Genomic DNA, 72,089 nt, shown 5'->3' on the forward strand with positions numbered 1-72,089 from the left:
TAAGTAATTTTTCCCCTCCAAACCAACTTCCCGCTTAAGCTATAATCTGTTGAGCACCCCCCTAGCCACTTCAAAAAAAAGCTATTTTCCCACTTAATTTAAGCTATAATCTGATGCGTTAAGCTGTACCAAACACAATGTTTTAGTTTAAATTAAGTTAAAAGCTGAAATAAGCAATTTATAAGCTCTACAAAACACCCCTATAAACAAACAAACAACCCAAAATTCTATTCAAAGCTTATAAATTTTTTTAAAAAATTCTAAATAATTTTTTTATTTAAAATGTAAAAAATAACAGGTGTCAATTGTCCCCCCCCCAAAAAATAACATTGTTCCGGTCAACCTAGAGGATGACCGACCGGACGTTCGGGAGAACGACCGGCCAAATATCAAAATTCAAAACCTCGACTGGAACAAGTTTTCAAAAGTGAGTGTGGAATTATTTTGGAATTTTTGGTGAAAAGCCCCTCCCATTGGGCCTATTTTATGTGAAACCCACGGAATAAAACAATGAGCCCAAAAGCCCCTCAATTAAAAATGAATTGATTGAAATGTCCTTCCATATAAGTAGGGAAATATGAAACAATCGCACCATTTTTCTCCCCTCGCTATGTTTCATCGTTTGACAACCCTCCTCTGAGTATCCTCATTCGAAAACCCTAACATCAATTGAAAACCCTTCTCTGAGTTTCATTACTCTCGCTCTGCAGAGCTACTTTGTCTTTCTACCCCTGGAACGTTACGGGTTCGTCGCTTGGGCTCGAATCGAACTCCGGATCGAACTCCGCATTATGCTTTACTCTCTCTCTTGGACACACATTTTTCAGGTGATTTTTTCTCCTTTCTGCTAGTTTTTTGATGTTATGAAGTCTGTCTAGGTAGTGGTGTATAAGATTACGTTTTCATTTTGTTTTCATTTTGCGAGTATTTTAAGGATTTTTTTTTCTTTTTTTTTTCATTGTCGCATTAGGGTGAGTAGAGTTTGGGATTTTGGGTTACACTAAGTATCATCTGTTCTAAAATTTTTATCACTATCTTAAAATACTTTAAATTACTAAATCATGTGAGAATGTTAAGGTTTAAAAATTTTGAAAACTAATTTAGGTATTTCAGAATAGTGTATGCAGTTTTGCTTCAATTTCGTTGCTTTGATTTCTGTAGTGTTTTGGTCCTACAATTTCACTTGCTTCATGAATTTTTCAGAGTAAAATTTTACTTCCAACCAGAGTAAAATTTTACTTTAACTCTAGCACTTGCTCATTACATAAACGTGAATGTGATTGTAGTTTCGTCATTTCTCTGATTTCGGTTTGAATGTGAATTATACATGTTAATTTCAGAACTGTGTTGCGTATAGTCAAAATTGAGACAAGGTTTTGTTGATTCTTGGTTCTATAAATTTTGTATGTGTTTTTGGTTTATTTCCTAGGGTATATTGTTCAGAGTAAAATTTTACTTCCAATCAGAGTAAAATTTTACTTTCAATAAAGTAAAGTTTTACTGGCAAACAAAGTAAAACTTTACTGCCAAACAAAGTAAAACTTTACTATCGCATTGAATGTGTTTTGGTCCTACAATTTCAATGCTTTCAATTGCTTCATGAATTTTTTAGAGTAAAATTTTACTTCTAACCAGAGTAAAATTTTACTTAAACTCTAACCTTTGCTCATTACATAAATGTGCATATCAATTTGTATGTGTTTTGGTCCATATAAATGTGCATATCTATTTATGTATGTGAATGTGATTGTAGTTTTGTCATTTCTCTGATTTCGGTTTGAAGTAAAACTTTACTGTCTCATTGAATGTGTTTTGGTCTTACAATTTCAATGCTTTCAATTGCTTCATGATTTTTTCAGAGTAAAATTTTACTTCTAACCAGAGTAAAATTTTACTTTAACTCTAGGCTTTGCTCATTACATAAATGTGCATATCAATTTGTATATATGTATATGTATCTATTTATGTATGTGAATGTGATTGTAGTTTCGTTATTTCCTTGATTTCGGTTTGAATGTGAATTGTACATGTTAATTTCAGAACTATGTTGCGTATAGTCAAAATTGAGACAAGGTTTTGTTGATTCTTGGTTCTATAAATTTTGTGTGTGTTTTTGGTTTATTTTCTAGGGTATATTGTTCAAAGTAAAATTTTACTTCCAATCATAGTAAAATTTTACTTTCAATAAAAGTAAATTTTTACTGCCAAACAAAGTAAAACTTTACTGTCTCATTACAATGCTTGTGCATTTTCTTTAGTGCTTATTTGTTTTGTCACTTTGTTGTTTAAACTAAAATGTTACACTATTGATATAGGGAAACTTTTTACTGTTTTAAAATGGTTGTTACAAGAAGCAAATGTGGTGATGATGATGATTTTGAAGTTCCACCAACTGTTATACAAAAGAAGAAAGTCCCTAAAAAAAAAGGCAAAAGTAGTAAAGAAGTTCAGTCCAATGCTAGCGATGATGAAGGCTGTATGCCTTCAACAACAAAACCTTCGAAGTTGAATGTTGTACATGGAATACGGGAGGGGGAGAACTATGTGAAACAATATAGGTCAAATATTGTTTCACTGATAAACATAATGCGAGACGAGGTTCACTGAAAGACATATTAGTATCCTCGAGAGAACACCTTTTGGGATGTTGTTTAAATCTTTTTGGAAGAAAGAAGATACGCTGTTAAAGAAGTTCAAGAAAGTTGATGATAATGTCATGGATGTGATCAAATGTTATGACTTTCATGCAAAGGGATTTAAGCTTGGGGGAAAACGTGTGACATACGGGACAGTGACATTACTTTTATTTTTTGGGATAAAATCGGGAACGAAAAAAGTAGACGTCTCATATGGAAAGAAACAAGAATCAAATTTTGTGTAGAGAAGGTTTTGTAATATGTCAAGAATATCCGTAAAGAGTTTGCAAGAGGCATTAGGAGATGCATTGGAAGGCACAATGACAGTTGATGTTGAGGATGTTGCCCGAATAATGTGTTTGTTTGTTGTGGCAACTTTGCTATTACCAACAACTAGTCTAACAGTTGGATGGGCTTTTGTCGCCCTTGTAGAAGATTTGGAAATGATGAATTCATATGCATGGTCAAATGCAGTTGCATCCACGTTGACTACTTCAATCCATTCTTCGTTAGGAAGTCCTGAAAATGTAACTGGATGTGTACTTCTTCTTTTGGTAAGTAAATTGAACTACTTGAAATATTATGCAATCTATCTTTAGAGAATTAACTAATTTCGATTTTTTATTTTACAGTAATGGTTATGCGAGCATACTACCTTCATTCAACCTCAAGGAAAAAATTTGTGTCCAAGGCTCCTGCGATGGGACTTATCAACGTTGAGGAAAAAGCTAATGAAGAGGTCATTGCAAACACTAAAGCCTGAAGAGGTATCATTTTCCAAACTCAGCCTTACTGGTTCATTTTGCTTAAAATTATACTTACATAATAAAACTTACACATGAATAGAGTAAAAGTTTACTTAAAATTAGAGTAAAAGTTTACTTACAATCAGAATAAACTTTTACTTTCAATCAGAGTAAAATTTTACTTTGAAACAAAGTAAAATTTTACTTACTCTTGAACAGAGTAAAAGTTTACTTACAATCAGAGTAAACTTTTACTTACAATCACAGTAAAATTTTACTTACTCTTGAACAGAGTAAAAGTTTACTTTAAATAAGAGTAAAAGTTTACTTACAATCAGAGTAAACTTTTACTTACAATCACAGTAAAATTTTACTTACTCTTGAACAGAGTAAAAGTTTACTTAAAATTAGAGTAAAAGTTTACTTACAATCAGAGTAAACTTTTACTTACAATCACAATAAAATTTTACTTACTCTTGAACAAAGTAAAAGTTTACTTAAAATTAGAGTAAAAGTTTACTTACAATCAAAGTAAACTTTTACTCTGGTGGTTAAAGTTTTCTTCATTGCTGACTTCTTTTCTTTTTCTATTTTTCAAATGCAGGTAAATCACGGTGAACTGAAACCCATTTCCAGAAAAGAAATGGATCTTATTCGCAATGATGAGGAAGAAGATGCATTGGATATGGAGGAAAATTTAGAGACTAAAGAAGATGAAGATCATGTAGTTGAAGCTTTAGGAGATGATCAACCTTTGAAGGACTTCATTGATCTTGGGAAATTAGAACGAGTTCAAAAGGAAAACAAGAGGCTGAAAAGTGAGAATATGGCATTGGTTGAAGAACTGAAGAAAATGAGGGAAACAATGCAAAAAATACAAGAGGATCAAGAGGCAGAAACAAAAGAAATGATGGAAAAGATTAGCAACACAGAGAAAGAAATGGAGAAACTGAGAAAGGAGTTTGAAGTACTCGAATCTGAAAATAAACGGTTGGTTGATCAGATTGAAGAAAATGCAGTTCATGCGGCTACCCAAGCTTTTGCTTTTAAAGAAATACCACATGCTAAAGGAGTAGAACATGAGCAAAACTTTGGGTTTCAAAGTACATTGAAAGAAATACCTATAGTCATAGAGCCATTGCAAACATCCATGGTCAAGAAAATCAAAATCAAGGCGAGGAAGAAGAAAGAGATGTTTGATTTTGAATGTGAGCCAAGAGAGGTAAAAAAAAAAAAAAAAAGACCACAAAACAAGTGATTGAAGTGATATAAAATGAAGTGATTTGTGTTGACAACTAGCCTCTAAGCCAACCAAAGCCAGTTGAAAGGGTTTTGTTTCCAGATAAGGCTGCAATATGCAAATTGCTTGATGAGAATGATAAGTGTCTACTGAACAAGATTTATAATTTGGAAACCACAGAGTAAGACCATTTTAATTTTATCAAACAACAGATTTTTACTGTTATCAAACTGCAACGTGTTAATCAACATTTTTTTAACCTTATGACTAGTGCAATCATATGGTCCGACACAGGAAATGGGGTATATGTTACATTGCATGATGTGGATGCAATTCTGAGAGATGATGATACTGCAAATAATGTAAATGGCCACACAATTTTCAATGACTAGTGTTCACTTCAATAACTAAAAATAGTTCATTTTATTAACATATATTTAATTGATTTTTGTTTTTGTAGGTCATTGACAGCTTTGTTGAAATGCTTCAGATTGAACAAGAAGCAAAAAAGCCAGAAAAAAATAAGTCATTCTTTTTCTCAAGCCTTTGTTGGGTAAGCCATCAATTTGTGTTTAGTTTGAATTGATAAAATTTTACTGTGGTTTAGTGTAACATTGTACTATAGTTTAGAGTTAATTTTTACTATTTGGTTTGCCAAAAATTGACAACTCATACAGTGTGTCACCAACACAACTTGAGACATGGCACTCTTATATGATTAAATGCAGTCATTAGTGAAATAGGGTTATGGAGATTTGAGAAATCATTTAATTGACCAAGTGCTTGTGCAAGATTTGAGTGGATATAGATACCTTCACTTTTGCATGAACTCCAATGGGAACAAGAAGGAAGAAAAACCCTACCACTGGACACTTCTTGTATTTGACACTGAACTTGATGAGTGGAGATATTACAATTCTTTAAGGCCAAGAGACAACAGAGAAGATCCTTACCTTAAGGATGCAAAAAAGATTGTAAGTGCTTTGCATCATATTAATAGTAATTTTTTGCTGTGTTTTATTCTTGAATTTAACCGTGACCAAACAATTATGCAATGATGTTAGATAACATATGTGGATAGCAAGTTGGCCAACAAAATGAAGAGAGGTAGAAGAAAGTTTGCAAACTTGGTTTCGATGAAAGATAGTCCACAACAACGCCCAACATCATAAGTATTTCACGCTACTATTACATGCTTGAATTGGTAGTTTTCAAATTTGATTAAATCTAACAAGATATTGATTTTTATTAACAGTGTCGATTGTGGAATTATTCTATGTTATATCATGCACCAAATCATAAGAGATGAGCCTATTGCAAATTCTATGGAAGATGATGAAATTAACAATTTTCGAGCGTTAATAGTGCATCAATTTTTGAATGATTATCCAAAAGCATGGACTGAGGAACACTTCAACCTCAAAAAAAAAAAAAAAAAAAACGGGCAAGAGCTAAGACCTCAAGGATGACAATGTGGACAAGTTTTGGGGAACTAATGTGAATGATGTATGTAATTTCGGTTTTTGTAAATGAAAGAACAGTGAAAAAGTAATTGTAAGTGAAAGAATACTAAAAGAGTATTAGATAGTACATGCTATGTCTATTGTTCTAGTAAATTTTACTGTGGTTTGGTGATTAATACATTATTATAGAAGGATATTGTTTTGACTAGGAATGAACGTTGTTATAGATAGAATACAATGATACAGGTTATACTTGTGTATCTTTGATGATATATGTAGTTGTGTTGTTAGATTATTTTTGCACAAAGATTGCATGATGATCATCAGGGGAGTTTGTGTGTTGTGATAAATTTTGGTGCAGGTTGGAAATGTTTTTTTAAGGGGGGCTAACATATTTTTTGAAATAAAATAAAATTTTACTCTAAAATGAAGTAAAATTTTACTCTGAATAAAAGTAAAATTTTACTTTATTCTGAAATATGAGTAAATTATTGCACTCTGAATTTAAAAGTAAAATTTTACTCAACATGAAAGTAAAATTTTACTTTGAAATAAGAGTAAAATGTTACCAGAAGAATCTAAAAGTAAAATTTTACTCTGAAATAAGAATAAAATGTTATACTCTGAATCTAAGAGCAAAATATTACAGCCTGAATAAGTAAAATTTTACTCTGTATAAAAGTAAAATTTTACTCTGAAAAACGAGTAAAATGTTAGACTCTGTACAAAAGTAAAATTTTACACTCTGAATCTAAAAGTAAAATTTTACTCTGTATAAAAGTAAAATTTTACTCTGTATGAAAGTAAAATTTTACTCTGAAGAGCGAGTAAAATTTGGACTCTAAATCTAAAAGTAAAATGTTACTCTGCACTAAATTAAAATTTTACCCTCTATAAAAGTAAAATTTTTCTAAAATTAAAATTTTACTCTGAAATAAGATAAAATTTTAATATAAAAGTAACATTTTACTCTGAACATAATAAAATTTTACTGTGAAACCACAGGCTCATCACACCCATAGACACCATTCAACTATAAAGCAAATCAAAAACTAGAATAGACAACCATTCAAGAACATAGTAAAAATGTTTTTTATTGCAATGTCTCCTTACAAATCTAGTCTAAAAGACCATACTATTATTGCTATGGACTATTTATTGCAAAAGAATTGCATTATTTTCATACTTCTATTACCAAATCAATAATGTCTTTCACGGCAATGTCTCCTTGCAAGTCTTCCTATTATGACCGTACTTCTCCCATCTACCACACTGTACTCGTCTTATCTTCTCACCCCTAGATGGGATCCTATTCTTCCTTGACCTACCAGGTGGCTTCTTACAAATTGGAGGAAGGACAAGAAGATCATCCATAGCTACAAGAGGTTTCTCAACAGTGGGTATTGGATAAAAGGACTCAGCATAGCAATCTTTGAACTTGCTAGTGTAATAAAATGGTTCCAAATGTGCATACGAATCACCTCCGCACTTTTAGATAGCGGTCGCCGCGTGAGCACAAAGAAATCCATTCAATTGCCATTGGTAACATGAGCAAGTTCTATTCAAGAGGTCAACGCTAATCGATGGCCGGGATTGAACCTCAAAAACATGATCACTTGAATGACTAACCAACCAAGTTCTTCCATTTTTAAGAGCATTTAGTAATGTTGAATCCATCTCCGGATAAAGAAAAGTATTCCATTTCTTAGCTTGCTCTCTCATTCTCGACATCAAATCCATGATCTTTAACCTAATTGAATCAATCATCTTTGTAGTCGGCAAATGACAAGCTTGACGGATCCATGAATTGAAAGACTGCCACATTCGAGTGCATTTCACTGTATTTTTGTCCTTTAAAATATGCATTAGTCCACTTGTCATAGGGAAAATTGGATAGAAACCTACAAACGATCCATTTTCCCTCATCTTGTAATTCTTTCAAACACTGATTAAAACATCCTACTGTCGGAGTACAAGCACATGAAGAAAACAAAAAAACTATCCTACTCCTGAAAGTATTGCTGAAACTTGGACCGGAAAACCTATCCCTCAAATTGGCCTTCAAGTGTTAGAGACAAAAATAGTGGTAAGCAGTAGGTAAAACCTTGGGTAAAGCCTCCAAAAGTCCTGCGTTCTGATCAGATATGAAGGTAATTGGTCTTTCATCCAACAATATATTCGACAAATGTATAAAAAACCATTTCCAACTGTCTGTAGTCTCCGTATCGACAATTGCCATTGCAAGAGGGAAAAAACCTGAAAAATAACATTTTACAATTAGTAAGTATATTAAACGAAAAGGAAAAATATAGTAAATTTTACTCTGAATACGTAACATGTTACTCTGAGAATAAGTAACTTGTTACTTTTGAATAAACTATAGTAATGTCTACCTTGATCCCCATTATTCGCTGTAGCTGTTAACAAAGTGCCCTTATATTTCCCCTTCAGAAAAGTTCCATCGATAAACAATAGAGGATGACAATGCCTAAACCCTTGAATGAAAGCATTAAATGCAACAAAAAACCTCTTGAACCGTCCACTTTGATGGTTATTGTCAAGACGCAAATAGCTACCAGGATTTGTGCTCATCACAATATCCATATACCATCGAATCTCATCATAAGACATAAAGAAATCTCCAAAAGTAGTAGTCCTAGCTTTCTCAACTCCCAACCAAGCGTGATTGTACGTAATGGTGAGCCCATATTGATCTGTAAATTGACGCACAACATCAATTGGACGAGTTTGGGGATTCCTATGAACTTCATTAACAATCAAACTTGCAACCAAATTTGAACTCATCCTTGAGTTTTTAGAAGTATGAACTGTAGCTCCACAAGTATGCTCATCATGTAGAGTCCTAATGTAGAAAAAATTATTAGCACTTTCTAGAGATGCATGTACTCGCCATAAACAAGCTTTGGACTCCCGCATTGAACACATAGCAGTGACCCGACACTTCTCATTTTTCACATACACAAACTCAAATCCTATCTCAACGGCATATTTACATAATGCAGTCCAAAAATCCTTTGCACATCCAATAAATCTTTGACCTACATGAGTAATTCCATTAACCTATCCACAAGACAACAAAGTCCTTTTTTCATGTTGACAAAACATAGGAAGTAAATCCATTTCATCATCAGTAATGTTGGATCCAGTAGCATCCCCTGATTCTCCAATTCCATGTTTTTTATTTGAAATGCCCATTTCAGTAATAGTCACATCAACCCGGTCAACACCATGGGGATAACAAGTGACAACATATTCTGAAAATCAGAATCATCATCAATCATGCATTGCGAATGTCCAGGCAAACAGTACGATAACAGTATGTAACCACTATTGTCAAACTTCTTCAATTTACAACTTAAGAAATCAGTTAAATCCTTCAACGTGCAGTTTGACACAACCTTGAACACAATGGCACGATCACCATACTTGCATAACAACATAAGAGGTGGAACCATTTTACAAATGTGCAATCAATTAACAGTAAAAATTTACTGTCAATCAAAGTAAAATTTTATTGTTACTATCAAAGTAAAATTTTACTATCACTATCAAAGTAAAATTTTATTATCACTACAAGTCCAAAAGTCAATTTGTGTTTAGTTTGAATTGATAAAATTTTACTGCGATTTAGTGTAACATTGTACTATATTTTAGAGTTAATTTTTATTATTTGGTTTGCCAAAAATTGACAACTCATACAGTGTGTCACCAACACAACTTGAGACATGAATCTAAAAGTAAAATTTTACTCTGAAATAAAAATACAATGTTACAAAAAGAATCTAAAAGTAAAATTTTACTATGAAATAAGAATAAAATGTTACACTCTAAATCAAAGAGTAAAATGTTACACCTTGAGTAAAATTTTACTCTGTATAAAAGTAAAATTTTACTCTCTATAAAAATAAAATTTTACTCTGTAGAAAAGTAAAATTTTACTTTGAAAAATGAGTAAAATGTTAGACTCTGAATCTAAAAGTAAAATATTACTCTGCACAAAAGTAAAAAATTTTACTCCGAAATAAGGTAAAATTTTAATTTAAAAGTAACATTTTACTCTGAAATAAAGTAAAATTTTACTGTAAAATCACAGGTTCAACACACCCATAGATGACCATTCAACAACATAGTAAATTTGTACTTTATAGAAATGATATTATTTGCAAACAATGAACTTGTTTGGTGCAATTTTTTGCTAGTTAAAAATTGATAACTAAAACGCATAAGCTGAAAGAACATATCTCCCTTATCTTCTCAATAATCATGGTCAACGTCAGCGGAGGCAGTGCTTGTGGCGGTTGAAGTGTTTGGCAATGACCACCTCTTGACAGTAAAATTTTACTGTCATTCTAGCACCAGAGTAAAATTTTACTCTAATTCTCTCAAACAAAAAACAGAGCAATAGAATCAGAGTAAAATTTTACTCTCATTCTCTTAAACAAAAAATAGAGCAATAGAACTAAAGTAAAATTTTACTCTGGTTCTGTCAAATGAAATCAAATCAAACACAACAAAAATAAATCAAAAAAAAAAAAAAAACAAAAACAAAAAAAAATTAATCAACTAATTAACATACCTAATTGAGAAGAAAAACCTTTAAAACTTGATCAACAGTCACAAATCTCAATAAAACTCTCGTTTAATTGAGAGTGTTGATCGTTGGCGGCAAGATCGTCTATTGTTGAGCAAGTGAGAGATCTTCGGCTGCGAGATCTTCAGATTTGGAGATCGTCTTCATTGATTTCGTTCAGCTCAGATTTCAAATATTTCAAATGTATTATACGTATATATAGAGGGGCAATATTGTGATAAAAAAATAGAAAATATAAAATGTCGTTATTAAGGTAGACATTTCCTAATCCGGGGCTTTTTGAAAGAAAATTGATTGGGTTATCCTTTACCCTAATAAAAAGGCCCAAAAGAGGGGTTTCACCAAAAATCCATTAATTTTTAAAAGTTGTATCCAGACATCACGCTCAAATATGGGTGTGGAGTCATGATTAGAACTCCACACCAAACACAGCCTAAAATAGCCTACTAAAATAGCTAATTTTCCAAACACCCACTTAATTAAGTGATTTATGGTAAAATTAGTGAGCCACTAGATTTAAGATTTTTCATTTCTTAACTTTTACTTGTTTATATTTTCAATAATAAGAATAATATTAATGCTACATTTATCATATTTTTATATTATATTATACTTACCATTTTATATGTTGATACAATATTAGTGTAATGGATTCAACCACTCGTGCATATCTCTTATTGCAATACTGATAAATAGATTGACACATTAGATGGTTATATAAAATGATAAATGAGAGGGTAATTTTTGGTAAAAATTGGGTCGAGCTATGTGGTGGGCTTCGTGGCCCAAAGCACCAAGGACTTGGTGAAAAGGCCGCAAGGTTATTCCGGCCCAGGAGAGATAAAAGATACTCCGGCCCAAGCTGTTAAAGTTACTCCGGTTCAAGAACGATAGATTTATTCCGAGATGAAGTTACTTCGGCTAAGGAATCGTAAAGCTGCTTCGGTTTGGACAACTTGAGTTAGTACGGTCCCAAGAAAGGTAGTCCGGTCATGATGAATTCAGGGTAGGTCGGTCGGAATGTAGCTACTCAGTAGATCGGTCCAAGCATACCACGGTTCGTGTATGAGAGAACCGAGATATGGTGTAGCATGAAGAAAAACCAAACTACTGTTAGTACGGCCCACTTTGTGGCTTGGCATAGCTAATGTTACTTCGGTCAAATAGTAATTCGGCCATGGAGAAAACCATCCCACTTGGTTTAAGCAGTGGGGGAGGGTGTAAAAGGATAAGTATTATCCTTAGGAGAATGAATCCTAGGAGGACTCTGCATGGAGAAGTACAAGTCCTACTAGGATTGTGCCACGGAAAACTTATAAAAGCCCACAAGCATCACCTTGGAGGAGGTAATTGAACGTAATTCTTTCTGAAAACATAGAGCTTTGTCTATTTGTCAAGTTTTCTGACTTAGGCATCAGAGAGGTTTCAGGCACACACCCGCCGGCTAGCTCACGTTTGTGTTTTCAGGTGACAAAGCGACGTCGTACGGAGGAGCGTGGACTTGGTCAACAGGATTATACGAGGAGAATTATTTCCTCCCTGTACAATTGGCGCCGTCTGTGGGAAGAACAGACAAGAACAAAAACCTCTTGACTAAGCTTCTCATTTTCTCATTCAATGGCACACATTGAAGACTTGCCGCAGTCCGCCGTCGACGGACTAACTCCAGAAGGGGGCGCAAGGCGTGAAGGATTACCTGCTGTCCCTCCCATGGCGGACTTGGAGCCCCAACAACATAATTCCAGGAGGAGTGGCAGGGGAAGGCGGAACAGCAGCCCTCGTCACTCTCAAAGTCCTGACAGGCAAAGGAGGAGGATTGATCCACAAGCCCTGGAAGATCGCGTGAAGGAACAAGATGAACTAATTCGAAAGATGGCGGCGGACATGGAGGCTTTGAAACGCCAGATGAAGACTAAAGATGTGGCGATAGGAGAGGGGCGCAAGCACAAGACGCCCCCTCGCCACTCAAAGAATCGTAGTAGGAATACTATACCCTCCCAAGGAGAGAGCAGAAGCCTCAGGACAGGCGACACTCACTCCTTATCTTCAAGGACTCGTCACTCCAGGTCTGAGAGGACGAGATCCGAAAGATCATACACTGAAGGAAGCACGTATTGGCCTTCACATTCACACCAAACCAGATCTAGACAAACGGAGCTGCCCAGGTCATCCGACTTACGAACCGTGCTCGAAGAAAAAGCACGATGCAAGGAGGATGCCAGGGCAAGGGATCCACACCGAGTTTCGGCCTTACAACGGTTGGCTCCTCGGACGCATAGAAGCGTCGAGGTTGGAATGCCAATACCGCGACCGGCCTACGAACCAACGGACAAGGCATTGGCAAGACTACAGACTTCGCCGTTTGTCCCAGCGATCGAAAACGCGCCCCTGCCATCAGGCTTCCTTCAGCCGAAATTCAATACATATGAAGGGAAGACGGACCCATATTCACACCTAAGCCACTTTCGCCAAGTCATGGCTGTGTACAGGCGAAACGAGGCCTTAATGTGCATACTCTTCCCGTCAAGTCTGGGCGACCTAGGCTTGACTTGGTTCGAAAAGCTCCCAGAGGGCAGCATAGCCTCCTGGGCCCAATTGGCAGAAGCGTTCGTAACGAGGTTTCGGACAAATACTAAAACACCGGTGGAGATAGACCAGTTACTCTCCATCGACATGGGTGAAAAAGAGACCCTCAGATCTTACAACAGTCGCTACTGGGAGACATTCAACCAGATTGGAGACTGCCCCACCAATCTAGCTATTGCGCAATATAAAAGAGGCCTACCCGTAGGGAACAGACTAAGGGATTCGATTACCATGACGCCACCCCTCACCATGGAGGCCCTGATGGAGAGAGTGCATCAGCACATCAGGGTAGAAGAGGATGGCGCACGTACAAAAGCAAAATCTAGTGCAACCGTAGTACCAGAAAAGAAGACCTCAGCAAAGGTCAATACAGTAGATCGGCAGAATAAAAACGGACGTGGCCGACGAGATAACGGAGAAGACCCAGACAAAAGATGGTTGAGAATTCGCACTGCCATAACAACGGTGTTCAAAAAACCAATATATCGGATTCTGAGCGAAATAAAAGACGAGCCATTTGTCAAGTGGCCAGCCAAGCTAGGGGAAGCTCAGAAGAATTACGACGACAGATCACGGTGCACCTTCCACAAAGAAAAGGGGCACCGAACTGAGAATTGCACGCCACTGCGACAGCACTTGGAAGAGTTGGTGGCAGCAGGCCACTTGGACAAATACATTGAAGGAGGAGTGCAACCTGCCCCCCAAGATCATAATGACCATCCCAACAGAATGCCAATTGATGCACCACCTCAAGGCATTATCAATGTAATTCATGGAGTTTTTGAACCTGAGCGCGTATGCGAGCTCAGAGGTTCAATCAAGAAGGCTGAGCACTTTAGGGAAGTATTAAGTGCCCAACCTGCCATCAAGAAGGGGAGGACAGAGGCAACAAACGTCATGTCCTTTTCGGATAAGGACTTGGAACGAATTTACTGCCCCCATAATGATGCCCTGGTTGTCACTCTCCGAGTCAAGGATTTTGACGTCAAGCGGATTCTGATTGACCAGGGTAGTTCATGTGAGATCATGTATTACGACACGTTCAAGCAACTAAAGCTGCAAGACAAAGACTTGGCGCCTGCAGTTTCTCCCCTGATCGGATTCAACTCCATGCCAGAGTGGCCTGTCGGCAAAATAATCCTTCCGGTCAGAGCAGGAAGTGTAACAAAACAAGTGGAGTTCTGGGTATTGAAGGTCCCCTCCACATACAATATCATCTTGGGCCGAACGTGGCTGCACGCCATGCGTTCGGTAGCGTCATCATACCATCAGGTAATGCGGTTCCCCAATGACACCGGCATAATTGAAGAGGTCTATGGCGATCAGATCATGTCAAAACAATGCTTCGCCACAGCGAATGGAAGCCGAGCTGCCAAAGGATACGTTCATTCGGTGGAAGAGCCAGAGAGTAATGAACTATTCACGGACGTCGGCAAAGAGGCTGATCAGAAAGCGGTGGAGGACTTGGTGGAGGTAAAAATAGATGGGAAGAACCCAGATAAGTTCTTCTTGCTTGGCTCATCGTTGTCCAGCACTGAGAGATTAGAGGTCTTGGAATTCTTGACCTCTAATATCGAAGTGTTTGCCTGGACGCCCTACGACATGCCAGGTATTGATCCAAACTTCATCAGTCACCAACTCAATGTCCACCCATCCGCCAGTCCAGTCATCCAATGCACGCGCAGATCGGCACTCCACCACGCCGAAATAGTGGCAGAAGAGGTAGGCAACCTGCTGGAGGCAGGAGCGATAAGGGAAGTGCACTACCTAAGATGGATCTCCAACACCGTCGTAGTGGCAAAAAAGAATGGTAAATGGCGTGTCTGCGTCGACTACAAAACAGTCAACAAGGCATGCCCAAAAGATAGCTTTCCTCTACCAAGGATAGATCAACTGGTGGACCTAACGGCAGGACATAACCGACTTAGCTTTCTGGATGCATACAGAGGCTACCACCAGATCGCCATGCATGAACCAGACCAGGAGGTCACATCCTTCACAACTCCAAGGGGGTTATATTGCTACAAGGTCATGCCGTTTGGCCTAAAGAACGCAGGGGCGACATTCCAAAGGATGGTCACTAAGATGTTTGAACCATTGTTAGGCAGAACAATGGAGGCTTACATCGACGATATGGTGGTCAAAAGCAAGGATAAGAATGACCATCTTAAAGATCTAGGCGAGATGTTCCAGATCCTGAAGAAACACAAGTTGCGCCTCAATGCGTCCAAATGCGCATTCGGAGTTGGATCTGGCAAATTCTTGGGCTTCCTGGTGACCAACCGAGGTATAGAAGCAGACCCCTCTCAGATTAAAGCAATCCAGGAGTTGGAGAGACCAAACTCAGTCAAAGAAGTGCAACATCTCACTGGCATGGCGGCTGCACTCAACCGGTTCATAAGCAGGTCATCAGACAGACTACGACCATTCTTTCAAGCTTTAAAGGCCAAGTTTGAATGGGATGAGGAATGCGACCGAGCTCTGGAAAGCTTGAAGGAGTACATGTCTTCCCCACCACTACTCGTTACTCCAGTACCTGGTGAAGAACTCTTTTTGTACCTGGCAGTCTCTCAGCACGCAGTCAGCGCAGTGTTGGTTCGTGCAGAAGGAATACAACACTTGCCCATCTTTTATGTCAGCAAAACATTGTTGGGAGCCGAAACGAGGTACTTACCCTTGGAGAAACTAGCATTAGCATTAATGATGGCATCCAGAAAATTGGCGCATTACTTTCACGCCCACACCATAGTCGTCCTCACAGCCTTTCCATTAAAAGCTCTGTTTGAAAGGGCGAACTTTAGTGGGCGAATTTTGAAGTGGGCAGTAGAGTTGGGACAATTCGACATCAAATTCCAACCTAAAACCGCAATAAAAGCCCAATCCTTGGCAGACTTCGTCGCAGAATTTACTCTTGGAAGTCATCATATTTGCCCAGTCGACCTAACTGACACAACCGAACTAGGGACGGAAGTTGACGCCGGAATAGCGCAACCCCTAGTAGAAGGTAGTCAATCAAGCACCAAGGCAAACCACACTAAGGACAACAAGGAAGAGACAAACAAAGGCTCACCAACAGTTCAAACAGAGGACGAAGGACAGATAGCCAACATGGACCTTGAAGAAAACACCATTCTAGACCTCACGGCATCATCTGATCCTTCCACTTGCTGGAAATTATTCGTTGGAGAGATGTGGAAGCTCTTTGTGGACGGAGCATCCAACCGACATGGCGCAGGGCTTGGCATAGTCCTCATCTCACCAGACGGCCTGGTTGTGGAGCAAGCAATCAACCTTGGCTTCCCAGCCTCCAACAATGAAGCAGAGTATGAGGCACTTCTCGCAGGACTCAAGTCAGCTCACTTCATGAAAGCAACCGAACTAATGGTATACAGTGACTCTCTGCTGGTGGTAAACCAAATTTCTGGCGAATACGAAGCAAAGGACGACAGAATGGCCAAGTACCAAGAGTTAGTCAGAACAGAAATCAAGAAGTTTGATGTGGTAAGGATAGAACAAATTGGCAGGGAGGAAAACAGCCGAGCGGACGAGCTAGCAGGCCTTGCCTCACTGGAAGATATATCAATCCCTCATCCATTACTCATCGACTTCTTACCAAGACCAAGCATAGAAGACCCCGAAGCAGAAGAAGTATGTTGCACAGAATTAGGCCCTTCTTGGATGGATCCCATCATCCTATTCCTAAAAGACGGCATCCTACCAGAAGAGAAAAAAGAAGCCAACAGAATAAGGGCAAAGTCACAGCGATTTTGGCTATCTCCATCTTTGGCATTATACAAGAAGTCGTTCTCTGGGCCTTACCTCAAGTGCGTTCATCCCAGCAAAGTAGAAGCATTCCTGTTTGAAATACACGAAGGGGTGTGTGGAAGTCATCAAGGGGGAAGGTCGCTCGCTTACAGGGCTATTTCGCAAGGATATTGGTGGCCATATATGCAAGCAGACTCAGAGAAATATGTGAAGAAGTGTGAAAAATGCCAGAAATTCGCACACCAAATACATCAACCAGCAAGAGAACTCCTACCCTTAACTAGCCCATGGCCTTTCGCAATGTGGGGCTTGGACATAGTAGGACCACTTCCAATAGCGCCCGGGGGCAGAAAATTCTTTCTCGCAGCAACAGACTACTTCACAAAGTGGGTGGAAGCAGAAGCATTGGCATCAATCAAAGAAAAAGACGTGAAGAAGTTTGTTTGGCAGAATATCATCACTCGGTTCGGTATACCAAAAGCACTGATCTCAGACAATGGAACTCAGTTCGACGGCAGAATCTTTAGAAGCTTTTGTGAAGAATACAAGATAGAATTCTACAATTCTACACCGGCATATCCTCAAGCAAATGGGCAAGCTGAAGCATCAAATAAAGTCGTCTTGGATGGACTAAAGAAAAGGCTAGAGAAAGCAAAAGGCAAGTGGGCAGATGAACTTCCTCACGTCTTATGGGCTTACCGCACCACGCCTCGGCGATCAACTGGAGAAACACCATTCTCCTTGGCCTATGGAATGGAAGCAGTAATCCCACTAGAAGTTGGCCTCCCCACAATTCGAAGCGAAAATTTTGATCCAGACTTAAATGGAGAAGCCATAGCCTTAGAACTCAACCTTGCAGAAGAAAGAAGAGAAAGAGCGCTAGTCCACATCGCCTCATACCAACGAGAGTTAATCAGAAAATACAGCAAAAAGGTGCATCCAAGACAATTCAAGATTGGGGATTGGGTACTACGCAAAGTAATGGGAAACACCTTGATCCCAGGAGATGGCAAGTTAGGCCCAAATTGGGAAGGTCCTTATAAGGTGGTTGGGTTAGCAGGCAAAGGGGCATACCACCTAGAAGACAAGGATGGCAAGGCAATCCCTAGGCCATGGAATACGGCCAATCTCAAGTTATTTTACTTTTAGCTCTTCTTTTTTCAAACATATGTAATTTTCTCTTCCTTCAATAAAATGAGAAATTCTTTTTAGCACAAGTTGTTCCTTGTATAAGTTAGCTTTAGTAAAGATTAGGCGCATTGCAAGCATTTTTTCATTCTAAGTTAGCCGGAAAAACTAACTCAGAGGTTGGCTGGAATAAACCAACACCCTTCCTAAGCCCAAGATAAGGATCCAGGCTGCAGGACATTTGGTCGGAATAACCAAATACTATAAGTTAGCTGGAAAAACTAACTTCGATGGTTGGCTGGAATAAACCAACTCTTGTTACTCTTCAGCCGAAGTAAGTGTATGGCTGAAGAGCGGTTGGCTGGAACAAACCAACTCTTGTTACTCTTCAGCCGAAAGAAGTGCAAGGCTGAAGAGTGGTTGGCTGGAATAAACCAACTCTTGTTACTCTTCAGCCGAAGTAAGTGCATGGCTGAAGAGCGGTTGGCTGGAATAAACCAACTCTTGTTACTCTTCAGCCGAAGTAAGTACAAGGCTGAAGAGTGGTTGGCTGGAATAAACCAACTCTTGTTACTCTTCAGCCGAAGTAAGGGTACGGCTGAAGAGTGGTTGGCTGGAATAAACCAACTCTTGTTACTCTTCAGCCGAAGTAAGTGCATGGCTGAAAAGTGGTTGGCTGGAATAAAACAACTCTTGTTACTCTTCAGCCGAAGTAAGTGCAAGGCTGAAGAGTGGTTGGCTGGAATAAACCAACTCTTGTTACTCTTCAGCCGAAGTAAGTGTATGGCTGAAGAGCGGTTGGCTGGAACAAACCAACTCTTGTTACTCTTCAGCCGAAGTAAGTGCAAGGCTGAAGAGTGGTTGGCTGGAATAAACCAACTCTTGTTACTCTTCAGCCGAAGTAAGTGCATGGCTGAAGAGCGGTTGGCTGGAATAAAACAACTCTTGTTACTCTTCAGCCGAAGTAAGTGTATGGCTGAAGAGCGGTTGGCTGGAACAAACCAACTCTTGTTACTCTTCAGCCGAAGTAAGTGCAAGGCTGAAGAGTGGTTGGCTGGAATAAACCAACTCTTGTTACTCTTTAGCCAAAGTAAGTGCATGGCTGAAGAGCGGTTGGCTGGAATAAACCAACTCTTGTTACTCTTCAGCCGAAGTAAGTGCATGGCTGAAGAGCGGTTGGCTGGAATAAACCAACTCTTGTTACTCTCCAGCCGAAGTAAGTGCATGGCTGAAGAGTGGTTGGCTGGAATAAACCAACTCTTGTTACTCTTCAGCCGAAGTAAGTGCAAGGCTGAAGAGTGGTTGGCTGGAATAAACCAACACTTTGTACTCCTTAGCCGAAGTAAGTATATCGGCTAAGGAGTGGTTGGCTGGTAAGCATAGTTTAAAAAGCCAAAACCGAAATAACAGTTGGAGTAATAGAAGACATTACAAAGTGCAGACATACAAATCCAAACCGGAGTAAGAGTTGCGTAAAATTTTCATTCAAAACAAAAGTCAATACAAAGGGGCATAGTTCGGTTACAAAGAAAAAAAAGTACAAAATCAGGAAAAAAGTTCTTCAATATCAGCATCAAAACCTGCGTCACCACCAACTTGAAGACCGGCTTCTGGAGGGAGCTCATTCACAACGGGGAGAGTCACTTCGGCTGGAACCACGGTCTCACTGGGAAGATCAACAGTTAGGTCTTCAACAGTGGGCACCGACCGAACTGGCTGGTCCACATTATCGACCGGAGTATCTTCAGAAGAGGAGTCATCGGAACCTGAGTCTTCCAGAAACTCTTGCTGCAGGGTATCGGCATACTCCGCAAGGGACTTCGGTATGAAGTAGTCTGGAGGGTTGTAGACCTCGGTCTGTTGGTCATGACCGAGCTGCTCAACAGCCGCCCTCCAGCCACATTTGAAGAACAACTCCTTGGCAGCATCACATTGTTTCACATAGGCTTCCTCCGCCTTCTTGTAGCCCTGCTTGTAACCCTCATTTTCGGCTACCTTCGCACTCTTTTTTAGTTGGCTTATTTTGGTATCCTTTCTCTTTTCTAGCTTTAGCAGCTCACGCAGATATTTGTCTTTCATTACAATGGCCGCTTTTTGCCTCTCCGCTTCAGCTGAACTAACCAGATCGGCAAGTCGACCGTTCTCTGCTTGAAGCTCGGTCAGTTTCCTTTCGGCCTCCGCTAGTTCGGCCGCCTTGGCCTCAGCTTCCGCCATTGCTTGCCTTGTAGTTTTTCTTAGTTCTTGGACTTTCTTGTATGTAATATTGTTCTTTTGCAAGGCCTGGCAAAACAAAGATTTCTTTTCAGCAGAAGTAAAAGTTGGAAAAATTTAGACAGAAAAAAACAGACAGAGCTACTTACCAAGATCATGGACTTGGAAGCAGACCGAATTGACTTCATTTCGGTGTTCAGTTGCTTCAAGTGGTGCTCCATGTCCTTGGGGAGGCACACACTTTTGGCCAGGTTAAAGGCCAATTGGTGGTCTTTTTCAGCCACGACCGAGTCAGTAGCTTTGATGTCTCGGTCGTTGAAAGTCAGCGGCGGAGCCCACTTTGGAGATTCAGCTCGGTCAGTTTGCTCCGGTTGGGGGGAAGGTTGAGGACTTCGGGGGATGGCTTCGACCTCATCAACAAGTGGCTGTTCGGTCGATGTAGATCGGGCGTGTTTGGAGGGGCGAGATGAAGAAGGCCGTTGAGAGGGGAGGGCCACAATGGCAGGCTGCTCCTCAATCGTCGCTGGTACTTCGGCTCTAGTTGTCGAGGTCAGAAGGGCCCTAACTCTGCTTCTCTTTGCCATCTCTTCTTCAGCAGTTAATGGGACAAGTCGTATTTCTGGCAAGGTTGGGTCCGGTTCTGGTGCTTCCTCAAGTAGGAAATCGGTTACTCTTGCTTTTCGGCGACCGCTATATCGGTAGGTCGGTTCAAAATTTAGAAGCTTGGCCCAACCTCGTTCTTTAATCCGTAGTGCGGCTCGCAAAACCGCAAGGTTGGGATAGCTATACAGGGAACGGAGGTGGGCGAAATCTGCAAAAAAAAGAGAAGTGTTAGTTCGGTCAATAGACTAAAAAAACCGAGATAACATACAAGGAACAAGACCGAAGTTAAATTACCAAGCTCGCCCATTTTCCAATTTATAGGTTGGCTAGGAATTTGAGCTTGAAAATCCTCAAAGTTCCCAGAGACCCAGAAGAAATCATCGTCATTAAGATCTTTGTCCGGTGTGTGTTTAACTATCTTCTCTCGGCGGCGGCGGATCCTAAGGTAATAGACCCACCCAGCATCTTTCGAGCCGATGGAATATTGATGGAATATTTCGGCAAGGCCAAGGTTTAAACCGGTTTGGTGGTTTAGTGCGGCTATTCCCATAATAATACGGTACGTATTGGTGGACAGTTGGGTGGGGCATAACCTAGTCTGCCTAAGGAACTCACAGATCAATGGTTGGACAGGAAACCGTAGTCCGGTTTCTATTATGGATTGCAGAGTAAAGGGGACGAAGCCTTCATTATCCCAGGGTGTGATGTCTTTTTCGGCCAAAACCAACTGAACGTCGTCAGGTATTTGGTAATCTTTCCTGAATTCGGCTAGGCCGCCCGGGGTCTCAACTAGATACCTATACTTACCTATCTGATGTATAATTTACTTATAACTTATATCGGTGCAAAAATCGTGCTCAGTAGCTCGGTTGAGCACACGCAGGAGTGCCTGGGTAACCTAAGTCTGCAAAGTAAAAAACAGAGGGGGTTAAAGCACTGATCAATAGACCGTGCTACAATTTAAAAGCAAGGTATAAAAGCCCTACTTCGGCCTCAAATTAACTGGTTCTATCTCGGTTCATCAAAAGGTTTGGCAGCTCGGTTTTGAGCAGTTTGCTCTGTAAACCGGTTTAACGTCTAGGGGCAGCTTTCTGAGTTCGGTCTAAAAGACTAAGAGAGCTGGTTTAGCCCCAAGGCCTAAATCGGCTGCAATGTGAATAGAGTTACTTCGGTTAAGCCTCTGGGGGCGGCTTTCTGAGTTCGGTTTAGGAACCAAGAGAGCCGACTTGGCCCCAAAAGCTTAGTTCGGTTGACCACCGAGGTTCCTAGTTTGCTATATTCAAAACTTTGTGATCTTATTTCAGCTAAAGCGAGTTAGACTCTGGTAACCCCTTTGAAACTTTCAAGTTCTAGTTCGGTTATTGACTACATAGATCTATCTATTTGGGGGCAAACAGGATCCTAGTTCGGTTGCTATGTGATTTTGGATCTAAGAGTGGTTTTCTACATAATAGTTCATACACACATGGAGTTCTACTGATTTTTTCATAAAAGTACGAAAGCAAAGCAACAAATGGAGAAAAGTGTTTTCAAAAAAGCATACAAAACAGAAACAGATGATAACACAGGCAAAAGAGCAAGAAGGATACGCTTGCTTACCCGAGTAAGAGAGAAGCTAAGAGATGGAGGCAATGGCAGCAATAGAGGCACGAACACAGCAAGCTCAAAGCTCAAAAGCTCAGGAAACAGAGGAGAAGAGAAAGTGAAGAATGAAAGGTGAAGTGATTCAAGAAAAAGAAGGGTTGTTTTGTGAAAGAAGGGAGAGAAAAAGGCGGCAAAAAGAGGCGGGAATTGTACGAAATTTCTGCAGGGCGGCGTAACAGTTGGCCATAGCTTATCAGAGCCTGCCACGTGTCACTGGAATGGGAAGCGTTACAGACGCTATGATTGAAGAGACGTTTTTTACCGGACAAAACGGAGCCCGAAGTAAAATTTAGCTCGGCTTAAAAGTTCGAGAGTTTTTAGCACGGCTGGAGAGGCTAAAGTATTTTTAGTTCGGCTGGAAAAGCTTAAAACAGGCGCCAGCTTGGCTGGTGGACTGGTAATCCCAATCATGCAATGTAAATGGAATTAAGGGGCAATTGAGAGGGTAATTTTTGGTAAAAATTGGGCCGAGCTATGTGGTGGGCTTCGTGGCCCAAAGCACCAAGGACTTGGTGAAAAGGCCGCAAGGTTATTCCGGCCCAGGAGAGATAAAAGATACTCTGGCCCAAGCTGTTAAAGTTACTCCGGTTCAAGAACGATAGATTTATTCCGAGATGAAGTTACTTCGGCTAAGGAATCGTAAAGCTGCTTCGGTTTGGACAACTTGAGTTAGTACGGTCCCAAGAAAGGTAGTCCGGTCATGATGAATTCAGGGTAGGTCGGTCTGAATGTAGCTACTCAGTAGATCGGTCCAAGCATACCACGGTTCGTGTATGAGAGAACCGAGATATGGTGTAGCATGAAGAAAAACCAAACTACTGTTAGTACGGCCCACTTTGTGGCTTGGCATAGCTAATGTTACTTCGGTCAAATAGTAATTCGGCCATGGAGAAAACCATCCCACTTGGTTTAAGCAGTGGGGGAGGGTGTAAAAGGATAAGCATTATCCTTAGGAGAATGAATCCTAGGAGGACTCTGTATGGAGAAGTACAAGTCCTACTAGGATTGTGCCACGGAAAACTTATAAAAGCCCACAAGCATCACCTTGGAGGAGGTAATTGAACGTAATTCTTTCTGAAAACATAGAGCTTTGTCTATTTGTCAAGTTTTCTGACTTAGGCATCGGAGAGGTTTCCGGCACACACCCGCCGGCTAGCTCACGTTTGTGTTTTCAGGTAACAAAGCGACGTCGTACGGAGGAGCGTGGACTTGGTCAACAGGATTATACGAGGAGAATTATTTCCTCCCTGTACAATAAATATAAATGATTATGATAGCATTAATTTAATGTTTTTCAAAATTAATAGTTGTGAAATAGTTATCTAAACATATATCTGTTTCAATTAAAAAATATTTCTTAGTGATTTTAAAAGAAAAAAAAAATGTAAAGGCCAGTTATAATGTCGAAAACACTGAACAATTGGCTTCCATGAGAAATCAATAATTACCAACTAAGCCAAACATGGATTCATGAGTCGGTCTCTGAATCACTGTTCATTCTTAAATGAAAATACTACTAAACCTTGAAGTACTTACCATTTAAGAGGTTGTAAGATCAAATTCTACAATAGCCACACATTTCAAATTTTAGGGCTATTAGAAGTTTATCCGATCCTTAATTTCAAAGTTTTGAGATTAATTGAGATGCGTATAAACTAGCCTATATAATCAATCGATTAAAAAAAAAAAAAAAAGACTGCTATGTCATTGTAATGAATAATTCTATATAAAATTCATATAAGAAAAACAAAAAAATATTTTCCTTTCAAAATCCAAGTTAAACAATTGTCAAAATCCGGTAAGGACACCGTGTGTGTTTTCAAACCATAAACGCCTTTTCATCATCCAATCGACTATTTTGTACTTCTTCTAGCCGACCTACCTCAATCAGTTTTCTCTTTTTGAGTTGTTATTGGGCCAATGCCAAGTTTTTGGGCCCTGATGAGATCTTTGCATTTTGGGCCTTTCCCTTCACACTTTTGTTATGGGCCACTCCTTCATCATAAATTTTTAAGGAAACTTACTGATAAGTCCCATGTACTAAGTTCAAAACCCAACTAATCCCAAAACAAAATATTTGCACCAATTAGTCCAATACATTTTTAATTGTTATCAAAAAATCCTTTTTTTTTTTTTTTAATTTACAGACACTGTTCACATCTTACTACCGTCGGACTTCCGTCAAACGGTCGCCGGAGACTCGTCGGAATGTTCAACATCGCCGGAGACTCGTCGGAATGTTTAAAACATGTTATGAAACTGTAAAATCTTACAGTTCTAAAAAATGTTATAAAACTGTAAAATTTTACAGTTTTAAACCATGATTCATTCCAGCACCAAAAAAAAAAATTGAAACTGCAAAATTTTACAGTTTTCACCGCCTGCAACTAAAACTCGAAAATTACTTGTTCAGAATTTGAAAATTTTCTCATTACAAATCTGTGTGATATCTGTACAAATCTGAGTCATTACAGATCTGTTTCAATATATTATAGATCTATTTCATCATCAACAACAACAACCATAGATCAACAACTATCCCAAAAAAAATCTATAAATAGAGAGAGAAAGAGAGAGAAATTGACAAAGATATATACACAAATCTGTTCAATCTAAGCACAAATCTGAGGATGAGCGTCTTCTTGTTCTTGTTCTTGTTATTCATCGTCTTCTTGTTCTTGTTCTTGTTCTTGTTCTTCATCGCCTTCTTGTTTGACTTTCGGACTGAGATTAAGGTTAGAGGAGAAGGCGTAAAGAGGGAAGCAAAAAGCAGAGAGAGAGGGGAAAGGACTTTTGAGTGTACTAAAAAAGTTATGGGATTAAATGGTGTCCACATGTTCCACATGGGACCTATGGGTAATTTTCCCAATTTTTAACTTTCCTACAGATATTGGCCCCGTTTGATATAACTGTTAAAATAGCTTATAGATTATAACCTAACAGATTATAAATTATGACTTTAATCAGAAGTTGTTAATCTGTTTGGTGTAGCTGTTAGATTATAGATTTAAGTTACTGAGTAGTGTTTGTTAAATAAGCTGTGAAATAGCTTTTCAATTAATTTTTATTTTTTGTTTATCTACATTTCTCATAAAAAATAATAATAATAATCTATAGTCCATTTGGGTCTTTTTCTATTTTCAAAAAAAATAAAAAATAAAAAAATCTAAGAGTATAACCATAAATTAATATGTTTACAGCAGAAGCTGATAATCAGAAGCAAGAAAGCTTCTCAGAATCAGCTTTTTTGAGTTAAAATAAGCTGTTAGAATCAGAAGGTATTTGAAATAAGTTTAACCAAACAGTCCAAAATAACTTTTTCAAAACTAAAAGCCATAAGTTAGATTTAAAAATCTGAAACAAACACCCCATTGTTGGATGTTTATTTCTCATTCACTATGAAAATTGTATACAATTGTTGGGTTATTTCTTGAGGTAATTATTGGGTTTTGCAAACTTTGTAGTCATGGTAGGATTTGCCCATTTATATAATCTTTCTCATAAATTTTTTATTAATATTCTACGTATTGAAATAAAAAAAAAAAAACTTAATTAATGCATCATGTTCCTCTCCTCTCTTTGACATCAACATCATGAAATTTGATGGAAATGATGGTGGGAAGGAATTATTTGAGAAATTCTTGTGTAATTCACATGCTTATACTTGAATCTTAGTTGGACAAATCCTTTCACTGGTTAAAAGACATTGATGAGAAAAGCGGAAACTTGAAAGGAAATTAGCAAAAAAAATTGTAATGAGAATCTTAAAAAAGTTATTTAATAAAGACTTCGTTTGGTATTGGCTTCTAGACTAAAAAAAACACAAAAAACAAAAGATAAAATAGGCTAAATAAGTCAATAAGATAAAATATCACATTCAAACCATAATTATTTAACTTTTTTTCTCATAGAATTCAAAAAAACCAAACTAAACAAACTTTTAATCCCAAACTAAAATAGTTAAAAATTCAAAAAACCAACTTAAAAAAAAGTTTATTGCGAAACAACAGCAAAATAACTACTCTTAACCGAATATGTATCCAGATACTTTTGATTACATCAATGTTTCTAAAAAGATAAAATTATAAATATATCAAAGGTTTATTTAAAATATAAATTGTCTCATGTGATTTTGAAAATTACATCCCGTTCCTTGAAATTTCTAATTTCATAACAAATTACTCATTTTATTAATAAATTATTAAATCGTATTAATAGTTTTTCTTGATGTTAGAAATTTATTTTAATTAATAATTTAAGAATTTTATTGTTGTATATGAAAGCAGTTATGAATTTTATTTTTTCGATTAATTTTGTTAAATAAATTTTTTTGATAAGAGTATTTGTAATTTTTCAAATCATAAGGAACAATTCGTATTTTAATCAAATATCAAAGAAATATTTTATAGAGATTTTAAAAGAAAAATAATGTATGAGCCCAGTTCTACTGTCGAAACACACTGTAGTATCGCTTGTGAACAATTGGCTTCCACGAGATAGTTACCAAGTAAGCTAGTCAGCATGGATTCAATCATTTTAAAATGAAAATATTATTTAGCATGTTTAGTTTCAGTTTTTTAAATTTAATTTTTTAAAAATTGAGTTTTTATTTTTTGTTTTTCGTATTTTTTTTAATGAATATTTTTAAATTTTTAAGTATTTTTTTACTTGTTTAGATGCGTCTTATTTAGATATATCTAAAAAATAAAATATTTGTGAAAAGATATTTTAAAAAATTAATAAATACTCAAAAATGCAAAAACTATACTGAATTTTTGAATTTTTTTTTTGTATTTTTAGTATTTAGTGAATTTTTTTAAATTTTTTTTATTTTGTAAGTGTATTTATGTTAGGTGTGCCTAAAAAATTAAAAAAAACTGTTTAAAAACAAAAAAATACGAAAAATAAAAAAGTAAAATTTTCTGAAAAATTGAATTCTAAAAACTGAAAAACAAACCAGCGGATTAAGTCTTTGTTGATAAAATAATTGGGATTAATTTAACTTATTAAAGATAAAATATATTAAAAAATTAATAAAATAAAATGTGCCATTTAAACATAATCGTCACTTTTTAGTTTACAAAACTATAAAAAAAGTCAAAAGTTCTAAAATATTTAAAAAATCAAGTTAAAAAAGTCCTTCTAAAAAATGAAGCCTAAACCTAAATCACTGCTCATTTTAAAATCAAAACATTATTAAGCGTTTGTTTGGTAAAATGATTGGGATTAATTTAAAAATATTACATCTAAATTATAATTATTTTACTTTTTCTTTTACAAAACTATAAAAATGTTAAAAGTTCATCTTATACGAAACTTTTTTAACCAAACCAAAATAATCAAAGAAATCAAGTTAAAAAAGTTTTTTCCAAACGAAACCTAAACTTAAATCACTACTCATTTTAAAATGAAAACATTATTTAGCCTTCGTTTGATAAAATAATTGAGATTAATTTAACTTATTAAAAGATAAAATATGTTAAAAAATTAATAAGATAAAATGTTATATCTAAATTATAATTATTTCATTTTTCCTCTAAAAAAATTAAAAGTTCATCTCACATGGAATTGTTTTAAAGAAACTAAAATAATCAAAAAATCAAATTTAAAAAACTTTTCATAAGCAAAGCCTAAACCTCAACGGGTTTGACTAATAAAGAGATAATCAAAGAGTTTTGTACTCAAGAGATTTCATGATTAAGGCCAAGTTTGGGTAGTGTAAAAAAAATTAAAAAGTCAAAAAATTATTCAAAAAGTTAAAAAATTATCACTATTCACCAAAAGTCAAAAATTACGACTGCACAACTCTCAATCCTAATTTTTCCCTACACACTAATTTATTCAATTTTTTAATACACATTTTTTTTTCATAAAAAGTCAAAAAATTAATCCAAATATCTATATTTTTTCTCTCAACTTTTTAGTCTAAAAAAATAAAAAGTACACTTATTTAAGACACCCCAAACAACCCCTAAATTTCAGGAAAGTATAACATCACAAACTTTAGAGCCACAAGGTTTACTGATAAATTAGTTAAGTTGAGGGTAAATTAGTCAAGAAATCTGATTATAAAAAAAAAAAACCTACTTTGTCATTAATTGTAATGAATAATTATATATAAAATTTATGTAAAACAAAAAAAAGAAGGAAATATGTTCATTTCAAAATTCAAGTCAAACAATTGTCAAAATCTGGTAAGGACACGGTATTTTCAAACCATGGACGCTGAAATGCAACCAAACGACTTGGCCAACATGGTGGTAAAGTGGGACATGCACCCCAACGGCTTCAGCAACACCCCTTCACTACCACCACCACCACTCTTTCCTCTTCCGCCGCCGCTCTTCACCGCCACCATCTTCCCTTCCTCCGGCATCGGAGGAATCCGCATCTGCGGCCGGTTCCCCTGCCTCTTCCTTATAGCGCACACATCCATCTCCGGCTCAAACTTCACCGGTCCGAACATAAACATCCGCCGCCGCGACTTCGCCGACATCGCCGTGATAGCCGTGATATTCACCTTCTTCGACCGCCACAAATCCGAGCTCGATCGGTTCCTCCTCACCGATCGGAACTCTCTGCTCGATCCCGAATTGGAAAGCGAGTAGTCTAAATTCCGATACTCGTTGGCTTCGCGGCCATCAGAGGGATCAATGATCTCGCCGGAGAAGAAGGAGACGCTGTTGTTGCGGCTCAGATCGGAGCCGAATCCGGTGAAGAACTCAAATAGATCTGGATCAGAGGAGGTGGTTGAATGAGGAGACAGATGGTCCTGTTGGTAGCCTTGAATTGGGAGGTTGCAGAGAGAGAGAACGTCCTCTGCGTCTCCAAAGTCTTGAGAATCGAAGTCTTCAGATTCGGAAGCAGTCATGAGTTTGTTTTCCATTATTGAAGAGAGAAATATGGAGATTGAAAAGGAAGTAAAATCAAGATGAGAAGTGGGCGTGGAAAACCGTAAGGTGGTGGCTGGTTATATATATACACAAGTAGACAAGGTTTTCCGAGTTTTTTTTTTTTTTTTTTTTTTTTTTTTTTTTTTAAATATTCTAAAAAAAATAATAATAATAATTTAGAAAATTGACAGACTTTTCAAATTATTTGGGGAACTACTTTTAAAATCACATTTTGAAAATTCGACTTTGAAATTCAAATTGCATTTTCAATATGCAATTTCACCTTGAAATCCTATGTTGAAAATGTAATTTTAAAAAGTGAAGTCTATGTCATTATCGCATGTTGAAAGTACAATTTTAAAAAGCATGTTACTTTCTCAAATAGTTTGAAAAGTGGATCAATTCTCTAACTTGTTTTTTATTTTTTTATAGAATATTTAAAAAAAAACTCACTGTTTGGAACGATTCTGAAAATCATTTTCTACCATTGAGTTCGCGTATGGTGTTTGGATAGAGTTGTGGAATTAATTTTCCACAACTCTGTAGAAAACTCTGTCAAATAGAGCGCGATTTTCAAATTTTTTTTTCTGAAATCTGGCCTGATCGGTTGACCGGAACAGTGATTTTTTTTTTCTTTTTTTTTTTTGCAATTGTTATGTTAATTTTTATATATTTGAAAAAATATTTTCTGAATTTTTAAAAATTTTTTATGTGCTTTAAAATAATTTTGAGTTATATGTTTAGTTATGAGTTGTAAGTTTTTGTATAAAATATCAAATGTCACATCAAAAATTCTCCACTCAATTCAAAACTCTTTTCAAAACCCTTTTACTAAACAAATTTTCTACACTCAAATCTTAATTCCAAACCTCACAAACTCAAAATACAACTCATACTCTCAAATCATAGTTACAAAGCTCTACCAAACGTTCCATTATATTTTACATATTTTTGTAATAAAAATTACATAATTTTTTTTTTTTTGTAGAATTACGATAATTTGTGATTTAGAATTAAAATTATGTATTTTTGTGATAATGTTTTATATTTTTTATTAAAATATTTTTTAACAAAAAAATGTTTAACATTACTTCAAAAATACGTAATATTATTACAAAATATGTAATTTATACGTAACATATATCACAAAAATAGTTAATAAAAATGCATATAATACACACATTTTGAATGACGTCTACGATAACATTCTTGAGTTTTAGTAATTGTATTCGGATTTTTCAAATTTAGTTTATGAATTTTTAAACTCATCTATTTTAATGATATAATTTTATATTTTGTTTTAACTTTGACAATTTTAACTTACCACACCCTTATCATCCAACCTTATTAATCCTCTCCCAAACCATATATAATAGATCAGGTTGAGTAATTTTGCCTAGGAAATATAGTTACCTAGCTCAAAAAAAGTAAATAATTGAGAAGTCACGAAATGCCATTGGTTTAAAAAAGATTGGATAATTTGTACCTATATATATATATATATATATAAAATTATCAAGGGAGTCAAGAATTTTAATATAATTTTTATAGTTATTAATGACGATGTGTTCAAGTTATTTATATTTTTCTTGAAAGTCATTGCATGTCCTTGTGTTATTATCGATTGAGAACATGATTGCACTTTTCTTATATATCATACATAGCTTTTTTATGATTGATTTCCTTATTTAAAAATGATTATTAAGAAATTAATGAATGCAAATGATGTATTGCACATAATCCAATGATATAAAAAGGTCAAAATAGAAGTGATACATAACAACCCTGTATCTATTTTTCAGTAGTGCTAGAAGTCTTGAATTTGGCTCGAATGTTTTTTTAAAAAAAAAAAAAAAAAGTTTAACATAAAATATTATACATTTCGCACCAACTCATCATATAAAATTATATGAAAGTAACAAAATTTAACCAACAGTTTAATTGATCAGTCAATTTTATCACTTAACCAGTATAACTTAATTGATTGATCAGTTAGACTATTGGTTAAAATTCGTTAATTCCATATAATTTTGTACGATGAGTTAGTACATGATGTCTAGTTTTTTGGCACAACCCTACACATAACCACCTTTAAAAAAAAAAAAAAAAAAAAAACCGATACAGCCTAACAAATAAAATAAAAAAAAATTAAAAAAAAAATTAATCAGTCAATTTTATTACCCAATCAGTCCAACCCAACTCACTTACAAAATGTCTAATTTTTTAGCGCACCCCTATACATAATCACCTCTATAAAGAAAAGAGAGAAACCAAAAAAAAAAAAAAAACTAACTAACACAGCTTTGAAAGAAAAGAAAAAAAAAAAAAGATTTCGAGGCAAATTCGAGCCTCAAATTCGAGGCCTCAATCATTTTTGTCTATTTGTTAGTGAGTACATGACATGCATTTTCATAAATTTAAGATTAAAATGATGTAATAACAATATATTGTAATTATGAATTATAGTAATAGGTATCTGTGGGGACATAATTTTTGAATGACAACACGTGGCCGAGGTGTCACCGAAGTACCAGCCGAGGTGCCACGTGTCTTGGTCATGACGCCGAGGTAATCTCGGTTAGGCCGAGGTTATCTACGAGAATACCGGAATCTCAGATAAGCGGATAAGGGACGAGAGTCCTAGAATGAGAGAAGACTTCAGTTTGGATAAAGATGAGACTCTTAGAGAATTTATCCTAATTCTACTAGGAGCCTAAGATTAGCAGTAATCTTTAGTCCATTAGAGCTAGGCTTCTATTGGGACTAGGATTGTGTTGGCTATAAAAGGGAGGCATCCCCATGGGTCTAAGGTATGCTTTTGATATTCTGTCTAGTGAGTTAAGTGCTATTGGTTATCTTTGAGAGATATTGAGTACTGACTTGATTGTCGGAGTGCCCCCGGGTGGATGAGCCACCGCCGGAGACTCTTCTTTCTGTTGCAGGTCATTCGGGCTTAATCTATTCTGCCGGTGCTCTCCAGTTGGGTACCTGTTTGGCAGTGTGGTCGGAAAACAACACACACAATTTGGCGCCGTCTGTGGGAAAGAAAGGAGAATAGATGGCCAACGACGGACAGAAAGAGAAGGTTGGGGACAACACTCTAACTGAGAGCGGGAAACATATTGACCTTAATGTCGAAGAAGACAACTGCAACGAAGAGACTCGTGATAAGAATCACGGAGGAAAGGACGTCGGCCAGGAGGGCGGCGTGCCAAAGAAATTGGATCGAAACGGGTATTAACGAGGACGACCTCTAGGTATGGAAAGAAAGATGTCTGCGGAGGGACGATGAGGTAAAGGCCATGACGGACAAATTGGTGGACCTGCAAACGGTCGTCAATTTCATGATGTAGAACAACGTCATGCAGTCACCGTTCCTTTTACAAGATACGCCGATTCCAGCGGCCGAGAAAGGTGCCCAGAAAAGGGGGCAGAAAACGGTTCCTGCAGTCCCTCAGCATGGCAAGACCAAGGGACATTCTCACCGGCCTTCGCGGGAGGTCGGCCATGGAGAATCCTAGAAGACACGATCTCGGCCTAGATGATTAGGTCCGAGAAAAGAAGAGCTTAGTCTAAAATGAGCAGATCCCAGATTCCAGAAGGCAAGATCTCGGCCCAGATGATTAAGTTCGAGAAGAGAAAAGCACAGCCTAAGTTAAATACTTTTTTCCACAAAGGAGTAGGTGGAAGCCATGCAGAGGGTTGGAGAATGATGCTTGGGAGTTGGAATTTTCAAGTTCAGATCGATTTAACACTTGTTGAAATTTAAAAAAAATTTATAAGTTGAAGTTAAACTGAGGACGTGTTTAACACTTGTTGAAATTGAAATTTACAAGTTGAAGTTAAACCAAGAACGTGTTTAACACTTGTTGAAATTGAAATTTACAAGTTGAAGTTAAACCGAAAACGTGTTTAACACTTGTTGAAATTGAAATTTACAAGTTGAAGTTAAACCGATGATATGTGTAACACTTGTTGAAATTAAAATTTACAAGTTGAAGTTAAACCGAGGTCATGTTTAACACTTGTTGAAATTTAAATTTATAAGTTGAAGTTAAACCGAGGACGTGTTTAACACTTGTTGAAATTGAAATTTACAAGTTGAAGTTAAACCGAGGACGTGTTTAACACTTGTTGAAATTGAAATTTACAAGTTGAAGTTAAGCCGAAGTCAAGACTGGTTTAACACTTGTTGAAATTTTGAGAAAATTTACAAGTTGAAGTTAAAGCCGAGGTCATGTTATAAGAAGACTGGTTTAACACTTGTTGAAATTTTGAGAAAAATTACAAGTTGAAGTTAAAGTCGAGGTCATGTTGAGTCAAGATTGGTTTAAACACTTGTTGAAATTTTGAGAAAATTTACAAGTTGAGGTTAAGCCAAGGTTACGAGTGAAAAAAGTATCTATGCACGTGTCGAGATTACCATGTTGCCAAGACTTGGAAGATAATGGAAGATAGAAGTCTTAAAAAGTAAAAAAGTGGCGAGTTTTGAGCTAACACTTGTGAAAACATTTGTTACAATGTTTTCAAATGTTAAGCTAAGGCCGAGATAAACAAGACTAGAAGTGGTGTCCGAGGTATTTTACCCCGAAGAGATTACACAGTGAAGGTGTACCTTGAAGACATGCAAATTATTTTAAGTATAGAATGCATTCAGAAAAGGAAAGAAGGCACTTCGGCCTAAACATTGAAGAATGATTGTACAGATTACAAAAGTGGCACGTCGGCCAAATTAAAGCTTACATTGTCTCAAAAGTAAGAAAAGAGTACTAAGTACAAAGAAAAACAATATCATAAACGAAACTACTCGGCGTTGGCAACGGACTATGTCTCACCCCCAGGAGACAATTGGGAAGACTTCCCGGCAACCTTCTTGGCCTCGAGCTCAGCGTCGATCTCTTGTAGAGCCTGGTCGATGCTCTTCTTGGTGATAGACGCGTCAGATGTGGTCTTCTCAGGGATGGCGTCTTTGAGACCTCATCCCCTTCATCCTGAGTCAAGTCGAAGACTTGCTCATTCAGAGTTGAAGACTTGGCCCCAGCAGCTTATTCATTTCTTCTCGGCCTTAGTCTGATCCTCGGACTTAGCTTCGTCTTCAGACTGGCTTGGAGATAGAGGAATGACAGGACGAGGTTGCTAGCATTCTTGAGAGGAGAATCCTTAGGGACAGGAGCAGACGGATATGTTCAAACATGGCAAACAAGCAGAGACAACAAGGTATGAAACTAAAGAGGGAAAAAAAGGAATAACTCCGAAGAAAATGAAGCCGGTGTTCAGTATGCTGGAGTTAGATGATGGCAGCAATCAGAAAGGATCAACAAAAGCTTCACCGGAGGAGAATAATGGAAATGGTTGCAGAGCTTGAGAGCTTGGAACATGGTAGATTTGGGAGAATAAAAAGAAAAAGAGTCCAGGGACACAGATAGAAATGAAATGGTTTCGTTGGAATTAGAAATCCTGACGTGCCCGTGCTGACGTCAGACGACGGGGGACAGAACTGATGCGACACAATGGTGGCGTGATTGGTATGTTCCAAATCTGATGATGATCTCTGATGATAGTGTGATCTCTCTTGAGATGTTGAACCTAGATGAGAAAGAACACGATGATTCTTGATTCTCAATTCTTGATGAGTGGACATATGAGTCCTAAATTCTTGGCGCCGACAAGCCATGAACTCGGCCGGAGGAGTACATGTGTAGGTTCCATCACCTTAGAATGTCGAGGTAATAGAACCTAGGGGACAATTGTGGGGACATACTTTTTGAATGACAACACGTGGCCGAGGTGTCACCGAAGTGCCAGCCGAGGTGCCACGTGTCCTGGTCATGACGCTGAGGTAATCTCGGCTAGGCCGAGGTTATCTGCGAGAATACTGGAATCCGAGATAAGCGGATAAGGAACAAGAGTCCTAGAATGGGAGAAGACTTCAGTTTGGGTAAAGATGAGACTCTTAGAGAGTTTATCCTAATTCTACTAGGAGTTCAAGATTAGCAGTAATCCTAAGTCTATTAGAGCTAGGCTTCTATTGTGACTAGGATTGTGTTAGCTATAAAAGGGAGGCACCCCCATGGGTCTAAGGTATGCTTTTGATATTCTGTCTAGTGGGTTAAGCACTATTGGTTATCTTTGAGAGATATTGAGTACTGACTTGATCGTCGGAGTGCCCCCGAGTAGACGAGCCACCGCCGGAGACTCTTCTTTTTGTTGCAGGTCGTTCAGGCTTAATCTATTCTGCCGGTGCTCTCCAGCTGGGTACCTATTTAGCAGTGTGGTCGGAAAACAGCACACACAATATCTTAACCTTAATGAATGAATATAAATTAGATACATGATTATGGAATTCTTATATATAAATTTTAGGGTAAATTATAAACATATCCTTTGAGATTTATTTAAATTACAAATTATCCACTGTGGTTCTAAAAATTACATTATGCCTTCTAAGGTTTCTAATTTCATAATAAATAGATCATTTTATTAATAAATCATCAAATTAATTAACAGTTTTTAATAATGTTAAAATTTTATTTTAATTAATATTTCGGATAATTTTATTATTGCATAGGTGAGCAGTTAAAAATTTTACTTTTTTAATTAATTCTGTTAAATAAAAAATTCTGACAGGGAGGTATTTGTAATTTTCAAACCACAGGGATAATTCGTATTTTAAGCAAATATCAGGAGGTGTATTTATAATTTATCCTAAATTTTATTTATATAATATAATATTATAATTTCAGAATATTTGAGAGAGAAAATGGAATGATTCCTTTGGTCCTAGGGCTTCTTGAGGGAGAGGTTGATAAAGATGTTTTGAGAGAGTAGTTAAAAAGAGGGTATGGATAAAATATAAATTAGTATTCTCGATGACAAGGGAAGGGTGAAAGGCTGACTTTTATTAGATAGTAATTGAAGAAGAAGCATCGACTGGTCAACAAAGGAATGACGCTCTTGATGAAGAAGCAATGGAAGATGCTTGGGAGAGGGTTCTGCACTTTGATAGGGTTTGAATAAAAGTACACAATGCAACAAAAATAAAGGGTTTGAATAAAAGTACACAACACAACAAAAATGAAATAAAATAATAATAAAAAATAAATAAAAGGCTTTCTAGAAATCTTGGAATGGAATGGAATGGTCTTGTTCCCACAGCTAATTTCCCATATATTTAGGCAAAAATTATTTCCACGGCAAAAAGTGTTCTTAAAAATTGATAATTAAAAAATAGAAGTTAAGAATTAATAATAGAAAAATAAAAGTTAAAAATATCTCACTTTTAGTTTTTATTTAAGAGCATCTCTAATGGTATTGTTAAAATTATCTATTAAAATGTGTTATATAACAAAAAAATATGAAAAGTGGGACCCATTTATGTGTGTTAAGTGATTGTTAGTTTATAGAGTAATAGTATGCTCCAATGGTATAAATAAATAGTTGTTTGGGATGAGATAAATAAGTGTATTTTTTTAACTTTTTATCAAAAAAAGAAAAAGAAAAGAAAAATAGAAAAGTAATGTGATTTAAAAAAGATAAAAAATAAAAAAGTATGCTAATATAGATTTTGCCAAATAAGCTCTACGGCCATGTTTGTTTGGTTTCATAGGATGGAGTGGATTAAGAGTATGATGAGATTGAGTGAGAAGATTATTAGTATGGTGGTATTAAGTTAGAAATGTAAAATAAAAAGTGTTTGTTTGTACACTACCGGACTAGTAATATTATAGATAGTATTAATATATAAAATTAATACATTTTTATTTTTAATATTTTTTAATGTTATAATTATTTTTTTGTTCTAAAAAATATAAATTTTGCATAAAAATTATTTAAAAATTCATCAATTCCCTCGCACAATTTTTAATCTCAACCCTACCATGGGATTAATAGTCCTACCAATAGGGGGGGGGAATTACTAGTCTAATGTGATAGTTAATCCCTCAACTCATGACTCTAGCCAAACACTCATGACTCTAGCCAAACAGTCTATACGTAGGTCCCATGAACTATTAGTCTAATCCCCCTTCTCAAAGAGCTAAACAAATATGACCTAAGTGTATTAAAATATGTATTATATAAGAATGAATCCATTAAAATATATCAAAATATATTTATATTATATATTAGTCTAATCCCCCTTCTCAAAGAGCCAAACAAATGTGATCTAAGTGTATTAAAATATGTATTATATAAGAATGAATCCATTAAAATATATCAAAATATATTTATATTATATATATATATATATATATGGTACATGGAGCAAATATTCTACGCTTCCATATTTCTTATGTCCAAGTTTTGTGTTACTCCGAATAATGTTGTTGAATCTGAAAACACAGTGACGGTGAGCTACTTGACAGGTGTGTTGTTGAAAAACCCCTCCGACGGTCAAGTTAGCACCCTTAATGAGTAAAGAACAAAAGAGAAGATAGATCAGTGTAATGAAGATCGCAGACCTGTTGTATGGAGGTGCTGCAGGGTTTATATAGTTTGTATGTGCACTACCCTATTCCTCCTCTCCGCGACACATGGATGTACTATCATCTTCTTGTATTATACGTGTGTTTGCAACAATATTGCCAAACAACATCGACAAAACAACTTAATTGTATTAACATGCACAGACAGGGGGCTTCCCCTATGCTCTTCAATTGGGCCACGTGGCATCTCTTGCCAAGCTATCCGCAATTTGGTGTGTGGTTGTTCATTCCAAGAGCAGCTCCTACCAATCAGCCTAGCTCGGAGATGCCTAATCGATCAACTACAGCTCGACCAGGCTAGTTAAACTCGCCTTAGCCATCCTTGCCCGGCCTTGTGCCACAACCTACACCTAGGGGTAGTTGAGTCATCCGTTTCGGTCATTCCTCTACTCGGTCGAGGTCGTGAGCTGCCCCTTAGCCAGGTTGAAAGCAGCACTACCATTCCGTCGACTCTAGCATTGAACCGAGGTGACTGAGTACCTCGGCCCAATGTTGGGAGTCTCTCCGGACCAACCGTAAGGCCCATAATAATGGCCCTAATTTTGAATTAGCTCGGCCCATTTGTGCAGCGCAAAATCTCCCTCTCAATTGCCCCTTAATCTCATCTATTTTTGTATGACCAAAATTACCATTTCTTTATCGTCGAGCTATCTTTGCACAGTTTTCATGGGTAACTCGTTTGAGATCCGTGATGCCCTTACCCTTTCAACTGCCTCACTGACACCTCGTCACTTCTGTGCCACGTGGCACATCCTCATTAGTTTCGTAAGACCTCTCACCTGTTACGCACGAGCTTCTGGAATTCAAATTCTGGCGCCCTTTCAATTTTGACATATATATTGACGATACACGCATTGTCTCCCCCAATTCTCACTGTTCATCTTCTCCAACAAGCCAACCTACAACTCAAAGCTGCCAACTTCGATTCCTTGCCACTATCGCCGAATCAGAGCATTTCTCTGGTGGGCATCCCTCTGTTGCAGTTGTTGGTGCACTCGTTGCTGGTTGGAATGCATATTGGAGCCATAACCTGTAAGTATTCATCATCTACTATGTTTTCCTTCGTTCTTCATGCTGTTCTGAGTGTTCTTGAGATTTTGTTGTATTATTCGCATGTAAAAGATAATAATATAGCCTAAAAACCACTAAAAACTGAGAAAAACCCGAGTTTTGAACCACCCTTAGTGTTCAACCGTCCCTGTCATGATTTTACATCACACAATTCATCCTTTGGGATGAACACAGAAAGAACTGGGACAGACCGGGCAAAAAGACCACCTTTCTATCCAAAATCATAACCCAATCGGGCAAACTTCATGTTTACCAATTTTGAAGAAACCAAGCTATGAATTAGATAACTCCTTAGGCCGCCCAACCGAACAAAATCCGTTTTCGCTTGCGTGGTTGAGCTAGATCTACTCCTAGCTAAAACCATCCTCAGTTAAAAACTGAGCTACCTACTTTAATATTTGAACTGAGCTATAATTTGACTCACTTGAAAATCGAGCTAAAACCCAGCTCGTCTGTGTGACCGAGCAAAAATCCAGCTTATCCACAAGACCGAGCTAAAACTGTGCTTATGCGTATGACCGTGTTGTCACTCATACTTAATTGGATTTTCCATTATGTAGAATCCTAGGAGACCAGGCACACCAACACTAGCACTCTCAAAGACTGAGCAGTCACTGCATAATTTTGACTAATACGCTCTGCCTAACATATTGCACCGGGGTTGTATGGGGCTGTACCACTACTTGGTAACACTTTAGCCGAGTTTTGTGAGGAATATAACGTTCTTGTCGATGTACACTTTGAGCTCAGCAATGAGAGGATAGTTCCCTAGGGTCGACAGACCACTTGTCCCTTCACCGTGCTATCAATCATTTGCTTCTTGGTGCAACCTTTGATGTGTGAATTCTTACGACGCACCGGGCTGTGCCCTATACAAGTCTCCATCAACACCTTCCGCATAATCAATGGAGTGGCCGAGCTTAATCACATGCTCGATTTGAACCTTGGACAAGCCAAGATACTATGCCCGTACACACTTGGTCACATCAGTGATGGATTCAATTGGTATTTGAAAATAAGACCGGGCTGGGAGCGTCTTATGATCGGCACGTCGGATAAAGATCTTTATAACGACGATTTCTTCTGGGTAATTGGCAGCTATGAAATTGCCGATGTGCCTGGCTATACATTAGCAAAGATAAAGGCTCAGCATGTAAGCCAAACTCAAAACTCGTCAATTTATTCTCATCTTGTTCTGCTGAGCTAACAAACTTTTTTTTACGAGTATCATCAAGCTGCAAGCACTGTATTCACATCTTGATGAGGCGACAGTAAGAACCGTGTTGCGATACAAAAAGCACAGCTGCCACGATTTGCACGGTTTCGTGCTAAGTTATGAGTATTCGGCCAAAAGAAAGAGTAAAGTCACAGAATTCTTGTCTAAGCCTTCTCCCTTTCCAGATCCAAGCCTTAAGAGGAAATGACCAAGAGGAGCAGAATCAAGAATCTTATCATAGCCATCTCACAAGAACTACCGAGTAGCATACTTCAGCATACTTCCACCTGCTCCTATAATCGGTAAAAGTTCAAGAACCATGTTGGCCTTGGCCTTCTCCACCGCCTAGTTCTCTGGCATACAATCTCTCCAGGCTGGCAAAAGGTCTCGCTTGGCCGATCTTTCGGTTAAGCTAGCAGCTGAGTTCAGCACTGGGCATGTCATTGCCGAGGTTGAGCCAGCTCCAACCTGGCGTTCGAAGTTGAAGCACTGAGAAATGACATCCCGACTGACACTTTAGTCAAGGGGGATAAGGAACACATCCTGACCTTTGACTTATCCAAGTCTTTACTCCTACCGGAAGACATGACTAGGATGGACCACGTGCCAAACACCCGGATGGTCAAATCTGTGGTTAAGTCCATGATCAAGGTAAGTGCTGCACTAAAAATTGGTTAACTGTTTGCTTGGTTTTGCCTTCTAATTGTTTTCATCTCGTAGGCTATCCAAAAGACCCACATAGTGATGGAACGTGTAGTCAATCTGCGACAGAAGGTGGCTGACACCACTGCGCAAGGCAAGTATTTCGAGGCCGAGCTCGGGCGGGCCAAATCTTCTCTAGAGCTAGCCAATGCAAACAATGCTAGGCTCCTTGGCCAGCTTAGCAGCGTCGAGCAGGAAAGGGATGCTGCCCGCGCGGAACTCGAAGAGTTGAAGAAACAAGTAGCTGAAGTCGAGAAGAAAGCCAAAGGCTAAGGCTTCAAGGAGGCCGAGGAGATCTATACAAAGCAGGTCGAGGCCACAAAGGACATCTTTTTCCAATCTGGCTAGAAAGCGGCTTGAGAGAAGCTTGGCCATGGGGCTACGACTGAGGTGTTCACTGCACCTCTTCCTCATTTCTCCCCCCCTACATGGTCTCTTATGCTGAGATTGTCTTCTGTGCCTTGCAAAAAGAGGAGGCCAAGGAAGAGATAGAAGCTGCACCGGCCGAGCTTGGTGGGGGTGAAGATGCAACTGTAATCGAGCAAGAAAGAGCTGCTACTAGTGATGACTTTGCTGATGATTTATCCCCCCATTGTTTAATTTGTTTATTTCCTTCTTCTTTTTCTTTTATTTCTAAACATTTTAACTGGGCTATCTGATCCAACTTTTGTACTTAACTTTTCCATCAATGAAAATTTTGTAAGTCTTTTTGCAATCTTTATTTTCCATTTGATGCATGCCTATTAAACACTTCTGCTATCAACCCAATCTATCAAGAAAATTCAACTTGGTAATCAGTCCAAAGTTGGACAAATCATCAATCCAAACGTGCCCAGCAAGATTAGCTCGGCAATAACCTGAAAAGTCAAACAAATCATTAAAACTATCTGCTGAGCAGAATCAGGTCGGTATTAGCTTAAGAGTTGAATAACTCATTATTCATCTTGTCGTGCTAAAATCTGCCTTTGCTTCATGCCTTGCATAATGTTTCATACTTCGAATTTTTCTGATCTTTCTAAGCCTGACAAGTTGGCTCCTCACCTCGGATCCCCAGATCTCGGATACATCCACATGTCATGTTTAGAACTGAATAAGTATCTCGGATAACCACACTTCTGTTATTTATCTCGACCAAATGACACTTATAAAATTTTTCCAACAAAATTTTTACAAGTGTTGTTTCTTCGCTTGTACCAATTGTCTTCTAGCAAGACTTTACCCTTCCAAGGCTAACAACCTGACTGGGTATCTCGAATAATTACAATTTGGGTATAGTGTAGTACTCTCATCTCAAATAGTATTTCTTGTCAATGATCTCGGATAACTTCAACTTGCAAAAATTGTTTCAACAAAATTTTTACAAGTGTTATGCTCATTTCCACTTCTTGCCGCCTAATGTGAACCTAAGTACCACATATGTTTACATTAAGGACGCATCACATGGTTATAGCCTAAGTCCTACTTAGGCGTTTTGACCGAGGTCATCATGTTTGGCTCACCCAAATGAAGCACTTAAGGCTTAACCTTAGTGCACTGAGAGTACCATACTCCTCAGCTTTCCAAACTGACCAACTCATGGCCAGTTTCGTCATGTTTCATACCGAAAAATTGCAAACTTAGTTCAACTCTTCCATCATGGCAAGTCTAAGTTATTCGTCTTGTTTCATACCAAAACATCACAAACTTAGTTCAACTCTAGCGTCATGGTAAGTCTAAGTTATTCGTTATGTTTCATACCGAAACATTGCAAACTTAGTTCAACTCTACCATTATGGCAAGTCTAAGTCATTCATCATGTTTCATACCGAAACATCACAAACTTAGTTCAACTCTACCGTTATGGTAAGTCTAAGTTATTGTCATGTTTCATATCAAAACATCACAAATTTAGTTCAACTCTTCAATTATGGCAAGTCTAAGTTATTCGTCATGTTCACTATGGGAACATCGTCATAAGACTAATCAGTCCTATCCACAAGTTTCAATAATATTTCATAAAAACAAAATCGAGCTAGCATTTTATCAATACTTCGACTAACAAATTTTACATAAATCTAAAAAAAAAGAATTTAATGGTAGAAAAACTTCAAATTGCTTGTGTTCCACGGTCTTGGCAACTCCTTGCCATCAGTGTCTTCCAGTCGGTATGCGCCATTGCCGGCAACCGAGATAATTCGATATGGTCCTTCCCAGTTTAGGCCAAGCTTGCCCTATTTGGGATTCTTTTTATTGCCAACAACTTTTCTAAGGACGAGGTCCCCAATCTAAAATTCTCTGGGATTGACCTTTTCGTTGTATACCTTAGCAAGCTGCTGTTGGTATGCCCTCAGCCGAATTGCTGCTCTCTCTCTTCTTTCTTCTATTAGATCAAGATCTTGGGCAAGGAATGCCTCGTTCGTTCCATTCTCCACTCCCTGGGTTCTGATTCTAGGGATGCCGATCTCTAGTGGGATGACTGCTTCAGTGCCATTTACCATGACGAAAGGAGATTCTCTAGTAAACCTTCTCGGTATAGTCTAATATGCCCATAAGACATTGGGCAATTCCTCTACCCACTTGCCTTTTCTTAATTCCATCCAAGATGGTCTTGTTGGATGCCTCTTCTTGTCCATTGCTATGGGGAAAACAAGAGTAGAATAATAATTCTTTATTTTGTATTTCACGTAGAAGTTTTTGATTAACTTGCTGTCGAATTGAGTGCCATTATCTGCTACTATGGCTCTTGGGATTCCAAATCTAGTGATTATGTTTTTCCAGATGAAATTCTTTACGTCCTCATCTCAAATTTTGGCTAATGGTTCAGCCTCTACCCACTTTGTGAAGTATTCAGTTACCACTAGTAGAAACTTCCTTTGTTTAGTTGCTTGGGGCAATTGCCTAACAAGATCCATGCCCCACTGGGAAAACGGCCAACGACTGAATACTGGATTCAGATCTGCAGCTGGTTGGTGTATCAAAGGTGTAAACCTTTGACATTTCTCGTATTTTCTTACGTAGGCTTCAACATCCTTTTGCATGTAAGGGTGTAATAACCCGACCCTCGTACATGTTTTCTGGTATGCTTTAAGGCCCTTGCTCTGCGTATTTATGTGCTTGCTATGAAATTTCATGTGAAATTAAGTTTAATTGGGTGAATCTTATGATTATAGGTTCATAGCTGTCTAGTAAGAGAAAAATCTGTTACAATTGTGATGTTCGGATCAGAAATTGAAAGCCTTAGGAGCTTAATAATCTGAAATTGACTTTGTATTTGAGATCAGCATGATTTTTAGATCATAATATGATTTTCTGTAAAAATTTGATTTGGAATGATTAAACTGATTGATTTTTGTCCTTATTCACCTTTTATATATACACTTGCTTCCTTAGACATTTAACTTGGTAATCTTAACTAAAATATCTCCTGAGAGAAGAAAAAGAAGAGTGAAGAGAGAAAGAACAAAGAGGGAAGATCTACAAGAAGAGGATGGAGAAATTGAGAGGGTATCTAGAGATTGAAGCTCAATGTGAGTTTAACCTACCTAGTTCAACCCCTTTTCTTGATTTGGAGTGGGAATTCCTTGTTATTATGTAAGCTAGGGTTTGTAGTTGGGATGAAGTGTGTATGTAATCACTTAATTGGATGAGTATTCATATTATTTAGTTGTGTTGGAAGTAAATTGGGTTATATGAAGGAATTGTAGCTTACTCCTTAAGTTATTATGTTGAAATTACATATTTATACATTTTTATTGTTCATGTACCAAGTGGAGGAGTTAGATCATGATCTTAGCAAGCTTACGATTTATGGTTGTATGGTGTTATGGGTTGTAATCCATGTTTATGGTAGTGTTATACCTTTATATTGAGTTGTTCTTCCCATTTCTTCCCTTTGTGATGTTGGGAATTTGATGAATTTGTGCTTAATTCGAACTGCCTGATTTTGCCCAGGCCGCACAAGCGGCCGTGGGCACCGCACGAGCGGAACATGAGAAAAAAACAGAGCATTGCATTCTGCTTAACCCACCGCTCGAGCAGCCAAGTCCACCGCTCGAGCGGCCTAGTCACCGCACGAGCGGCCAAAGTGGGCGCACGAGCGGCCATCCCTGTTTCAACATGTACTAGGTAACTTCAAATAGGCATATCTTTTGCATCCAAACTCCGTTTTGAGTGATTATTGAATCTAAAATCAAGCCCCGGAAGTCTAGTTTCCAATGGTGGTGGTCTCACTCCCAAATTCCAAGTACAGAAATAGATATGCCCAAATTAGTGGAAGCTGTTCACTTTCTAGTTACCGGTTTTGTACTATTTCTTCGTCTGAACCATTTTCTATCGATTCCTCCTATTTTCTAAGACATAGATTATAACCTATGGAGGACTAATGAGTTTAGAACCACCATGGCTATTGATTAAGGAATAAGAAAGAGATTAGTTTTATTCTCATAATCTGCTATGTGCATTGTGTTTGTAGGTCCAGACGAGGACATCGTTCCACCGCTGTCAGAGTCCTATCACTGTGAGTAATAGTACTGTGTAGTACGTTTGATTAATGTTAATAGCTAACATTAACCCTCTGTTATCCGTAAGTAAACTACGTCGTTTCTTAACGAACGAATGGAATTTACGTTCATCCTTGAACAATGATAGTTGTGTGATTCTGAGATTATTCTATCATGTTATACATGGTCCTGAGGTCGTCCAGAATTTATGATATGAATACAAAGGTCTAATATCATTATATAAACCACGTTAGAATGAGAACTGTTTTGTCCCTATTAAGCGTACTGTAATGATGCATGTGCTTTCTGTTAATAGCTGTTATTATTATTTTGTTATACGCAAGACAGTTATGTCAATCTATGATTAAACCATGGAAAAATCTTTGTGCACTATGGAGTAATGGTACTATAATTGCACAATTACCTATCGTTAATAATTATTATTATTAATGTTCTGTTCTTCGCAAGTTAATTACGTTAATATTTATAAATGATTGGAAAATCTGTGTACGTTGATACAGCTCTGGAATCACTTTGGCCTTAGGCCAATCTGTAAAATACGCTTTACTTATTGCTAACAATTATTGTCAGCACTCTGTTAAATGCCAACTAACTATGTTAATTCATGTGATTGATTGAAAGAATCTGTGTGCCTCTGTATAACTCTGAGACTAGTTTGTTCTGATGATATCTGGGCCTATGGCCATTCTGTATAATCTGTTAGGCCAGAGGCCATTTTGTATAATCTGTAAGACCTATTGTTTTCTGGTATGGAACAAAGTGCTATACGGAACTAAGTGCTACTTTGTGAGCCACCTCTAGAATCCGTGTGAGACACCTCTTGAGTCCATATATATATGAACTAGGCTTAAAGCCAATCTGGGCTTATGGCCATTCTGTATGATCTATTAGGCCAGAGGCCATTCTGTATTTCTGGTATGAAACAAAGTGCTGTAGGGAACTAAGTGCTGCAATGCGAGTCACCTCTAGAATCCGTACGAGACACCTCTTGAATTCATACATGTATGAAAGGGCTTAATGCCATTCTGTTAAGGGCTTCATGCCACTCTGCTTAAGGGCTTCATGCCATTCTGTTAAGGGCTTCATGCCACTCTGTTTAAGATTGGGCCCAAGGCCGTTCTGAAATTGGTACAGAAACAAATTAACCATATGATCTCTTTATTTATAAATGCATGAATGTGTATTATAATTCAAGTTGAGCATTGAATTGTTTATGCGCTATTATTCACTGAGCTTGGCTGACTTTATGTTATGTCTGTTTCTGTAGGCACTCAACCTGGAGGTCAATCTTAATCCATGGCATCCATTCCTCTTGTGTCAACCTCAGAGTGTCCAGGCACGTAAATGAAGGTAGCTCATTTTATGGAGTATGCTAAGCTTTTGGTTTTGTACCCTGATTGTCTGTCTAAGGTTGAAGTGTATATGATCCTTATTCCTTTCAATGTCTTTATTATACGCCCAATCTTGAGGGCTGGGTCTGTATATGTATATGTACATAACTAGATTCTCAGATGCATGTCACTATATGTTTATTTGCCCTATGTTTTGTTTGTGATCCTGGCATAGTAGTGATAGCTCAATGGATGTTTTGTATGTTATTATATGATAATATATAATGCTTCCGTTCAGGCCCCATATCTTATGTACATCGAGTTAAGTGTTTGTTTCTGAAGTAGCCATGTCCAAACTTTTAGGGGCGGGTTTAGGGTGTGACAAAGGGCACCAGTATCCCTGAGATATGGCCGTGGGAGCAAGTGATCTGCTCCCAACATGACTTTCACATACTCTCTCATGGATCTCGTACAGAAAGTCTTCAACCTGGGATGGATGCACACATCTCATAAGGGGTCCAGTGAAGGACCTTCTGTAGAGATGGCCTTCTGCTATCAGGCAAAACCTGGCCGGCTTTAATCTGGTCTTGTGCATTTCCTTTCTGTTTGCTGGCAGCCTGCCATCTCTAAGAAACACAACTATAGTGTCCATTCAACCTGGACCCATCTCCATACACATCGCTTCGTATTCTATTATTAGGGGCTCTATACTTGAGCTTGATAAGTAATCAACCATTATTGTCCTTGCCTTACTCGACTTCATTGCGCTGACCAGGTTAGCCAGGGCATCGGCATGGCTGTTATCATCTTGGCTAACCTGCTGCAACCAGCAGTTTTGAAAACATGTTAATAATTTGACAACCTCATTGACATAGGATAACATCCTCTCATCCCGGGCAGCGTACTCGCCCGTCGCTTGATTTACAATGAGCTGGGAGTCACAAAAGACTACAACCTCGTCGGCTTCTATAGTCGTTGCCAATTTTAGGCCTGCAATTAGTGCCTCATACTCTGCTTTGTTATTTGAGGCCTTGAACCCCAAACAGATGGATTGTTCTATCATATGCCCATCTGGTGACACCAAAACCACTTCTGCCTCCGCTCCCTGTCGGTTTGAGCTGCAATTAACAAAGAGGCGGAAGGAGTCACCGATGTAAATATCACAGGGTTTTAGCATTTCTTCTTTCTTCTGTTGTTCTGCCGGTGTGGGGTTCCGTGACCCCAGTTGGTTTTCATCTTCCTTTCCTGGACGTCCTAGGTCGCTGCTTATTAGTGCCCGTATTGGGATCGCACCAGGAGAGAACTCTGCCACAAAGTCGGCTAAAACTTGGCCCTTGATTGCTATTCTAGGCCTGAATTCTAAGTCATACTGATCTAGAACTATCGACCATCGAGCTATTTTGCCTATCAAGTCCCCATGCTGCAACAAGGACTTTAATGGATGTTCAGTTAGCACCACAATCTTGTGGGCTTGAAAGTAGTGGTTCAACTTTTTTGAGGCCATTACCAGGGCCAATGTCAACTTCTCCAGAGGCAGGTACCTGGTTTCTGTATTTTCCAAGGTCTTGCTGACATAGTACACTACCTTCTGCTCACCTTCTTTTTCTCGAATTATTACGACACTCACGGTGTGGTTTGAAACTGCCAGGTACAAGAACAACTCTTTTTCCAATGCCAGGTTTGATAACACTGGTGGGGTTGTCAGTTATTTCTTCAAGTAGGCCAAAGCTACTTTGCACTCTTTTTCAAATGCACACTTTGAGGCATTGAGTTGAAGCCGATATGATCTTAGGATATCAAAGATTGCCTTCAAGTCGACCAGATGGTTCCTAGGTTCCTTGGTTTTAACAACCATATAATCTATGTAAACCTCCACTGTCTTCCCAATCAGGTGTTTGAACATCTTGGTGACCAATCTTTGGTAAGTTGCACCCGTATTCTTTAACCCAAAAGGCATTACTCTGTAATAATAGAGTCCTTTATGGGGGATGAATGTTGTCTTCTCTTCGTCTGGGGTATACATTGCTATCTGGTAATATCCTCTGTATGCGTCCAAAAAACGCATCCTCCCATGCCCTGAATTGGCATCTACCAGTTGATCAAACTTGGGCAGTGGGAAACTGTCCTTGAGGCAAGCCTTGTTCAAGCTTGTGAAGTCTATGCAGACTCTCCACTTTCCATTCTTCTTTTCCACCACTACTGTGCTAGACAACTAGATGGGATAATTTACCTCTCTGATGGCCTGTGCCTCTAGTTGCTTGTCTACTTCTTCCTCGACTGCTTGCACATGTATCAATGTCGGCCTTCTTGCTCTCTGGACTATTGGTTTTGCTGACATGTTCACTCTAAGCCTATAACAGGTGACCTCGGGGCTGATTCCCGACATCTCATAAGGTGTCTAGGAAAACACCTCTATGTTCTCTCTCAGGAAAGCCTCCAGTTCTCTTTATTCTTCCTCGACTAATCCAGAGCCGAGAAGAAAGAATTGTTTATCATCTTCTTCTTGCACCAGAACCTTCTTCAATGGTTCTTCACTCTTCTCGGCTGGTTCTTTGCCGACACCATCCAAGACCTCGTGGTCTTTGCTTTCAATTTCTACACATTTTGCTTTCCTTACATTACAGATGTACTCCATTGCTGACATGGAGCAATTTTTTCACTTGTACCTGGTCTCCTCGTACCTCTTCAATCCCCTATTCTGTTCGGAGTTGCAACAGTTGGTGCAACGTTGAGGGAACAACCCTCATTGCATGCAACCAAGATCGTCCCAAAATGATATTATACGGGGAGGGAGTATTTATCACAGTGAATTCCGTTGTTAACTTTTTGCTCCTTGCCAGCATCTCCAAATTCGTGGCACCGAGAGGCCATGTCGGCGTCTCGTTGAATCCGACCATAGGGTTGTCAGATTGCTCTAAATCATCCAAGTGAAAGCCGAGCTCCTTGTAACATTTGACATACATGATGTCACAAGAGCTGCCTTGGTCAATCAGTATATGCCTCACCTGGCAGTCTCTAATCTTCAGGGTTACCACCAAGGCATCATTGTGCAGATACTGCACTATATCCAAGTCGGCCTCGGTGAAAGAAATCATTGATCCTTGATATTCATTTGTTCTGGGTTTCTTTTGTTGGACCTGATATATATGTTGTAGGTGCCTTACTCTCTGGTTCTCCCCTCGAACTTCATTCTTATTGACCTCTGAGTGAATCACATTGATTACCCGAGGCCCCTCTGCTTGCTATGGTGGTGGTGGTGGTGGTGGAGGTGGTGCTGTTGGTGCTTGGGGTAGCCTCGTATGTTCTTTTCTTGTCTTTGCCTCATCCACTAGGTCTCTCAGGTGACCTTGTTTGACCAGATCCTCCAAGTGTGACTTTAAAGCCCTGCATCCCTGAGTCAGGTGCCCATCCTCATTATGGTAGGCGCAATGTTTCCCAATGCTCTTACCCATGAACTCGCTAGGGACCTTCTCCGGCGCTTTGTAGTATGACTGGTTCTTGATCCCTTTCAAAACTTTATAGATCGGGATCTTGAATACCGTGCTGACTGCCTGCATAGCCCTTGCTCTTGTTTCCTACCTATCAACACGGGCATTCCCTCGGCCTCGCTTCGGCGAACCGTTTCTCTTTTCTTGTTTTGATGTCCTCGTTCCTTGTGTGTCTTCCTCTGCTCTGGTATATTTCTTAATCCATGCCATGAGCTCTTTCATGCTCTTTAGAAGGGTTTTTGCAAGTGATTTTTGAAGAGAGGATTTATCATCCAGGCTATTCTTGAAAGACACGACCACCAACTCCTGGTTACAAGTTGGAATTCTATTGTATACCTCATAGTATCTCTTGGCGTAAGCTTTGAGGCCTTCGCCATCACTAATCTTCAAAGCTAATAGAGAATCTATCCTCAGTGGCTGCGATTTGTTTGTAACAAACCTGGCCACAAACATCTCGGTCAAAACTTTCCAACTCTTTACAGTCCTTTTTAGCAACTTATGGATCCAATCCAATGCTATCTCCTCAAAGGATGAGGGGAATACCTTGCATAGCAACTGCTCATTCACGCTCCACAAAGCCATTGAATTTAAATACAAATCAACACGAAAGTTTGGACCAGACTTACCATCATAGATTTGAAACCTCAACATGTTGAATCTCTTTGGGGCCTCAAATGTATCTAACTCCACCGAGAATGGCGTCTTCGAGTTGATGGTGGATGTGATCTCGATGTTGAGTCTCTTTCTTTAGAGATAGTCTCTCAAATCCTTCTTCGTTCTATTAGGAGCTCGGCTGTCAATAAATTTTAGTTTCTTTAGCGTGCTACACCCAGTATAATTGTGTGCCCTCTTGGACTTCCCTTCGTCCATTGTATCAAAACAGAGGCCCTTTCTTTGGATTTGTCGAGATCCTTTCACACAGGTCCCCTTGGTTTGTGGTGTCCTCTGCGACTCACCTCGTATTGACTCTATTCGCCCGACATCCCAGGACGACCAATGTGAGTGCTCCTGTCCCTTGTCATGCTGTGGGACCACTGGGACTGTCTTCTGTTCTCCTTTTTAGGCATCAATTTTGGCTGTTGGTGCCGGTGTGTCCTGCAACGAGAATGATGGTTGTATCACGTTATTTTGCATCATATAATTAACTACTATCTGTAGGTCTGCCAACTTGTTTGTCATTCCTTTCATCTCTACATCCCTCCTCAGGCATCTATCTTTCCATACCTAGAGGTCACTTTCATTGTAATATTTATCTCGACCTTCCTTCTTCGGGACGTTACGCTCCTTGCCAACGTCATATTCCCCAGGATTTGGTTCCTTACTGCTTCATTACGGTTTTTTTTTCTCTGGCATTAGGATCCACATGTTCCTGTCCCTCACTGTGGATGTTGTTTCCAATTTTCTCTTCCTGCCCGTTGTTGGCCATCTAGTCTCCTTAAGTTCCCACAGACGGCACCAAATTATAGGTGTTGATTTTCGACCACACAACCAAAAGGGGAACTCAGCTGGAGAGCACCGAAAAAATAGATTAAGCCCAATAATCTGTAACAAGAAAATGAGAATTTCGTGGTGGTTCATCCACCTGGGGCACTCCGATGATCAAGTCAGTAAAATTTTATCTCTCACAGATAGCAAATAGTACTTAAACTCACAAGAAAGAACTTACCTAAAACCCACGAGGGTACCTTACTTTTATAACTAGTAGTGACCTGATCCTCTAGAAGCCTCACTTTATTGGACTCAGGCTCAATGTTCATTTTGGACTCTCGGTTAGATACGGATAAACTCTTTATGAGCCTTATCCTTATCCACACTGAGATCCTCCCGTGTTCTAAGACTCTTGTCCCTTGTCCCTTGTCCGGATACCTTAGGATTTCGGCATTACGGCATAATATGTCGGCAATGTCGTGATCACCTCGGCAACATGACTTATCCACGTGGCATCCTAGCCGATATCTTGGGCTATCTTGTCCACATGGCATCATTCGCAAAATACTTCTCTACAACAAGGGATGCGAAGATTATATGACTATTTTTAAACATTAAAAGGTAAATTATACATAACTCAAATTCCATGGGGCAAAGTAAAGTTTGCACTATATTATTTAACATTTATAAAAAGCTAAAGTTTAAAAAATTTCGTCTTTTATTTATATTGTGACAGTGGGATGATGACAACATGGTGGTGAAGTTGAGGCGGCAATGACATAAACATGGTGATGGTAGTGATGTAAATGGCAGCGGTGTTAATTGCCCTTCCAAGGTTTGGAAAATTTTCACTTACATATGTATCTATTGCTAAATTTTTTTTTTGGGTGTATTACATGATGCCCCCAAATTTAATATAACACTTTCAAAAAATTTAAGATAAATTATAAATATATTATTTGAGATATGTTTAAAATATAGATTGTTTCATGTGATTTGAAAAATTATAAATACTATATTATTAAAAAAAATTATTTAACAAATTAACTGAAAAAATAAATTTTCTAAATGTTCTCTTATACAATAATAAAATTAAGATAAACTATTAATAGATAATAATAGTTTGACTTAATTCCTATCAAGTCTTATTGAAAATAAGTCGTAGTAAAATTTTTACTAAAAGTAATTTTTTGCGACGACCTTTTTTTGTCACGATTTTTATAAATTGTCGTTAAAACTTATAATTAGTGACCTTTTTCTGTGATGAATTTTTTAAACTATCGCTGAAAGATGAAAATTGGCGACGTTTTTTTTATGATTTTTTTTTTTTAAATTTTCGTTAAAACTTATAATTAGTGACATTTTTTGTGACAATTTTTATATTGTTGTTGAAAATTAATAATTAGTGACATTTTTTGTGACAAATTTTTATATTATCTCTGGAAATTAATAATTAGTGACATTTTTTAATAGTGTTTGATGAAAAAAGCCATTAATTCTCATAGGACCTATTGGACAATAAGTTTATCTATTAGGATCTAGAAGTAAATTCCCCATAAAATTATTTGAATTATTAATTAAAATATATTTCTGACGTTATGAAAAATTATTAATTGATTTGATAATTTCTTAATAAAATGAGTCATTTGTTATGAAATTAGAAATTTTAAGAGGTGGAATGTAATTTCCCGAATCACATGAGACAGATTGTATTTTAAGCAAAATCTCAAGGTGTGTATTCATAATTTACCTTGTATATTATAACAGATGGATAGTTTATCTTTAAAAACATATAGATCGTATAGATAAAAATGATATAACACTCCATTTAGATAGAGGGGTTTGGTGAGAAAATTTAAAAAAAAAATGGTGAGAATTTAAAACCCATTCAGTTGTTTGGATAGTTAAGTGGGTGAGAAATGGTAAGAAAAGAACTGTCACCAAAGGTGTGTTTTGTTTCTCACCAAAAGTGGTGAGATTTGATGAGAAAAGAAATGAGTTTAATAAAACTTTTATAAGATACCAAAATCACCCTATGGTGGAAGAAGATGAAAAAATAGTTTATTAATGTAGAAGGTTATTTTTCAAAATGAATAAAATACTTTTTTTTTAAATCTTATTTATTCTATCCAAACAAGATATATGATAAATTATAGTTTCTTCTCTTTTGTTAATCCAAACAAAAGGGTGAGAAAATATAATCATTTATTTTTTTTTTTCACATAGGTAAGAAATTACAATAATTTCATTTCTTTTCTCACCTCACGATCCAAACAGAGTGTAATAGTATGAGAATCATTGTTGGATCAACTTAATGTTTAATATAAGATGAACAATTTAAATTACTAAAGCGAGTCCAAATTAATTTGATAATGAGTCAATTTTACTATGAAGTTGAGATATTCAATTTTAACAAATCTGAACTTGTGATAATGAGCCTACAAAAGAATACTTGGCCGAAATATATGGACACATCATAGAATGGACACATCATAGAATAATATTTTTTTTTCCATCCTTAATCATAAATAAAAAATTAAAAAAAAAAACAAATTTTTGTAATTTATTTAAGGAGAAGAGAGAGGACAATATTAGAATGTAATAATAGGGGAGTAAATTTACAAAATATTATTCATGTAAAACCTAGATTAAAAAAAATGGTAATTTATTTTAGGGGTATTTCGAGAATTGAACGATGGACCTCCCGCACCCTAAGCGATAATCATACCACTAGACCAAATGCCCAAACTTGTCTTCGATCTTTAACCTTAAGATATTTATACAAAACTTTAACCTTAAGATATTTATACAAAACCAAACCTACAAGTAATTGTAAAACCGAAGACCGAAAGAGTTGCAAAAACCCTCGACATTTTCACTATTTGTCATTTAGTCTCAGCTGTGAATCACAGATTTCTTTCAGATATATATATATATATATATATATGTATATATATATTTTTGAACTAGGATTTCTTTCAGAGATTGATCCAACAACAATGGCAAGAGCGAAACGAGTCTAAATTCCAATAATCTTACTAGACTCATTTATTTTACTTGAGAATCATGAGTCACCACCTAGCATAGGGTTCGAGTGTATCAGGTTGTTCCTTTGTTTTGAGAAAATACACTGTTCTTATTTGTTTATGCAAGCATGCTAGCTTATGCTTGTTTCATATTGGTCACTAATAAGCTGCATATGAACCGAGTTGTTCATGAATAGCTCAAGTTCGACTCATTTAAAGCTCGTTTGAGTTCGGCTTGTTTACTAAATTAATGAACTAGAGATTGATTTTTAGGCTCGTTTAGCTCGATAAGACTCGTGAATAAAAAAATAAAAAAATATTTATTTACTTTTAATAATATATCAAATAAATTTTTAATAATTTATTTTATTTTTCTATTTATGTTTGGTGTTTGTGTAAATTTACATATTTGATTGATGAAATTTATTATTAATATAAGCGTTATTGTATATTTTAATCATAATTTTGTATTTTTAACTCAATAAGTAAATTAATTAAAGTTTAATTTTGTCTCTCAAGCTCGAGCTCGAGCTTGAACTCGAACTCAACTCGTTTATTTAATCGAATGAGCTCAAGCTGAGCTCGAGTTCATCAAATATTTGACAAGACAACCTCAAGCTCGATTATTTAAACTCGGCTCAAGCTGGAGCTCAACTAATTCTTAATAAACCAGTCTGAATGCTCACAAGCTTAGCTCAGCTCAACTCGGCTCGAATTGTTTGCAGCCTTTTCATTTTAGTTTACGAAAATCAGAGATGGGTCTTGGAGTTTATTCTCATCGCCCTTGCGGTCTATATGATTGGTTGCTCTATTGTTCATGCCAAACCTAGTTATTTTTCTTGTGCTGCTTGTATATGCCCATAAGTGTGTATGCGTGGATCATTTGCTGGATGAAATTAGCAGAATCGTGGTAGTGTACTAGAATTGTGGCACCCAAGAAGTGTTACAACTGTAATTGTATGATGGGCTTGTTTCTTTGATTATCAACATTTTGAAGTAGTTTGGTTAAAATGGATGCTTAGAGGTGCAAAAATGTCTTACCACATTGAAATGACATGGAGCACTATGATTGAGTTCAGCTCTGCCCAATTCCTCGCATATTGCCAAATCTCAATCTTGCATCATTCTCTTGAGATTTTGTGAGCTAGAGATTTTTAAAATGACAAGTAATAAAAAAAAATAGGCTGTCAATTCTACAAGTAATTTGTTTAGCAGATACACATCACCTAGATGGATAGTCGAGATCAGGATTTTGTTTTTTCTCCCTTCACTTGTTTGTTGGACTAGGCACATTTACAGGGTCAATTTTTGTTTCAAATTTCCAACCTGCAATGGCACTAAGTTGGGCACTTAGTCTCAGCCAATTATAAATACACACACACGAAGTGTTATAACGAATAAGAGAATAGGCAGTAAGAGATTACAAAAAAGTTTCCAACCTTTATTAATTGCACCAACAATACAAATGAGGCCTATGGTAACTCTTACAAAACACTTCGTAATTTTTGAGTTACATGGCTATGCCTAAAATAAGCTTACAATCAGTTACAAACTTATAACCAGCATTAGAAGGAAAGCATGCCAAGTGGCATAGCAGTTGACACCCCTAACTGCCTAGGGACTTACAAACATTTCTGGGACTAACTGCTAGTAATTACTGCTAACTTTCAACCTTGATTCCAGATGTCCAGACTTGCCTTGTCTTTGCTCAACATGGGTAACTGCTGTCAAAAGACAAGCATAACTGCTATTAACTATCCATGTTGTTTGCCTTCTCAAGTCAGCCACGAATTTGGTTGTCTTGGCCCCCAGACCATGTTTTGCCTACTGAATGCTTTGAACCCCCAAGTATGCCGCAGCCCACATTCGGGTCATGTTAATGCCTTGCATTTGTGCAACTGCTGCCCATACTTTGGCCAAGGGTTATGTGCTACTGCCTCAGCACTTGTCAATGTTTCACCTTGTTGTTTTGGCATGCCACCATCATGCCGTGGCCTTGGTTGGACATTGGTGCAAGGTGCTGCCAATGCCAACCATGTAGCCTTCAAGTAGAAGGTGCTAACAAACCACCCCCACTAGAGGAAGCCAACGTCCTCGTTGATAGGGTCTTCAAGTACTCTTGGACTTGTTTTTCGAATTGCCACAATGTTACATCCTTTTCCTAACTTGCATATGATTCTGAGGAACCCTTCCACTTTACTAAGTAATGGGTCTTTTGATTCTTTTTGCTTTGACCCTCGGTCTTGTGATCAAGAATTTGTTCCACCTCCTTGTCAAACTATTTTCTGATCACCGGGGGTGCTCTCCGAGCTTGTTTCCTTGTCAGGTTTGTTTAATTCTTTTTGCCAAAACAGCAAGGTGAAACATTGGCAAGTGCTGAGGCAGCATCACATAACCCTTGGTCAAAGTATGGGTAGAACTTGCACAAATGCAAGGCATTAACATGACCCGAATGTGGGCTGCAACATACTTGGGGGTTCAAAGCATTCAGTAGGCAAAACTTGGTTTGGGGGCCAAGACAACCAAGTTCGTGGCTGACTTGAGAAGGCAAACAACATGGATAGTTAATAGTAGTTATGCTTGTCTGTTGACAACAGTTACCCATGTTGAGCAACGATAAGGTAAGTTTGGACATCTGGAATCAAGGCTGAAAGTTAGAAGCAATTACTAGCAGTTAGTCCCAGAAATGTTCGTAAGTCCCTAGGCAGTTGGGGGTGTCAACTGCCATGCCACTTGGCATACTTTCCTTGTAATGCTGGTTGTAAGTTTGTACCTGATTGTAAGCCTATTTTAGGCATAGCCATGGAACTCAAAAATTACTAAGTGTTTTGTAAGAATTACCATAGGCCTCCTTTGTATTGTTGGTGCAATTAATAAAGGTTTGGGAACTTTCCTGTAATCTCTTGCTGCCTATTCTCTTATTCGTTATAACACTTTGTGTGTGTGTATTCATAATTGGCTGAGACTAAGTGCCCAACTTAGTGCCATTGCAGGCTGGAAATTTGAAACAAAAATTGACCCTGTAACAATTGGTATTAGAGCACGGTTATGCTCTAATGGTTTCTGGCATGGATGCCTTGAAAGAAGGAGTAACGCGGTTGGAAAACCTCATGGGCGAACCTGCTGATGAGAACCGCTCACTAACAAATCGATTGGATGCTGTGGCCTCAGGGTTTTTTGCCCTTGAGACCTCGACAGCAGATCAGTTCAAAGACATGCTGACAGATGTTCTTGCCATTTCGGATTCTTGGAAGGACAAGTTTCAAGAAGTTGTGGACGAACTAACCCTTCTAAAGAAGGCTGTCTGTGGGCATACGAATTCGGAAAAGACTCATTCGAAAATCAAAGTTCCAGACCCTAAAGCTTTCGGTGGAAATCGAAGTGCCAAGGAACTTGAGAATTTTCTGTGGGACATGGAGTAGTACTTCAAAGCTACTCATGTGCGAGAAGGAGAGAAGGTTACAATCACAAGCATGTACCTTACTGGTGATGCTAAACTTTGGTGGCGTACACGTGTCGGGAATGATGCTCGGCCAGAGATCTCAACATGGGAGACTCTTAGGAAGGAAATGAAGGAATAATTCCTTCCTTGCAACACATCTTGGGTTGCAAGAGATGCCTTGAAACGGTTGAAGCATTCCGGATCGGTGAGGGACTATGTGAAGGAGTTCAGTTCTTTGATGCTTGACATCAAGGACATGTTAGAGGAAGATAAACTCTTCAACTTTATGTCTGGGTTGCAGAATTGGGCCCAGTTGGAACTTTGTAGACTCAGTGTCAAGGATTTGCCCTCTGCAATGGCTGCAACAGATGGGTTGCTTGACTACAAATTAAGCAAAGAACCCACGTCTGAAACCAGCAAAACCCAGAAGAAAGGGAAAGAGAAGATGACAAAGAAAAAGTCTAGTTTCAAGAAGGGCAAAAACGGTTCCAAATACAAGCAGAAAGGGGAAACTTCCTAGAACAATGGTGGGAAATCTAACAAAGGGTGCTTCATCTGTGATGGACCCCATAGAGCGAAGGATTGTCCCAAGCATGAGAAACTTAACGCTATGGTTGCTGAAGATGATAATACGGGATCTGACTCGGATGGCCCCACTCGAGTCAATCCCTTGCAATTGCTGAACGTAATTCGGGCAGAAAAGACCCTCTTATCCGGTTTAATGTACATAAAGGTAGTGATGGATGGTATTGAAGTGTTTGCAATGGTGGACACCGGAGCCACCCATAACTTTGTGTCCGAAAGGGTAGTGCAGTCCCTAAAATCGAAGATTGTCCAGAATCTAAGTAGAATCAAGACAGTGAATTCTGCAGCCCAACCAGTGCATGCGATGGCTCGAAACGTGAAGGTATAACAGTGGGTGAATGGACTGGACAACTAAATTTGATCGCAGTCCCATTAGATGCCTTCAATGTTATCCTCGGGAATGATTTCTTTGTGGCTGCAAAAGTGGCACTACTACCATATTTGGGTGGGTTGTTGATTTCGGATGAAAATGAACCTTGTTTTGTGTTGGGCTCTACTTGACCAGACATGAAAAATGGGGCAAAGAAGAAGGATGAGATGCTGTCGGCCGTGCAAGTGCTTAACAGATTAAGGAGAGGCGAGGAAACATTCCTTGCAACGTTAATTGAAATGAAGCCTGACCTTACTATGGAAGTACCGGATGCAGTGGCTGATGTCTTGGCGGAGTTCATTGATGCGATGCCTCCAGAGTTGCCTAAATCTCTCCCTCCTTGGCGTGCCACTGATCATAAAATCGAATTGGTGCCTGGAGCGAAGCCTCCTGCCAAGGCACCTTACCAAATGTCGCCGTTGGAACTTGCTGAATTGATGAAGCAATTGCTGGAGTCATTGGAAGCCAGTTTAGTCCAGCCCTGCAAAGCCCCATACGGTGCCCCAGTGTTGTTCCAAAAGAAACAAGATGGATCATTGCGGATGTGATTATTGGGCCCTAAATAAGGTGACTATCAGAAACAAGTATCCTATCCCTTTGGTGGCTGATCTATTCGACCGTCTTAACAAGGCCACTTTCTTCACAAAGTTGGACTTTTGCTCAAGGTATTGGCAAGTTCGGGTTGCAGAAGAAGACGACGCAAAGACCACATGTGTAACTAGATATGGTTCTTTTGAATTTTTAGTTATGCATTTTGGCCTTACCAATGCTCCTGCGACATTCTGTAATTTAACGAATGATGTTTTTAATGATTATGTTGATCGGTTTGTAGTTGTTTACTTAGATGACATTGTAATTTATAGTGAAACACTACAAGACCATTTGACCCATCTCAGAAAGGTATTCTCTCGATTGCGGGAAAATAAACTCTATGTAAAGAAGGAGAAGTGCGAATTTGCTCAAAAAGAAATAAATTTTCTTGGGCATATTATTTGCCAAGGCCATGTCAAAATGGATGGAAAGAAGGTGCAGGCTATTATGGAATGGTCTCCACCCATCAATGTTGCGGAGTTGCGATCCTTCTTAGGTTTGGCAAACTACTATCGGAAGTTCATTGAGGGATATTCAAAGAAAGCTGCTCCCCTCACTGACTTGCTGAAGAAAGATCACAAATGGCATTGGTCTATTAATTGTCAAGAGGCCTTTGACAAATTGAAAAGTGCAGTGGCAAGTGAATCGGTCTTGTGACTGCCTAGTTTCGAGTTGTCTTTCGAAGTACACACAGATACCTCAGATAAAGCACTCGGAGGAGTATTGGTGCAGGAAGGACACCCTGTGGCCTTCGAAAGCAGAAAACTAAATACGGTTGAGAAGAATTATTCAGCCCATGAGAAGGAGATGACAGCAGTAGTGCATTGCGCTCTTACCTGGAGGGTCTATCTGTTGGGATCGAAGTTTTTGGTTCTTACTGATAATGTGGCTAATACATTCTTCAAAACTCAGAAAAAGTTGTCTCCAAGGCAGGCCCGTTGGTAGGAATTTCTTGAAGAGTATGACTTTGAATGGCGATACCAGCCTGGACGACACAACCTAGTTGTTGATACCTTAAGCCAGAAAGAGATAATGGAATATGTGGCTGTTATCTCCAACATTGAATCACAGTTGCTAGAAAGGATCAGGGATAGTGCTGCAATTGACTCAGAATATCAACGGTTGGTACAACAAGTAAATGATGGAATTGCTCGTCGCTATTGGCTTGAAGATGGCCTTCTCCATGGCAAAGGAGATAGGCTATATGTCCCTAGTGTTGGGGGACTGTGGATGGAACTTCTTAGAGAAACACATGACCTACAGTGGGCCGGTCATCCGGGGCAACAACGCATGATGACACTTTTGTCACGTTCATATGTTTGGCCAAAAATGGAAGAAGACGTAGAGGCTTATGTCAAAACTTGCATGGTGTGCCAATTGGACAAGACCGAAAGAAAGAAGGTAGCTGGGTTATTACAACCATTGCCTGTCCCTGAGAAGCCTTGGGTTTCCATATCCATGGACTTCATCTCCGGATTTCCCAAAATCAATAGGATGCGCGGTCCATCATGGTAATTGTTGACCATTTCTCTAAGTATGCTGTTTTCATCCCTGCTCCTCATGCTTGTCTCGCTGATATTGCTGCTAATTTATTTTATAAGTATGTTGTAAAATACTTTGGTTTGCCTGAGGACATAATAAGCGACAGGGATACCCGGTTCACGGGAAGATTTTGGACTGTGCTCTTTAATTTGCTGGGTTTCGAATTAAAGTTCTCCACAGCAAATCACCCTCAGACGGATGGCTAGACCGAGAGGATGAATGGATTGCTGGAGGAGTATCTCCGACATTATGTGACCACAAGTCAAAAGAACTGGGTCGAATTATTGGACAGCGCACAGTTTAGCTACAATTTGCATAGATCATCTGCAACTGGGATGAGTCCGTTTGAATTGGCCACGGGGCAGCAACCCCTAACTTCTCACGAAGTGGCTAAAATAGGCTCTAGTGGTAGATGTCTAGCAGCATACCGCTTTGTAAGGACCAAACAAGAATTGCTGGAAGAAGCACAAGATAGTTTGGCCAAAGCAAGCAAACGAATGAAAAAGCATGCTGATAAAGGACGAAGACCTTTAGAGTTCAAAGTGGGTGACAAAGTGCTACTGAAGCTTACTCCACAAATTTAGAAGAAGATAAGCAGTAAGACAGTGCACCGAGGCTTAATTCTGAAATATGATGGCCCCTTTGAAGTCTTAAAACATGTGGGCAATGTTGCATACAGGCTAGTGTTGCCTGATCGGTTGAAAATCCACCCAACTTTCTATGTTAGTTTTTTGAAACCTTTTCATGAGGATTAAACAAACCTGACAAGGAAACAAGCTCGGAGAGCACCCCCGGTAATCAGAAAACAGTTTGACAAGGAGGTGGAACAAATTCTTGATCACAAGACCGAGGGTCAAAGCAAAAAGAATTGAAGGCCCCATTACTTAGTAAAGTGGAAGGGTTCCTCAGAATTAGATGCAAGTTGGGAAAAGGATGTGACATTGTGGCAATTCGAAAAACAAGTCCAAGAGTACTTGAAGACCCTACCAATGAGGACGTTGGCTTCTTCTAGTGGGGGTGGTTTGTTAGCACCTTCTACTTAAAGGCTACATGGTTCGCATTGGCAACACCTTGCACCAATGTCCAAACAAGGCCACGACATGATGGTGGCATGCCAAAACAACAAGGTGAAACATTGACAAGTGCTGAGGCAGCAACACATAACCCTTGGCCAAAGTTTGGGCAGCAGTTGCACAAATGCAAGGCATTAACATGACCCGAATGTGGGCTGTAGCATACTTGGGGGTTCAAAGCATTCAGTAGACAAAACTTGGTCTGGGGGCCAAGACAACCAAATTCGTGGCTGACTTGAGAAGGCAAACAACATGGATAGTTAATAGCAGTTATGCTTGTCTGTTGACAGGAATTACCCATGTTGAGCAAAGACAAGGCAAGTCTGGACATCTGGAATCAATGCTGAAAGTTAGCAGTAGTTACTAGCAGTTAGTCCCAGAAATGTTCCTAAGTCCCTAGGTAGTTGGGGGTGTCAACTGCCATGCCATTTGGCATGCTTTGCTTGTAATGCTGGTTGTAAGTTTGTAACTGATTGTAAAGCCTATTTTAGGCATAGGCATGGAACTCGAAAATTACTAAGTGTTTTGTAAGAGTTACCATAGGCCTCCTTTGTATTGTTGATGCAATTAATAAAGGTTGGGAACTTTCCTGTAATCTCTTGCTGCCTATTCTCTTATTCGTTATAACACTTTGTGTGTGTGTATTCATAATTGGCTGAGACTAAGTGTCCAACTTAGTGCCATTGTAGGCTGGAAATTTGAAACAAAAATTGACCCTGTAACAATGTTGATTTCTTTTCTCAATTTTAAAGTAAAGTCTGAAAATGTTGGCGAAGATTGAAATTTTACTTTGAGTATGTTGCAATGTTGTATAGTTTATACAACTGGCCATGGTTCCACCTGTTCTAAAAGCTCCAACTTTATGGTTTTGATAATTTGAAGTTAGTATTATTTTCCCTAGCGTATACGTTAGTTGTGCTTCAAAGGGAATCTCATATGAATGCATTTGTTTGTATTATGGTATTGTATGTCTTAGTATTTGTTCATTTTTGCATCACCCTTGCTAACAAATTCATCTTTGAGAATCACTTACATAAAATTCATCTTGTACACAGTTACAACAATTTTGTGTCTATCCTTCACCGCACAATGACACACTTATCCCCTAGGCAGAAGGTATCCAACCTTGTGTTGCCTTAACTTATGTGAAGTTGTGTTTGGCATTTATTTACTTGTCTACGCTATTTACAAGCTTTTATGAGACGAGGAATTGGTGGACCGCACTCACTTCTTCAAAAGGTGCAAGAGTGTTATGAAGTTCACTTTTTTCCATTTTTGGTGTTGCTTAGTCTATGCCAGCTTCGAATGGTATGCTATTTCAGTATTGGGCAGGCAGATGTCCTTCTAGGAGCCTCCTAAAAGCTTGGAAGGTAGCACTCATGTTCTTGATGTGGAGTGTGTGGTGTGAACAAAATAGACCTTTTTTTTTTGAGGAGTAGAGTCATTAGTACTCACGTTCTTGGAAGCTTGTATACGAGTCTTGCTTATTTTTTATATTTGCATTAGGCTCATGGATATATAAATTCCACAAAGATTATCTGGTTGTGACTTTCAGTATTTTATTAGGTGTCGAACGCCCTGACATAGGTCTCCCTCAGCCCCGGGCCTGACCTTGATGGCCTCTCCCAATTCTTGGCCTATCTTGCCCCACTCACCACAACAAAATCAAACTGATTTTGTAATAAAAAATGAAAATATATTAATAAAGGCAGCAGAGTAAGAAATCGAAGTTACTTGCATATTATGTATGATACCCGGTGTTTCAGAGTAAGAAATCAAAGTTACTTGCATATTAGGTTGAATTCTCATCCCTATAATGTCATTTCAATCCTCTCCTTTTTTTGGCTATAGTGTCACATGAAATTGGCAATGCTTTCAGTGGAATTCAGCTTGATCGCTAGCATTCCGTAATTGTGCCTTAATGGAGAAGGTTTTTGTTTTTATTATTATTATTATTATTAATTAAAAGCATTCCATATTACTGCTCCTGTGTTCTCCAAAGTACCTAAAACTTGGGTACTTTGGCCTGCGGCTTGAACCCAAAGTTTCTTGACCTGTGGTTACTTGGGACACCCCTCTAGATACCAATTCAGCTACAGCTTGTTGGTTTTGGCTGAAGAATTGATGCTTTAAAGCAGTAAAATTATTTTGCATCTCAGGAATATATGTACACTCTTTGATGCACGTAAACATCGATGGTTATGGGTTTGGATGCCAATAGGCAAAGTAATGAATCAACTTGAAAAAAAAATAAAATGGAATAGAAACCTATGAACCTATGAAGCACCGACACTTCAAAACAAGTGTCGTATCCATGTCGGACACATTGACACTTCGGGGACATGTATGAGACACACCACATGGCGTGTCCTGTTATTCAATTAATTTATTTTCAGAGGACTTGCCGGGGACACGTCGGAGACACACTGGGGACATGCCAAGTTGTCTTTTCTCTCATTTTATTTAGTGCTTTTAATGAATGTTGAATGTTTATTTTTTTTTCTTAGATTTAAATAATTAATAGTTATCCATAAAAAAATATATAAATTGTAAGTGTTAATTTAAAAGTGTTTTTTTTAAATAAAAAAAATAGAATTAGAGTTAGTTTTTGTTAATATTGATTGTTTATGGATGTAATATTAATCTACATGGCAAATAAAAATAGATGAAAACATATTTTATTGTTGTGTCCCTGCTGTGTCTGTGTCCCCATTTTTTATAAATTGTCGTGTCCCATGTACGCATCCGTGTCTATGTCCATGTCCGTATCCGTATCCGTGTCTATGCTTCTTAGCTATGAACACATGATTACCCAACTAAAACCATCTCCGAAGAATTCAATGGGCTGGATTAAATTAAAGCAGCAAGTTTTCTTATGCTCTAAAGCAAGCTGAAATTAAGTCTTGCATTTGTTTTTTAGTTTAGTTTTCAAATCTGTAATTTTAATTGCATTTATGGTGTTTTACCTCATGGGATCATAACCATGTTTAGTTAAAATCTATGTTACATAGACTTAGGTTTGGGTGTCGGGTGCGGGTGCATGGGCATGTGCATGTGTGTATCTAGTGATCAGACTCATCAAATCTCAAATTTAAGGGTACATATACTCAGCAAGAAACAGTTATATTTTTATGTATTTAATTTATTATTATTATATAAGATAAAATGATACTATATGTAACATACAATGTTAAAAAATATTTTATAGCAATTAGCAACAATATATACGTGTAAGATATGGTTAAATACGAATATACAAGAAGTGTTTGATGGAAAGTATCAAACACATATCCCATATTGATACGGGTATTTGATTTATTTTGAAACTTCCATGTAACATAGGTTAAAATCCTTGGCTACTTTTTTTGAGCAAAAAACTCGTCTTTATTATGATGGCTGCCATTCCATTCAGTGTTTGACTTGGTTTCTTTCCTGTTATGACAATTGTATATGATTTTGGGGTTATTTTGTTATTATTATTATTATCATCATCATCATCGTAGTCATTTTTCTTCTTGCTTTTCCCCTACTGTGATTACGCTTTGTTCTGGTACTCCCTTCGGAGCTAAAAATTCAGAGATGCACATTCTCTTTTGATTACTATTTCGATTGTTAACAGTTTTTTTACTGCTTCAGGCTATCATTCATGTAGGCCTGCAACATGGCTACATACCCCAGGTGCCAAAACCAACGTCAAGCCTGCCACACAGCTTGCCATTGTGTAGAAAAGATGGGCATCTCAATCCACTCCAGCTGTAGACAACAACAAGATCAGCATTGGACCTCGTAGAGGAGAAGCTGGGGACAACGAGAAGGACACCGGGGTTGTTTATTACGGTCCAATCTCAAGTACTATCAAGAAATTGAAACTTCTTTCTCTTTCCAATTGCTGGCTATCTGTGTCTTTAGGCCCTCTCATAACCTTCATGACAACTCAAGACATGAATGTGATCCTCAAGGGGGCTGTGGCTTTTTCGGTTGTATTCTTAAGTGCTCCTACCACCGCTGCTCTTCACTGGTTTGTGAGTCCTTACGTTCACAAGCTCAGATGGAAACCTGGTTCGGACAGCTTTGAGGTTGAGATGATGTCATGGCTGGCTATGTTTATTCCAAAAACCATCAAGTTTGCTGATATAAGCCTACCCGAGACAAACAGGCCTTTCGTGACGTTTAAAGCTAATGGAAATTTCTATTTCGTTGATGCTGAGCACTGTCATAACAAGGGTTTGTTAGCAAAACTGACTCCACAGAAGGCAACTCATGGGTCGGCTTTGAAGAAATTGTGATTGCAAAATGTTTTTTGATGAGAAATTTTTGTTGGCGCTTCGTGAATGGCTGTGTTTATATGCTATAGCTTGTGATGAAGACCACTTGACCAACTTTGAGTCTCATGATGATGGTACATCTACCCATTTTCCTTAGAAGTAACAAGAACATATATTTTTGGTCATGTTTACAAACAATAAGCCAGATCAGATGAGTTTCCTCTCTGCAACATTTGTTGAGCTGAATGTCCGCATTACAACTTCTTTCATACCTATTTTCTGTTGTGTGCATACATTCTGTTCTTTCCTAATAGACTCTTCAAGGTACACTGACAACTTTGTGATGTTAAATGACGTTTTGGAGTTATTTTCCACTTTTGCTGGAAGCATGTTTGGCCTGTTTGCCTGTCTCTTTGAAGTTCTTCCATGCTTATGAACATTCCCATTAAACTTTCTGCACATTCGTGTTTTATGTTTGTTTCCAGTTATGTACTTTCATTTTCACATTCTGTTTTCCTTTTCCCTTTCACAGTTATTGTCGAGAAATGGAGTTTCTCTTTTTCTCTCTCTGATCTCTATTTCTGGTTGGAGCGGTGGTAGTGGTGGTGGGTGAGGCAGCTAGGGTGGGGACAGGGGTTTTGCTAGGAGGGTTGGGGAGTGTCTGGGAGGGGTAGGGGAAGGCGGGGGGATTGGCTGGTGGCGGTGGGCTCAGATAAGGGTGGGGTGATGGCCGGCGGCGTGGGGGGAGGCTGGATAGGGGCTGGTGGTGGCAGCCACAGAGAAGAAGTGTGGAGGGGTTGGAGGTGGTGGAAGTGGGTGCGACAGAGGCTGTTGACACCAGAGGGGATGGTGGAGGGATTGATCGGCAGTGGGGGGAGTAGTAAGGGTTTTGAAGGGGAAGATGGGATGAGGAAAGGAGGATACTTTTGTGATTTTACTATTTTTTCAATGTTTTATAATTATTTTATAGTCATCCATGGTAATTATTTTTTGATTCTCTACTCTTATGCAATTGTTTTTGTTCTTTCCATTTATTTGAAAATTTGAAATTTTCTGTTATTTATTTTTAAATTTTGCTATTGAAAATAAAATCTAATTGGAAGGAAGTGTTTTACTATGGAAACATATGCCCAATTTTGATTGAAGATTTTATCTTCGTTGATACAAGTTTTTATGTCAGATGAGCTCATTCTTGTACACCACCATGTCCTGAAACCAGAGTAGCTGCAAGTGGGAGCCCAGCTTAATATCATTTTCATTTTCTGTTTTTTACTTTTTTTGGCAAACTATTTTTAAGAAAATCTAAAAACAACGCACTTTATAAGAAACACCAAGAAATTATTTTCAAAATTTCTAAAATGGTTTTCAAACAGAAATAAAAAATGATATAAATGAAACAAGTGTAATCAAACTTCTAGATGATTTTGTTTAAGAAAACATGAAAAAATGAAAATGATATATATAAATTCGTTATCCTTCAGAGTGAAAAATGCCTTATAAACCAATGTGTATTATTGGGCGCTTCCATTATTGTGAGACTATGTTTGAAGGATAGAAATCCTGAGGGAGAATGAGAATGTAATTTCGAATTTTCGTGATTTCAATGTTTGGAATGGATTAGAAAAGGAAAGTAATTTCATTGTATATGTTGGAATAATTTTCTGTGTAAAATAAATAAAATAAATTACTTACCAAATTTATTTACCGAACCAAATTAAACTTTAAAAGATCAAGTCGAGTGTGTAATACTCTATCCTTAAGACAGATTCGCTCCGCTACGGTGCTTATGGATAAATGGCGTTTATCTCACAAGATATAATGATCTTCACAAATTGTAGTAGCACTTCAAACAATTTGTTCGCGAACAAAACCTATGTTCTAAACTCTCTGAATTTTTTCTTAAAATAATATGAAGAATAATTGATGTAAGAGAGCAAAATGAAGGCAAAAAAAAAAAAGAATTTTCGGAATGGAATGACTGCTGGAATGGCCTGCTATATATATAGACTCGAACATGTAGGTTTTTTGAATAAACAGATGCAAATTTAAATTGGACAGGTACAAATAGATAACTGCTAGGCAGTTTCTATCTGTTGGAAAACTGCTGGCAGATTTGAATCTGTCTAGTAGTTTTGAATCTGTCTGGTCAGTTAAAAAACCTGTTTAATAGTTAGGAATTTAGTGGAATTCAGAGGCACAATTTTTGGACAAAAAAAATTTAAATTCAAATACATTTTGAAATTCAAATAATTTCCTGCAAGAATTTGAAAAAATTCAAATAAATTTTGTCCAAAAAATTAATGTTAGAATCGACCCGACTTACAAACCACACCCGCACCCGGTCGGATGGACGGCGGCGACGGCACGCGCGCGCGCATGCATGGTGGTTTGGGCTAAGGTTTACTTTGTCCATAACTCCTCCCTTTTATAAACTTGGGATGCTCCTTGGGGCCCAACCCAAGTTAGTACACCAAGAGCTTATATACTCACAAAAGCTCACTTACACTATGTTTGGGAATCTAGGAGAGAAAAGAAAAGAAATGATTACTTAAGTTATAAGAGAAAAGAAAAGAAATGATTGTGATTTCTTTTCTTCTTGTTTGGATAAGTAAGAAATAAAAGAAATGAGATGATTGTGATTTCTCTCTTTCTTGTTTGGTTAAATTTAATAAGAGAAAAGAAAAGAAATTATTTTATGTTATATTACCAAAATAACCTTTTTATATTTTCAATCATTTTATTTTTTTTATTTTTACAGGGACAAAATTGATATTATGAAAATATAAGAATCATTTGGTTTCTTTTCTCTCCCAATCTCTCCACTTTTGGGAAGATTGAAAATGAGGGTTATAAAATAAATGAGTTTCTCTCCATTTCTCTCTCTATTTATCCTCATTTCTCTTCACTTAAGTTATCCAAACAAATAATAGAAATACATATTTCTTCATTTCTTTTCTTTTCTCTCCAAATCACTCAATCCAAACATAGCATTAAAGTTTCAATGTGAGGCAAGCTTTAAAAGGAAACCCACATTTAATTCTTTAATTTTCCATTCCACGAACCCGAAAATGACATCAAGTTCCATTCATTCATAAATGATTTTGACGAGCCGTTTTCATTATGTAACTTGCCATGCGGCAAGGAACACATCACCTCTCTTTGGATCCACCTCAAAAGACGTGTGGACCCTACTTAAATTTGGGCTCAAAGTTGGCCCAAAATAAGGCTATAAAAAACCAAAATTTCCAACAATCCCCCACATGAATGGAATTTGACGAAGAGAAAATGCAACAACATGATCTAATTACAGAGAGTACAGAATTTGAAAATATTCTGGAAATGATAGGTAGCTTTTGGCTTTGAACCTTCCCTTGTGAGTCACTATCGAATTTACTGGCTAACTAGTGAACATGATGTCTTAAACTATTAAACTATTTGTGTAAATCAAGACAATAGAACTCACATAGTATATCACCAGACACAGTTTAGTTTTCACTATTGTGTTCATGTTGGCCCTGAACAACCTAGTCTTTCATGAGTGCTCTAAAGACTTGTAGCCCTTCACAAATCTCATAGAACCGGCCCAGTACATAGGTGATTCTTATGAAGAGTATCCTGCCATACTCCACTAGGTATACCTAAATATAAGAATCATTAAAAGTATTACTCAACCTAAAACACTGTAGACATCATTATTTCATCATAGAAATGGGTAGGAGTTTGACTTCCCAATGATCTTTCTGAGTCATACACAATTCGGTTGTCCTTTTGAACCTAGATCTTGGGATCTCCAATCAACTAGGTTGGGTTTCCGTTGTGGTAACTCTTATTTAATAGGCTTAAGTCTCATCCTCTAGATGAATTCTCAACTAACTCTCTTGCTAACCCTTTGGTTAGTGGATCCGCTTTGTTGTCTTTAGACTTCACATATTCATTGGAAATAATTCCATTAGAGAGTAGTTGTCTTACGGTGTTATGTCGACGATGAATGTGTCGTGACTTACTATTATACATATGACTCTGTGCTCTACCTATTGCTGATTGACTATCACAATGTATGCAAATAGAAGGCACTGGTTTTGGCCACATTGGAATATCCTCAAAGAAGTGGCGAAGCCATTCTGCTTCTTCCCTCGTTTGATCTAAATTTATGAATTCTGATTCCATAGTAGACCTAGTAATGAAAGTCTATTTTGGAAGATTTCCAAGATATAGCCGTACCACCAAGAGTAAAAACATACCCACTGGTAGATTTCGAGTCTTTAGTATCCGATATCCAGTTTGCATCACAGTATCCTTCAAGTACTGCTGGATATCTAGTATAATTTAACCCAATATTGTGAGTAAATCAGAGATATCTTAAAACTCTTATAATTGCTTTCTAGTGTTCTACTCCTGGATTACTCGTATATCTACTTAATTTACTTACTGCATAAGCTATATCTGGGCGAGTGCAGTTCATCAAGTACATTAAGCTTTCAATAATTTGGGTATACTTTAATTGAGAAATACTTTCCTGTACATTCTTAGAAAGAAACAAATTAACATCCACATGCGTTCTAGCAAGATGATCATCATCTTTGTTGAATTTGTCAAGTATTTTCTCAATGTAATGAGATTGTGACAAAGCATAACTGTCTGATGCTTTGGTAATTTTCATATCAAGAATTACATCAACAATCCCCATGTCTTTCATGTTAAAATGTTTATTCAACATTTTTTTGGTAGTTTTAATGTTGAATAAAGACATACTATAACATAACCGTTGCTAGCATTTTTAATATAAACACATTTGTTACATTCAATAATTTTGAATCTATTTGACATCATTGCCTTGTCAAATTTCTCATGCCAATGCTTTGGCGCTTGTTTTAAATCATATAATGATTTAACCAATTTACATACTTTCTTTTCTTTTCCTGGAACAAAAAATCTTTCTGGTTATTTCATGTAAATTTCTTCATCTAACTTACCATTTAAGAAAACGATTTTCACATCCATTTGATGAATTTCTAGATTGTACAAAGATGCAATGGCAATTAGCATTCTAATGCATGTTATTCTGGTAACTAGTGAGTATGTGTCAAAGTAATCAAGACCTTCTTTTTGTCTATATCCTTTGACCACAAGTCTTGCCTTGTATTTGTCAATTGATCCATCCGCTTTCATTTTCCTTTTGAAAATCCACTTGTACCCAACAGGTTTACAGCTTGGTGGTAAATCCACCAATTCCCAAGTGTGATTTTGTAGGATGAATTCAACTTCGCTGTTTACAGCTTCTTTCCATAAAGGAGCCTCAGCACTGGACATAGCTTCTTTAAAAGTTAAAGGCTTATTTTCTAACAAAAAAGTTTGAAAATTTGGACCAAAATATTTTGAGGTTCTAGCACGTTTACTATGCCTAGGTTCCTCTTCCTCATTTTGATCTATCTCTTGCTCTTGTTCTTGAT

The 72,089-nt window shown here is 37.9% G+C and overlaps 2 protein-coding genes across 2 annotated transcripts; one reads left to right on the top strand and one right to left on the bottom strand.

Moving 5' to 3' along the window:
* Positions 1-7,844: 7,844 nt before the first annotated feature.
* On the bottom strand, positions 7,845-9,561 carry LOC114306739 (uncharacterized). The gene is made up of 4 exons (XM_028252021.2): positions 9,334-9,561; positions 8,479-9,166; positions 8,190-8,341; positions 7,845-8,144 (listed from the first exon to the last, which is right to left on the bottom strand). The coding sequence occupies exons 1-4, from the start codon at positions 9,559-9,561 to the stop codon at positions 7,845-7,847; spliced, it is 1,368 nt and encodes a 455-aa protein (XP_028107822.2).
* A 51,955-nt stretch (positions 9,562-61,516) lies between these two features.
* LOC114306738 (uncharacterized) lies at positions 61,517-66,835 on the top strand. The gene is made up of 3 exons (XM_082885293.1): positions 61,517-61,847; positions 62,665-62,723; positions 66,100-66,835. The coding sequence occupies exons 1-3, from the start codon at positions 61,517-61,519 to the stop codon at positions 66,658-66,660; spliced, it is 951 nt and encodes a 316-aa protein (XP_082741419.1). The 3' UTR covers positions 66,661-66,835.
* Positions 66,836-72,089: the final 5,254 nt, after the last annotated feature.

Source organism: Camellia sinensis, chromosome 8 (assembly GCF_055761805.1).
Source record: "Camellia sinensis isolate YWXY chromosome 8, ASM5576180v1, whole genome shotgun sequence".
In the NCBI taxonomy this organism is placed as follows: domain Eukaryota; kingdom Viridiplantae; phylum Streptophyta; class Magnoliopsida; order Ericales; family Theaceae; genus Camellia; species Camellia sinensis.

What these genes read in the sequence shown, in the direction of transcription:
- LOC114306739 (XM_028252021.2), bottom strand. Translation starts at nt 9,561, where the DNA reads ATGGTTCCACCTCTTATGTTGTTATGCAAGTATGGTGATCGTGCCATT. An exon ending in TGTCACTTGTTATCCCCATG is followed by an intron (nt 9,167 to 9,333) that starts GTGTTGACCGGG and finishes TCTTGTGGATAG; the next exon opens with GTTAATGGAATTACTCATGT. An exon ending in TTTTGGAGGCTTTACCCAAG is followed by an intron (nt 8,145 to 8,189) that starts GTTTTACCTACT and finishes TAACACTTGAAG; the next exon opens with GCCAATTTGAGGGATAGGTT.
- LOC114306738 (XM_082885293.1), top strand. Translation starts at nt 61,517, where the DNA reads ATGAATGGATTGCTGGAGGAGTATCTCCGACATTATGTGACCACAAGT. An exon ending in ACCTTTAGAGTTCAAAGTGG is followed by an intron (nt 61,848 to 62,664) that starts GTGACAAAGTGC and finishes GTCTGTTGACAG; the next exon opens with GAATTACCCATGTTGAGCAA. An exon ending in ATCTGGAATCAATGCTGAAA is followed by an intron (nt 62,724 to 66,099) that starts GTTAGCAGTAGT and finishes GCCATTGTGTAG; the next exon opens with AAAAGATGGGCATCTCAATC.